Below are 72,089 nucleotides of genomic sequence, written 5' to 3' on the forward strand. Positions count from 1 at the left end.
GAGGACTTCCAACCGGTGCAGGATCTCAGAGAGGCAAATGAGAGGATAGAAACGGGCCACCCCACGTGCCAAACCCCGAGACCCTCCTGAGTACTATCCCGTCAAACTGAATTTGTTATACTGTTTTGGACTTAAAGGATGCTTTGTTCTCCATACCCGTGTCCCCTGCACATCAACCCAGTGAAGACTTACAGGGACACAAGGAGGAACACCCCCAAACCACCTTGCTCCAGTATGCAGATGACCTCCTCCTGGCCTCCGAAACCCTGGAAGAATGCCAACGGGCTACCAAGGACCTGATAATAGTCCTTGGCCCATTGGGGTACAGGGTATCTGCAAGAAAGGCTCAACTGTGTGTCCATAAAGCTGTATACCTAGGCTACCAACTGGAGGAGGGAAAACGGACCTTGTCCCCCAGCCGCACTGAGGCGATCCTCAAAATCCCAGTCCCTGAGACTAAGAGGCAGTTGCAAGAGTTTCTAGGAGCTGTGGGGTACTGTCCATTGTGGAATTTGGGATTTGCAAAAACAACGAAACCCCTATATGCAAGTACTGGGGAAAGGAAAAAGAACTTAAATGGACTGAAGTAGAACAACAAGCGTTTGAATCCTTTAAAAAGTCGCTCATATGGGCAACCTCTCTTGCCCTACTAGACAGAGTAAAGCCCTTCCAATTGTCTATGTGAGGCCAGAGGCACAGCAAAAGAAGTGCTAACTGAGAACTTGCGGCCATGGAAGAGACCTGTGGCCTATCTTTCAAAGAAACTGGACTCTGTAGCTGCAGGATGGCTGAGCTGCATGCGAGCTGAGGCTGCCACGGCCATCCTAGTCATAGAAGCTAGGAAGCTTACACTGGGACAGGATATTGCTGTGGCAGGGGGACCTATGGTTGAACCACTCCTAACCAGTCCCCCGGACCGGTGGATCTCGAATGCCAGGACTATGCCACAAATCCCCAAGGTAGTGGCTGTGACCATGCCATCCCCAGTGTTACAGCCACAACCTACATACTCAGAAAATGATCTAAAGATAAGCCAAGAGCTGGCCTGCCAAAAAGACTGGGAGCATCCAGGGTGGCTGCTCCATCCTGATGGAAGAAGATTCATGCCAGAAGCTCTGGGAGAGATCTGATTCAAGGAATACATGAAGGTATGCATTTGGGATCCTCTCTAAACTGTCTCAGTTGCTTCTCAGGCACTTTTACATACCCAGGCTTGGACACTGGGTGGCAGATGTCACCCACCGTTGATTGCACTGTGCTCGGGTAAACAACCCCAAAAAGAAAAGGAGCAACCCCAACCACGAGCTCGAGGTAGTAGTCCTGGAGAATTCTGGGAGGTGGACTTTATGGATATCAAACTTAGAAAGTATGGCTACCGATATTTGCTGGTGTTCATAGACACCTGTTCTGGATGGGTGGAAGCCTTCCCAACAAAGAAGGAAACTGCTGCCACTGTGTGTAAATTATTAGTAACTAAAATTGTCCCTAGATTTGGCCTTCCCACCACCTTGGGGTCCAACAATGGCCCAACATTTATTGCTCAAATTACTAAAGTCTTAGCAATGCTTCTAAATATTAACTGGAAGCTCTTCAGGGCAAGTAGAAAAAAATAAACAGAACCCTAAAGGAATTGTTCGTTAAGTTGCATTTAGGACCTGGCGAGAACTGGGTTGATCCTTACTTTACCTTTTGCCCTACTTCAAGTCTGAAGCACTCCCTATGTGAAAAGCATGTCCCCATTTGAATTTATGTTTGGCAGACCTTCCCCGAATCCTCCCAAGATTGAAGGAAGTAGAAATAATGGAAGTCACTAATCGTTCCCTCATCGAGTGCCTGCAGGCTGTGCAACAGGTGAGAGACAAATCATCTGCTCTGACACCTTCATTTTGGGCCTAACCAAGGGAAAGGGAACAGGCAGCCAACAACGTGCAACCAGGAAACTGGACATGGGTAAAGAAACACCAACCTGACACCTTAGAACCTAGGTGGACTGGCCCATACCAAGTGATACTTACAACACCAACTGCTGTTAAAATAGTGGGGAGGGGGCCGTGGATTCATCAGTCATAAGTAAAAAAAAAAAAAAAGCCCACCCTGAGCATATCCTGAAAAGATGGACACCCAGAAAGACGGAAAATCCCTCAAAATTAAGGCTTTACAGAACTTAATTGTTTTTCTCCGAGTATTGCTGACAGCACCCAGTGTTTCCCCCAAGCAGAAACACATCTGTGGACTGCTATTCTAACCTCCAGCAGTGAATATGTAACCTCTTATACTGGGTATGACCCCCTGTTTTCATTTTGATTTGTTTGATTTGCTAGGAAAGAATTGGCATTCTGGATCCTTTAAAGGTAAAGGGCACAATGGGACCTATACTGGAATCCCGTCCTATGGGTGCGGAATACCCTCTATAGAAAGAAGGCTCCAAACAAACCATGTCTATATATGCCCGGCTCATGGACTCCCTAACTGCCAAGGGGAGGGACATTATCATTGTGCAGCTTGGGGTTGTGAAACTATCATTTTCAGGGTGGAAACTTGTTAAAGATGACCCTATTATTTTTACAAGAATGAGACTCACGTTGGAAGGGTTTGATCCCACTACGTGTATGGTTTCCAAATGTAACCCAATAAGAATTGGATTCAAGCGTTATTGGGTTCCCTGGGAAAACATGGGGAATTCAACATTATGTAAATGATAGAGATCCCGGGAAACCCTTTTCTATCCAGCAAAGTAAAATATGGCAACCTGCCATCCGTACAAAGGCCCAAACCTCGGGATAAATCCTGAAGAGCCACAGCTGGTGTCATTAAGATTCCTTTGCCGCACCCTCCAGACTCTCCAGTAACTTTCCCGTTCACTGCCAGCCCAACTCACAGGGCCCTTCTCATTCAGGAGCCACCTCAAGGTTCTGTGTTTGATTCTCGGGATGCTGTATTCCAATTTATGAACTCAGATCCTCACCTCACAGCTGATTGTTGGCTTTGTCTGAACCCTGCTTCCCCTTACTATGTAGGCACAGGTACAAATAGCACTATTGGTACAGAGTGTAATCCAATTAGAAATGTTAGTAAAAAGGATTACACAAAGCGGCAGTCTATAGGTGATGTTAGTATGGACTCAAGTCTAAGCTCCCTTTAAAAGATTTGCAAGGGCAAGGACTGTGTTTTTATTCATCTAAGTATCCCTTTAATATATCAAGATATCGAGATTTTTGCCTTCAAGCTGTTCCCATTGAACCAAATGTTGATCCTAATTTGTTATCTGCTCCAATGAGTACTTGCTTTACTTGTTCCACAGGACGAACACCCTGTCTCTTTTCCCCAGTATTAGTAGCAGACCCGGGTATTTGTGTACTAGTGCATGTTAGTCCTCAAGTGTACCTGTGTTCTGGTGAAGGAGGTGTAGGGATAACTTTGGAATTTCCGGATGAGTTCAAAGAGCCCCAGTATTGGTCCCACTGGTAACAGGGCTTGGGATTATGGGATTAGCTGCAGTCGGGTCAGTTGCTTTAATACAAGGAAACTTAAACTATCAGATTCTTAGTCAGCAAATTGCTTTAGATCTACATGGATTAAAAAAAACCTGTCTCCCATTTAGAAAGATCCCTAGACTCCCTTGTGGCAGTTGTGTTGCAAACCCGCCGAGGGCTTGACTTGCTCTTTTGGAAACAAGGAATGCTGTGCACAGCATTGGGAGAAACTAATTCTATGCAAAGCATTCGGGAATCAATAAAGATAGATGAGCCCTGGTTAGGAAAGGATTAGAACAAAGAGTCAAGAAAAGAAATAGAGGAACCAATTGGTTTGAAAAGCTACTTAATTGGTCAGCCTGGCTAACTACCCTATGAACGGCCCTAGCCGGCCCCTAATCCTCCTCCTGCTAAGCCTCACATTTGGCCCAGTAATAACCAATAAGCTAGTGGCATTCCTTACACAGAAAGTACAAGCCACAAAACTCTTAGTGCTGAGCCCACCATACACTGGGCTGGCTACCGAAGATTCAATGATTTGAACTTGGCTAAGAACAGGAGAGAATATAGCAGCTCTGGGCAAAGCTTAAATAGCCTTGACAAGAGAAGTCATTTTGAGCTTTCAGAAGCCATTATGAATGGTAAATAAACTAGCTATGAACTGCCAATGAACTAGCTGATACTGGGGAGTTAGGCTGTGCAGACGTAGCCCAAGGGAACGTACAGAAGGAAATGGATGTTCAGAAGGCTTGCGAGAAGGACCAGAGCAGTTTTGGTTCAACTAAGAATGGCTAACCACAATACCCCGCTCCTGAGCTCTGCCTGCTTGCACACCTGCACATTGCAAAAGTATAAAAACCTTTGGAAAATTCGACTGGGGGGCCGCTCAGTCTCCCCTCAAGAGAGCTGATGGTCTGGTCCCTGCGCAGGAAATGAAACTTGTTCTGCTGAACTTTCCGGCAGTCTGGGCGGTTTGCTGTCTGGGAATGGAGTGTAGCTACAACAGACACAGGTGGTGCCATTCTGCCTGAGAGTGGAGTCACGTGGCTGGGAAAATGGAGGCCGCAGGTTGCGGCCTAGCCGAAAGCCAGCCTGGAGCCGGCCACCCAGCCAGAGTCCTGCCCAAACCAACAGGGGTGGACGCAGGCGCCCCCAGGCCTGCTGCTTGCCGGAGCCGCGGCACAACACTGTGTCCCAGTCTTGGCACAACAGACTCCATTTTGAGTCCTGCACCTCCATCTTAGCTCTCAAGGCTGAACCCTAACCGACCTCCCCTCCCCTGCTCAACCCCAAATTCCTGGAACCAGCTCGTCCCAAAGCCAGAATGTTTTCTGAAGATAATGGTCACTCCATCCTTCCTTGACATATAGATAAGATTAACGACCTTCTCCCTTCTGAAGCACCTGTGTGTGCAGAACCTCACCAGCTATGATCCTCCCCAGCTGTGCCTGCCAACAGTGGGCATAAAAACGCCGCCAGGATTCTTTCCCCCGGCGCAGCTTCAATAGCTCAATATCCTGAGTTGCTGAACCCGCCCGCAAACTTCTCAATAAAGCCTGCTTCTAAAACTTCGTTAATTGGGTCTTTCATTCTGTTTTCACATCCAAATAGACCTTGTGTTTTGGTGCCAAAAACCCGGGATAGGTGTGCGGCTCCCCACTTCTTTTGGGGTCCCCTAAGAGCCACCCTAATCTCCAGGACCTTTAGGCACGGCGCTTGCCTACGTTCAAAATCAGTCTATGGCTGCCCTGATGAGTCTCTCCCTCTCACTCAGACCTTGTGAAAGAAAATACTTGTTTTTCTCTCCCAAGTTGCCTGGCCCCAGTCCCAGCTTAACAACCACGCACATTGGCTTCCAACGGGCATTTTTGATTTCAACGTTCTACAGGACCTGGACAATTTCTGCAGGAGGACTGGTAAGGATTCTGAAGTCCCCTATGTGCAGGCTTTTTGGGACTTGCGTTCCCGCCCTGACCTCTGTAGCCATTGTTCCGCCCGCCAAATACGGTTAGCTCTATCTCCTCAGCAGAAAGAACCTGCCATTCAAACCCCAGAAGATCCAGCCAAGCTCCTCAGTGCGCCTCTTCCGCTACTCTATCAGTCTACCCCGCCCGCTGCACCATCCCATCGCTCTCTCCTGTCCTCACCGCTTGCCTTTCATACCCGCTTCCACAATCCTCCAGCTGCCCTTTGTCCATTAAGAGAGGTTGCAGGTGTATAGGGACTCATTCAAGTCCACGTCCCTTTTTCCTTAAAGGACCTGTCGCAGATAGAGACCCGCCTGGGCTCTTTCTCAGCAGAGCCCTCTAAGTTTATTAAAGAATTTACCTACATTTCCCAAACGTATGATTTAACCTGGCATGGCATCCAAATGATCCTTGCTTCTACCCTTACTGCCGAGGAACGTACACAGAAAAAAACCACGCTATCGACCCTAATGTCCCCTTGGGGGCGCATGCCATCCCAATAGAGGACCCCAGTTGGAGTTACCAGCCCGGCCGGGCGTCTGATCTTCCTTATAGAAACCTCATGCTCAGGTACCTCATTAGAGGTCTGGAAACAGTCTCCAACAAGGTTGTCAACTATGAAAAACTGAGAGAAGTTACTGCTCTTTTTCTTAACCGCCTCCAGGAGGCACTCACAAAGTACACTCGTTTAGACCAGGGTCTAAAAAGTGGGGCCTCTATTTTGGCCTCTCACTTCACCTTCCAGTCAGCCCCTGACATCAGAAAGAAAAGCTAAAGAAGGCTGAGGAGGGCCCTGAAACCCCTATGCAGGATCTGGTAAAAATGGCATTTAAAGTTTTCAACGCTTGGGAGGAGCCAGCTGAGGCCACTTGCCAGGTGAGGGTCCAACAGATGGTTAGCCTCCATTCCCAAGCCCTGGTAGCAGCCCTAAGGCCGGCAGGCAATCCCATCCATCGCCACGCTCCCCAGGGGAGCCGGCACCTACCGCCAGGAGCCTGCTTCAAATGTGGCCGGGTCGGCCACTGGGCAAAAGTTTGCCCCAATCCCAAGCCTCCTACCAAGCCTTGCCCGCAGTGCAAACAGCCAGGCCACTGGAAGTCGAACTGCCCAACCCTGGCTCTGCCACCGGCTCTGCAAAGCCGAGGTGCCGAGATCCTGGAAACTCCAGACACATAGCTGCAAGGTATGGAGCTGCTGGGGTTCATGGACTGAAGAGGCCCTGGCTCCTCGACTCCGGTAACCCTCGCCGAGCCCAGGGTTGTGCTCCAGGTAGCGGACTACCTTCTCCATTTCGCCCTCTCACTCAGGCCCTACTTCCCCTTCCCTCCCACTCTGCAGATCCTGTTACTGACTTAGCCCAACAACTTTCCCGCTCCTAGCTCAGTATGCTTTTTACCTCCCACTTACACTCCAACTTACACTGAACAGGAAAACACCCAGTATTGCTCTCTTCCTCAACAAAAATGGTGGGTACACAAATAGAACTTACTCATTCTCCCAAAGTTACAACAGGAAACAATCATCACCAATATTCACAATTCTCCACACATCGGGCCAAAAGCTCTCTACACGTTTCTAACCCCATATTTCACCCCACTGGACTATGGAGTACTATCAACACAGTACATGCAAAATGCAACATCGGTGCCCTCTCCAATAGCCAGAAAGCTCAACACCCTCATAAACAGCTCCACCAGATGTAAGGGCACCTACTGGGACAGGACTGGCAGATAAACGTTACCCACATGCCAAAGCATAAGCGGTTTAAGTATCTCCTCACTATGGTGAACACATTTTCAGGATGGATCAAAGTCTTTCCCACCTCCTCTGAGAGTGCAAGCATAGTCGCCACTCACCTTCTTCAAGACTTCATTATTCGTTTTGGCCAGCCTGCTTCAATTCAGTCGGACAATGGTCCAGACTTCATATCTATGGTGCAGCAGGCAGTTTGCGCCTCACTGGGCATCTGCTGGAAACTCCACGCAGCCTACACCCCCAGTCTTCTGGTAAGGTTGAACGAGCTAACAGTCTCATAAAACAACAGCTCACCAAACTCTCCCTAGAACTGCAACTTTCTTGGCCTCAACTATTACCCTTTGCTCTTATACTCGCCTTGGCGCAGCCCCTCAGGAGCCGTCCGGCCTCAGTCCTTTCAAAATACTCTACAGACAACCTTTCCTTTTCTCGCCTCTTCCTGCAACCGATTGCCCTCTGCTAGCTTTTTACCTTCCATACTTGTGCTTGCTCCACAACCTTCTTAGACAACACGCCAACTCTGCCATCCCTGAACCCTCTCTGACCTCTGCTGATCACCAAAAACCAGTGCATCCTGGAGATGCTGTGTTAATTAAATCCCTTGCACCCAAACCCTTAGCACCCCGGTGGAAAGGCCCTTACACTGTCCCTTACCACTCCCTCAGCAATCAAGGTTCTTAGACTAGATTCCTGGGTACATTTGTCCCGAGTCCAGATGGCAGTAAACTCTGACCATGGCTCCCAGTGGTCTGCTCAGTCTACTGGTCCTATGTCTCTCTGCCTCACTCACCTCACCAAGCCAGCCAGCTAAACGTAGTATAATTTCCCCTTTTGCCTGGCGATTTTACTTGACTGAAAACTATACCAATTACGCCTGCACTAAGTGTTATGATTATTTGCTGGCCACCGCTAACTGCCCACCCACAGGGGGCAGAGCACCCATATACTTAAATTTCACTGATTTTAAAACGCTTCCTGTATGACCAGAAGGCAACTACCCAATGTGCAAAAAAGTGAATGCAGAAAAATGTAGGGTGTCCTTGGTCTTCCTGCCAGATACATTACCTTTCCCTTCGTCCCCAGGGATGATTCTACTACCATCAATCTAAATACACTCTCACAATCCCAGACCCCTGGGATAGCCGGTGGACGTCTCCGGTTCCAGGAGCCTAGTGCACCACTCGCCAAGAGAAATTTCTGGACGCCAAACTGTATGTATGGAGGTCGCTACTCCAGGTCCAATCCACCATCCACCGTAATATTCAGATCCAAGACCTTCAACTCACTAACTAAATTTCTAAACCTTCTGAGTCTCCCTTCTCCTGGCTCACCCTGCTACAGCAGGGACTGGCCATCGCCACTTTGCTGAACTAGGCAACCTCTCCACCTGCTTCATGTGTGCGGCCCTAGAACGCCCTCCTCTGGTAGCAGTACCAGGTCCTGCCCTGTCATTTTCATCCAACGTAAAGACCACAAAAGCCATAACCATCCCCAACGTCACTCTGTACATCCAACCGGAAAACACTCAAGTGCCCTTTTGCTACTCCAATCCATCGACACAGACATGTAATGTCACTCAAATCCCCTCCAAACCACTAACAGGGCCAGAAAAAATTTTCTTTTGGTGCAACCATACACTCACTATGCATATAAACATCAGTTCTACCTCTACCCATCACTCTGGTTCCGCAGCTCCCTATATACACTCCGGCTGAGTTCCAGGACAAATACATCCAAGTATACAGTCGTCAAACTAAAAGAGCAGTTTTTCTCCCGATAGCAGTGAGAATCTCCTTCGCCTCAGCAGCAATTGCAGTAGGACTCAGCGGCGGAGCCCTTGGACACTATCATCACAGCAGACAAGTTTACCGCATGCTTCCAGCTGGCAGTCGATGCCTCTGCCAAGTCTCTAGCCTCCCTGCAAAGACAAATAACCTCTGTTGCCCAAGTTGCCTTGCAGAACCACCGCGCTTTACCTGCCTCTTCCTCCAGGAGGAAGGCTGTTATTATATCAATAAACTGGGGATTGTGGAAACTAGAGTCCAGATCCTCAACAAGCTAAACCGAGAGCTGCAAAACAACAGATTCAGAACAGATGGATCTTCCTCCTGGTGGAACTCTTCTCTGTACTCCTTCCTAGCCCCCATACTAGGACCCATAATTTTAGTTATAATTTTGCTCTTAATTGCTCCTTGTCTCATCCAGCTCCGGCAAAGTCAACTCCGCGAAATTACCCGTATAGCAGTTCACCAGCAATACCAACCTCTCCACCCTGTGCTAGGCCGCAACTGTCAGTACTCTGCCTGAAAAGCCCCTCCCCTTGCTTTTTACCCACTACCCACAGGAAGCAGTTACAGAAATGGTTACATCCCTTTTCCCTATAGGGCACAGTCTAAAATGTCCGGTCTTGGCACAACAGACTCCATTTTGAGTCCTGCACCTCCATCTTAGCTCTCAAGGCTGACCCCTAACCGACCTCCCCTCCCCTGCTCAACCCCAAATTCCTGGAACCAGCTCGTCCCAAAGCCAGAATGTTTTCTGAAGATATGGTCACTCCACGCGTCCCTGACATATAGGTAAGATTAACAACCTTCTCCCTTCTGAAGCACCTGTGTGCGCAGATCCTCGCCAGCTTTGATCCTCCCCAGCTGTGCCTGCCAGCAGTGGGCATAAAAACGCTGCCAGGATTTTTTCCCCCTGCGCGGCTTCAATAGCTCAATACCCTGAGTTGCTGAACCCGCCCGCAAGCTTCTCAATAAGGCCTGCTTCTAAAACTTCGTTAATTGCATCTTTGATTCCGTTTTCACGTCCAAATAAACCTTATACACTGAGCCTCAAGAAGGCTTTGGGAGTCAAAATCCTCCCAGCCTCCAGGCAGCAGCCTCCCAGCCCCCTCACAAATGCAGCCCGGGAAGGCAGGCGAGTTCCCGGGAAAGCAGGCACGTCAAGTCCCGCACACCAGCAAGAAACGGCACAAAGACGGACACCAGCAAGAAACGGCGCAAAGACGGACACCAGCAAGAAACGGCGCAAAGACGGACACCGTGAATTCAACCCAACAAATCTCCCGAGGGTGGTGAGGTAAAAGGAGCCCAGAGGGGCCCCCAATCCGTGAGACCAACATGGGAGAGCCCACTCCTGGGGCCGGCTTACCTCATAGCTCCGAATCACACAGCTCCACTTCTTTTCGACCTCTCCGGGGACAGGTGTGCCTCGGTCCTTAGCTCCACGTGAAAAACAGCTCACGCCGAGGCCTGGTTTGGGATCCCCGTGAGTTTTATGAGCGGTTAGGGAGGCGTGGTCGATGACGTGGGTCGACCCCATTGGCTGAATTGTTGAATTGAATTCACCTGGCCTAGGTGAGCCAATGCAGGTACAGCGCCCACCCAGGCATAGCTCCCCCTCCTGGCTGGAAACCTGAACTTCTGAGCATGCAGTGAGCCACTGCTTCATGAGCCGGTAGCTTGGACCTCTGAGCATGTGTAATAGGCCTGCCAGTCCCTATGCTAGCTCCCTAACAGGTTTTCCAGCCAAAGGTCTGCCTTCTGGAGCTGTTCTACAGAAAGCACTTAGTTCCTGACCCCTACGCATTCGGGGTAATGGATGCCCTCGCTTCCGTGCTTGCTTCTATGTCATTCTGGAATGGTCCTTGTTTCACAGGTCGGCGAGGTCAGGAATTCTGGGCTGGTTGGCTACCACGCACAAAATAAATAGCCAACAGATTGAAATCTCAACCCCTATATTGGTTTATTATCGACCACACAAACTTGTCTTCTGGAACTTCCCTCCTAAATTTCTGAACCCTTGAACTCCTTGACACATGTACTTGGAAAGCAAGGATTCCAAACTCTGATCACCATATCTGACTGCTCCCCCAGTCCCTCTGCACTGTCAACCAGCAAAGTCGGGCCTCTCCATTTCTCAGAAGCTGCAGATTGTTACGTGACATCACCCTGTGTTTAAATGTTAGTGATTATGCCGTTTAAAAAACAAATGTGTGAGCCAACTGGGGGCAAACAAGACTCGTTTGAAACACCAGCTCTGTCTCCTCTAAGGGCCCGTGTACAACTGCGACAACACAACAGTGGGTCCTGCTGGGTCTCCATTAGCATCTGGGAGGAAGGTTATTTATTACAGGGAATCCTACCTTTGTCCCTTGGTGTTAATTGCAGACTCACTGGGTGACGGATTCACTTTGTCAAACTCCGTTTGGTATTGCTCCATCCCTCCATTATTCTCCCTAATGACAAAAATAATTAACACATTCATATAAAAGCACAGGATGAGGATAGCTTTAATTTATGCATCTAGTTCAGGGTCATCCCTCTTATCAATATGTGACAATCTAATGAGGCTTAATTAAAAAGTAGCAGTGAAGCAATTTAGGAAACTGAGGGATTGTCACGAGTCCTGGTTGTGACAGCATGTTTTGTGCACCATGGAAGATAACAGATTTGTCTTCTGTGGTATCTCATATCCATCATCCCCAAACTACCTGCTCTTAGGGGTAGAGAGAGCGAGCTTGTCTTTGAAAAAAGTGCCTGGGTTTGGTAGCTGCTCACAGGATGGCAGGTGTAATGTATTATGAGAACTTAACAAGGCTCTGAGAAGTTGGCTATTGGAAGGTCTGGCTGGAGGGCAAGGTCATGGCCCTGAAGGATTCAGGATCCAGAAGTCAAGTCAGAACTGGATGCCAGAGACTTTCTCAATCCAGCCCTCTTTGCCCCTCCCCTAAGGCCAATACATTTCTAAGGGTTATGGATTCTACTTCAGAATCTTTCTCAAACCCAGGGCCCTCTTCACCATTATTGTCTAGACCTGGTCACCTCTTGCCTTATAAATAAAAATATGGGTTTATTGTAAGTCTGGGTCTGTTAGGTTTCTCGGGTAGGAAATGTCTCGGTCCTTGGCTACACACTGGAAAGAAATTCACACCAAAGTCTGGTTGGTAATCCGAGTGGGTTTATATACATGAGAGAAGAAGGTTCCGGCGTTACACTAAACTGAACACGGGCACCCTTATGACACTGCACACTCAGCCCTGCTGAGTGGAAGGCAGAGAAGCAGCTGAAGGGAAGGGGCGGCGGTCTCCAGATTCCAGCCTTTTAAGGGTTTTCAGCTGGGAGGCGTCAATTAAGCTCTCCTGGCTTGGGCTTAGCCCGCATTGGCTTCCAACCTCCTGTAGGGGGCCCCCTAAGCATGGAGAGGAACAACCCCTTGTCTTGCTACCTAACCGGTCTACATTCCTGCATGGCTACTTTGAGATGGAACTAGCCCCTTTAGACAGCCTGAGGGGTTCACCAGGAGACACGGGCCCCAGTGTTCCCTGTGACCACCTTAAACCTTAAACTACTGTTGGAGTTTATATTACCTGTGTGGGTCTGTGGGCATGGGACGTTTCCATGCCAGAGACCTGAAATTACACAAACAGGCATCCAGAACAGAACTCATACAGGCTCTAATAAGATGCTCGGATGCTTCTCGCTAGGATGAGAATTTAACGAAGTGTGTGAGCAGTTCAGATCTTGTAAGGGAGAACAGGTCAGTAGGGTATCCAGAGAAGAGAGCAAAGGTCAGGGGAAAGGGAGGGGGCCCACAGACATCTGTGCTCTGTGTTTGGCCACAAGACAAGAAACCGGGTCTCCTTGCAAAAGAAAGCAGAACAGCAAGTCCCTCAGAACTACGACATATTTAAACATGACCTATACAACACTCGGCTCTAGGAGGCGCCTTGGAAAACCATAAAAGCCCTAAAAGAGGGGCAAGGAGGAAGCCCAAGTCTTTGATTTTCCCTGCTGTGCTTTCAGTGTTGAAATGTCTGCGCACGGAGCCTTTGAAATTTCAGAATCAGAGAGTGGATTCACAAGCCAAGCTCCTGCTTTATTCTTCAATGCATTTGGGCCCAGCTTCTCCTTGGTGAGACATGTAACAGAAATTCTGGACTTAGGAGCCACTTGGTCCTTGGACACTAGGAGATTTCAGTGGAATCTGAAACAGGGCTCTAACCACCAGCTGGACCGGCCTAGGAAGCCCAAGTATTCATTCTCCCAAACACCAACCTCCCGTTGCTCTTCATCTGCCTGCACCTTGTTCAGCTTTAGTTGTCCGTGGAAGCGTTTGGCACCCATCTGATGCTTCGGAACTCAGAAAGGAGGAAAGGTAAAACTGGGATTCAAATGAAACAGACTTAAGCAGGACCATAGCCAAGATGTGCCCAGGGCTCCTCGCAGCATTTGTCACCTTCATTTCCCTCTTCGGACTCAGACGTGGCAAGGTTCAGAAACAAGCTTTACCAGAAAGAACAGCTGTGAACCCAGCCTGCTTCCAAGTGAGAAAAAGCCCTTTACACATGAGTTCCTGAGGTCAGCCCAGCCCTGTGCGTCCCCACCCCTCCCAGAGTCCCTGGCTCTCTGGCGAAGCATTAAAGCAAGTGGAAGCAGAGATTTGCTCAGAATAAAAAAATCGTTTTTCACAATAGCACGGCACGTTCTGGATGGCAATCACGGCTGCACAAACCATATCCGTCCTCCAGCCATAATGTTGGCGCCTCAGTGACCATGCACATACATTGTGTGGCGAGACTCAGAGCCTATTCCATTTGTGGTCAATTGTTTCCTCCCTCTCCATACTTTGCACTTAGGAGACATGCTCTCTGGAGGTGGTTGAGGCTTGTCTTGTCACCAATAATCATCTCCTACACCTTCCTTTACAGTCACTAATTTGATGTGCTCACTCAAAGAAATGCCAATAATATGAGGTTTCAGAGGAGAGCTCCTAGAGCTCCCCCAGACAACAAGGAGGCCGAGTGTCACCGTCATTATCCTGAGCTGGGAGGGGGCACTAGTGTTCTGGAAGCTGGGGATCCGTCACTGCCTGCCCGCCGCACAGACAGAGCAGGTGCTGGTTATAATTGCTTCTAGACGTCCTGCCATGCTGAGTTGAAAGTCAAACCCGTAAACGCTGCCCGACTACAATAACACTGGAGTACACAGACATTTCTGCATCATTGCTGGGTGAAAATATACTGAGTGGAGTTGGATGAGATGGCAGCAAGTGCCTAAGGAGGGGATGCTGTGGGAATACCAACAAGAGACTGTCAGTCGCCGTTTCCTCCTCTCTTCTGCTTTTCCCCCCCTTTCTTTCAGGCCCAAAGGACATGACAAATATGTAAGGAAACAAATTTGTTCATTTTTAGAGGAGTCTCCCACCCCACCCCACCCCACCCCACCCCCATCCAACTCTGGCCTCCTTTGAGCAAGCCAGTAGAACTTTTTTTTTTTTTAAACCTGGCTTCTACTATGGCAATTTCCGGAGTTGCTATGTGGCTGTGTTTAAAAGTCGCCTTTGGGATCCAGAGCACAATCCTTGTCACAAAGGCATTCTCCCAGTCCCAAATAGCAATGCGACCTCCTTTCAGAAGGTTGTTCTTGTTTCTGTAGACCCAGAAAGGAGTTCAAGCTGTTGATCTTGACCGTGGTTGTCAAGTCAGCCTCTCATGGGCACCTCATGGGAAGCGGAGCAAACTATGCCAGTCTGTGCTATCACCAGGGCTGGGAAGGGAAGCCAACCGTGGAGGGCCATAGGTCGATGTGTGGATGGAAATAATCAGGTCTTTCGTCCTTATTCTATTTCAGTCTGGAAACATCACTGAAGCCTGCTCAGTGTCATAGCAACACACAAACTTTCACTGACAGTCTGGGGCACATTGGCTGCAAATCGAACCCGGGTCTTCCCGGTGAAAGACGATGAGAGATCTACCACTGAAGCACCGTGACCCTCACCTCAAACCAGGGCAGTCATTTCCCACAGATCTACCAGAGTTCAAACCAGACCACAATGCGTGATGACTGAGATTGCCACCAGAATCTGATACTGATGCAGAAAAAAACCTAACTACCATTTTATTGACTCCCACTCATACCGGCCCAATAGGACAAAGAACTGCCCCTTTGGGGTTTTGAGACTTTAAATCCTTACAGTAGCGGTTCTCAACCTGTGGGTCGCGACCCCTCTGGGGATCAAATAACCCTTTCACAGGGGTCAACCAATTCATAACAATAGCAAAATTACAGTTATGAAGTAGCAATGAAAATAATTTTATGGTTGCAGGTGACCACAACATGAACTGTATTAAAGGGTGGTGGGGGCATTATGAAGGTTGAGAACCACTGCCTTACAGAAATAGACAATCTCATATTTCTCCCACGGACGGGCTAGTCAGTTCAAACCCCCGACCTTGCGATTAGCAGCTTAATGCACAGTCCACTACACCACCTGGGCTCCTAATGCTATAATAAGAGATACTATTGTTAGATCTCTCCTGGGAGAGATATACCTCAGGCCTTGGCTTCGCGCGAGAAAGAATTCAATTCGAAGCCTGGATTGTGATCCAAGTGGGTTTTTTGAGAGAAGAAGTTTCAGGTTTACACAGGCACCTCGGGGCCCCTCACGGGGCACAGCCTACCTAGAAGCTGCTAGAGAGAAAGTCACTCAGTGGGCTCCGGGATCCTGCCTTTTTTTCTTTTTAAAAAAATCGTTTTATTAGGGGCTCATACAACTCTTATCACAATCCATATATACATCAATTGTGTAAAGCACATTTGTACATTCATTGCCCTCATTATTCTCAAAACATTTGGTCTCCACTTAAGCCCCTGGCATCAAGTCCTCATTTTTCCCCTCCCTCCCCGCTCCCCCATCCCTCAAGAAACCTTGATAATTTGTGAGTGGTGATACTGAGAGGGTTGTGGGAGGGTGGATTGGAAAGAGGGAACTGATTACAAGTATCTACATGTGACCTCCTCTCTGGGGGACAGACAACAGAAAAGTGGGTGAAGGGAGACATCGGAGCGGTCAAGATCCTGCCTTTTCAATTCCTCCATAGGGAGGCATGGTTGACGGTCATGGTCAACCCCAATGGCTGGATTGAATTCACCTTGCCCAGATGGGCCAATCCAGGTGTAATGCCCACCTAGGTGTACCACCCCTTCCTGGCCGGAAGTTTGAACCTGAGCATATGTAATGGATGACCCAGTCCCTATGCTAAACCACCTAATAGTATTTGCAAGATGCCAAGCACCGTCCTAAGCTTTTTGTGTATAATAATTCAATTATTCCACTTAACAAGCCTATGTGTGGACTCTATTTGGCCTCCTTTTACAGATGAAAAATCAGTGGCACAGGATGATAAAGTCATGAGCCTAGGACCACACAGTGAGGAAGTGGGAAGGAGAGATTTGGACCCAGGCTGCAGAGCCCATGCCTTGGGTGCCTACAGCTGCCATGTAGGACACAGAAAAGCATGGAGCAGACTCGGCGTAAGACATTAGGGAGTTGGGAGGACTGTAGCATGGATGTATGTGCTATGACTTCATGAGAGTAGCTGCTACTCAGATCCAGAAGAGAATACAAGCCTTTTGCAAAAATTATTTTTGCCAAGAGAGGGTGGAAAACTGCATCTTGTGCGAAATCCCCCCAACCTGCACATGTGTATAGCTATTTCAGAAGGTTCCAAACAATGTGTGCTGTGCGGCAAACCAAACTGAGCTCAGGGGGAGCTGGTCTGTGGGTTATGTTAGCCAGAAAGTGAGCAGTTTGAACTCACCAGCCACCACTCCAAGGGAGAAAGAGGAGGCTTTCTGCTCCCATGGACTTACAGCCTTCGAAGAGGCAGGGAGCATTTCCATGCGTCCTATGATTAGGATCTCAGAGGGTGAGGGTGGAGTTGGTTGAGACCTGTCTTCAGGGCATTTCCCAGAAGGGCTTCCTGCAGTGGCTCTGCCTTCAGGAATGTCTGATGACCTTGAGGGCAGCAAAGTCCTAAACACACTCGGGCAGTGGTTCTCAACCTTCCTAATACAGGTCCTCTTGTTGTGGTGATGCCCCCCTCCCCCAACCATTAAATGATTTTCTTGCTACTTCATCACTGTAATTTTGCTACAGTTATGAATTGGGTGAGCCCTGTGAAAGGGTCATATGACTCCCAAAGGGGTCGCAACCCACAGGTTGAGAACCACTGCACTAAGGGTTCCCCTCCCAGACAGCCCTACCAGTGTCTGGTGTGCATAGTTCTGTGAGGTGAGAGAAATGGACTTAGTGTCTGCTTCTGGTGACAGTTGATGTGGGTGGGCTTTCTCCCTATGTCAAATCCCTCTCAAGCCATTTGTCACCACAACAGAGGGAGCCATGCACAAAAAAGCAAGAAGAGGATGCAGCACAGCAAAACAGCAAGCAGAACAAAGATTGAATAAGCACAATTCACTTCAATCATGAATCGGGTGCCCTTGAGATGTGAGGAAGACCCCAGTCTAGTGACATTAGATCAGGTTTAGGGATTGAGTGAAGCGACCCCTCTTGGCTCCCCTCAGCCCCTATTTTGCTTTCCCACTGACCCTGACCCTTGCATCGTGATTGGTCCTTATTCCAGCATGATGGTTGGTTTCATAACCACGGCATATGGGAATGTGTTAGTCGATAGGTTATACAGGCACAGCCTCTGGAATGGGTAAGTGAGGAGGCGATTTGGGCTCGCTCATGCAGACCTCTAGTTGTCCTTGACATGCCTGGTAGAATGGATCATGTGAAGTGATTTGAGATCGGCGTTGAGATCTGATAGGTCATGCAGACTTCTAGCTGTTCCTGGCAGTACCCTATTTTAAGGAAACAGAATGTTTGACGTTTAAGTCGTATTTGAGCTTAAATTTTGAGCAATAGGCTGTGGCTCACAGTGAGAGTCTATGTGGAGACCCTACATCCATTTTGAGGGGCCACAGATTCAGCCACCATTGAGTTCTTTCTTACTGCTGACTGGCAGTGGAAAGCTTGTCCCTCAGGCAGTGTGCTTGCATCCACTCCCCGGGCCACACTCAACGATATACGGTAGTGTGCATATCCCAATGAAGGTCCCGCTCATGCTCTCACAGGCCCTCCTGAAACGCCATGAATTGATCTGTCTTCAGTCACAATTTTGTGACAAAGTTGTTTGTTTTCTATGTCTTATTTAAGTTTTCAGGAGCCCAGGTGGTAATGCTGGATAGTGTTGGACTATTAAGAGCAAGGTCGCTGGTTCAAAGCCACTAGTCATTCCACAGGAGAAAGATGAGGTTATTGCTTCCTGTAAAGGTAGCAACTTCAGGATCCCTACACAGAGTCACTATGAGTCAGAGTCAGCAGGACAGAATGGGTGTCATTTTATTTAAGTCACTGTGGCTGTGGGTCCTTCCGACACCATTGTGGCCTCATGCGGATCCTCTCCTTCATCCAGAACAGCAGTTTGTGCCTTTTTCTTGTGTAAAACTTAGCAAAGGAGTTCCTAATAAAATATAGTTGGATTGGGAGTCTTTTCCCCCTCAAAACAAAGTAAATACAAAAATAGAAACGAGACTATGGTGCCAATAACCAGTTGGAGAGTTGAGAGAGCTGAACTCTCAATCCTGATAGAAACCCATTGTGACTGAGCACCTGCTCAAGGTCATCCACAGCCTATGAGGTTGAGCCTATGTGTTGGGGAGTAATTGTGTACATAAAGTTAACCATTTCTCTTTCTAAAGATTCTGTCTAAAGCTTACTTTAAATAATAAGTTTTCCCCTGGGCTAGGTAAAGTTCAGGGAGTTTAACCCCCTAGTATCCACCCCCTCTCAGCATTCATCATGTTAGGCCAGAGGAGGCAAATCACACCCACTACCCAGGGAGCACTGCTTCCAAAAGCACATTGCCTGTGCCGGGGCAGAGGGGAGGTACCCGGACCAGAAATGCTGACAGAGTGGAACTAGAGAGCTCAGCCCCCAGCTTCCCGAGGGAGCAGCTGTGATGGTTCACTTCTGGATGAATATGTTTAAGCAAAGGCCAAGGGCATGACTTGGGCAGCACGAAAAGCAGATGTGCAGAGGTTGTTCACTGCATTCCAGAAGTTCACACACTCTCCGGAGGCTCCTTGGCTCAATGGCAGGAAGTCATTGGTGGCTTCCACCTTCAATCCCAAAAGGTCACTGCCGTCCAGTGGATTCCAACCACAGTGACCCTGTATGGAGTTTTCAAGACTGTAAATGTTCATGGGAGCCAGCAGTCTCATTGTCCCCCTTGGGACAGGGAGCTAGCAGCCCGTTTTGCCACCAGGGCTCCTTCCTCTCTAATTCTGGATCCAGTCCCTCTGAATATCCTGCCCTGCCCTTGTCTAGGCTTCTAAAATGCGTTCCACGCTGCTTATGTTAGTCTGGGTGCATTCGAGAAACAAATCCACAGAAACACGTATGTATAAGAGAGTTGTATGTAAAGGGTGAGTGCACATCAAGAAAACATGCTCACATGTGCTTATGCACCCGCTTTGTCTTCAGCGATCATGTTGGTGTAGGCTGGTGTGCTCTTCCCATGTGGACTTTGTTGTTTCTTATCTACATGGCCCCCTGTTTATCTTCCAGCCTTTAAGACCCCAGACGCTATATGCTTTGATAGCCAGGCACCATGGTGCTTAACTACTACACCACCAGGGTTCATTAGCATGTGACTTATCTCCTGTCATTCACACTAGATGCTCAAAATAGCAGGAGACCAGGTTTCTCCTTTGTGGCCACACCAGGTACTGACAGAACCAAGAACAGAGACACAGTTATATATCTTGACTATCATTTGCATATTATATGCCAGGAATCCCTAGGAAGTGTCTTGGAATTGTTCTACTCTGGTTCAAATTTCACACACCCTCCCAGTTTCCATACTGACTCTGCCAAACCCCTAGTAACTGATTTGCACCTCCTATCAACTTGGAGAAAACACCCTAGGCATGATATAGAAGTGGACATGCTTGGTACCCAGAAAACCTGTTCAGTGTTTTGAGGGCGGCTCAGCAAACAAAATGGGCACAGTGATTAAGCATTCAGCTGCTAACACAACACTCAACTCTGTAGTGGTTCTGCAAGAGAAGGATATGGTAGTTGACCCCCCCAAAAGAGTTACAAACTTGGAAACCCTACAGGTATTTGTATAGGGTCGCTATGTGTTCCAATTGAGATGATTGTCATAGGTTGGGTTTGGTTCAACCCGTCTTACTGAGGAGACTCCTTCTTTACACGCAATCAGTTACTTTAGAGGAAAAAGACATGCCTGTCCCAGAACAATCCAAGGACTGGTAAAGGCAACACCCACAAAGACACTCCCTCTGCCTGCCTAACTCTAAAATGCTGCCCATAAAACACTCTGCCTGGTAATATCTGGGCAGCACACTGGGAAGGTGCAGCAAATGTGTGTTGAATGTATGAGGCCATTTCATAGTTTGGTTGCACGATCAGGGTGTCTGTCATAAAGCCCATCTCTTTGACTCCACCTCTCAGCAGAGATGAACACAAGCTTCCCGTTTTTTGCTCGGCAATGTCCTTGTCAAATAAAAGTTCCTTGTAGATCAGTAACTTGCCACAGAGCAAAAGATATGGGAAGAGGCTCATCTTTCTCCTGGCTATGAAATAGAATGGCAAGCCCCTCCCTTCAACACACACACACACGCACGCACACACACACACGCGCACACACACACCCCTGCCTTACAACTACATTCGGTTGATTAGCAAACAAAGCTCTACAACCCAACTATGTGTTTTTCTTCTCCAGAGGAATGACGGACTTATATACCCTGCATTGTCTTTTTTTTAATGGAATTGCCCCAGTTCTCCTCACCTTTCCTTAGATAGTGCAGTGAACTATTAGATGACTGCAGGTATTGAAAACTAGTATTGATTTCCAGTTTGTGTCACCTTTGGCTTTTAGCACCCTCCACTTCTCTAGTAAGCTTTCCATTGCTTTGGGGAAATTTTCTCTCTCTGAATTTATTATGTGAGGGTGGTAGTGTAATAATCAATGTGCCTATGGAGGACTATCCTTCATGACCTAAACTCATTAAGGGGCAGTGCCTGATGGAGCATCAGGTTGGAGGAAGGCCTATTAACAACCTGCATTATACAGATGACACAATTTTGCTGAAAATGAGAAGGACTTGATTCACGTGCTGATGAAGATGAAGGATTAAAGCCTTCAGTTTGGATTATGACTCAATGTAAAGAAAGCCCAGACCCTCACAACTGGACCTATTGATAACATCATGATAAATGGAGGAAAGATCGAAATTGTCAAGGATTTTGTCTTGCTTGAATCCACAATCAATTCTCATGGAAGCAGCAGAGAAGAGAACAAATGACACATTTCACTAGTCAAATCTGCTACACGAGACCTCTTTAAAGTGTTGAAAAGCAAGAGATTACTTTGAGGACTGGGGCGGGTTGACCCAGGCCATGGTATTTTCAACTGTCTCATATTCATGTGAAAGTTGAAACCTGAATAAGGAAGACCAAAGAAGAATAGATATATTTGATTAGTAGTGATGTAAAAGAGTAATGAATGTACCATGGACTGCCAAAAGAACAAACCCATCTAACTTGGATGAAGTACAGCCAGAATGTTCCTCAGGGCAAGGATAATGAGACTTCGCCTTAACTTTGACATGTTGTCCGGAGAGATCAGTCCCTGGAGCAGGACATCGTGTTCTGGAAAGTAGAGGGGCAATGAAAAAGAGGAAGGCCCTCAACAAATGGGATTGACACAGTGGCTGCAACAATGGGCTCAAACTTAAGAACAACGGTGAGAATGGTACAGGACCGGGCAGTGTATGACTTTGTTGTATGCATGGTCACAATGAATCCAAACCCTCCCTATGACACTGAACAATAACAACAACAACCTGACTGAATCCTCTAGGAGGACTCTTGAATGTGAGAAAAATGGAACGAAGCCAGAGGAAGGATTGGAGGATGTCTTAAGTTCCTGTCTTAATCTCCTTAACCAAAAATTATCCAACAAGTCAGTAGCCTTAAAACACTTTTCCCCCTGCTTTGGAGCTTACAGGTTCAAATTTGGGGTGCGACTCTAGGTCAGGGTCCTTCTTTGTGGATACCAGAAAGTTCCTTGGCATTCCTCGCTATCTTTCTCCCCGTACTGTGTGTTACTGGGTCTATCCTGGCCTTTAACTCAGAAGTGTTTAGGTTTAGGCTCAAGCCTATTCTCATATGGCCTCATTTTTTTTAACATTTTATTAGGACTCATACAACTCTTATCACAATCCATACATATACATATATCAATTGTATAAAGCACATCTGTACATTCTTTGCCCTAATCATTTTCTTTTTTTTACATTTTATTAGGGGCTCATACAACTCTTATCACAATCCATACATATACATACATCAATTATATAAAGCACATCCGCACATTCCCTGCCCCAATCATTCTCAAAGCATTTGCTCTCCACTTATGCACTTTGCATCAGGTCCTCTTTTTTTTTTCCTCTCTCTCCCCGCTCCCCCCTCCCTCATGTACCCTTGGTAATTTATACACTGTTATTTTGTCATATCTTGCTCTATCCCGAGTCTCCCTTCCCCCCCTTCTCTGCTGTCCATCTCCCAGGGAGGAGGTCACATGTGGATCCTCGTAATCAGTTCCCCCTTTCCAACCCACTCACCCTCCACTCTCCCAGCATCGCCCCTCACACCTTTGGTCCTGAAGGTATCATCCACCCTGGATTCCCTGTGCCTCCAGCCCCCATATGCACCAGTGTACAACCTCTGCCCTATCCAGCCCTGCAAGGTAGAATTTGGATCATGGTAGTTGGGGGGAGGAAGCATACAGGATCTGGGGGAAAGCTGTGTTCTTCATCGGTACTACCTCGCACCCTGACTGACCCATCTCCTCTTCTAAACCCCTCTATGAAGGGATCTCCAGTGGCCATACGGCTTCATTTATATTACAAAAGAACTCTCTTCTTTTCAAACAGGATCATGTCCACCGAGGTTCAAATTTCTCACATATTTTGAGGGGGCTACAGATCAATCCATAATGGTTCTTTTGGGTAGCTGTAACAAATGGCTACCAATCGAGTGACTTAAACAGCAGGCATTTGTTCTCTCACTTTTCTGAAGGACAATGGGTTAAAATTAAGGTGTGGGCAAGATTCATTCCTTCTGAGAACTCTGAAGGAGAATCAAAGTAGCCTCTCTCTGCTTCCGGTCACTGCTGCTAATCCTTGATATTTCTTGGCTTATAGATGCACTGATCCAATCTCTGCCAGTGTCTTCACACGGGGTCTCTGTGTGCCCACTCCTCTTCTTATAAGAACACACCAATCAGTGCATGTAGTATCCATCTGAAATCTAAACCCAGAAAGATGGAGCTCTTGAAATACTTATCTAAGCACATCTGCCAAGACCTCCTCTCCAAGTAAGGCCATAGCCTCAGGTCCCATGTGAACATGAATGGGTGTGTGTGAATGTGATTTAATGTACTACAGAGGGCACACTTTGGCCTCAGGAGGAGTGTTTCGCCATTACCTGCTTCACAGCCCTGAGATTGCCCAGGCATTTGCCACATTTTCTTGTCTTCCCAACATTTATCCACCATTAGGCCTTTTCCCCTAAGTTAGTCAAGCATCAGTTTCTGTCACTTGTGATCATGACCCTCCCTCCCGCCCAGGTCACAAATTTAAAGTGACACAGGCAGTTTCTTTAATGGGCACTATGTTATCCTGACTAGCAAGCATTGCTAAGGAGGGAGGATGAATCAGGGAGAACCCGCTTGCTTCATCTAGCTTCGGGGCAGTCCACAGAGGATTGATCCCTGAGCCACTAACGAATTTTGCAACTGTCACAGAACAATGCAAATAAGTAAGATCCACATCTACTGAACACCATCATGAGGTCAAACTGTGTGTAAATAAATGCCTGTTTCAAAGAGTGAGTAAATCCTAAGGTAAGGAGTGACAGGGCTTTGTTGCCAGTATGTTAACCAACTGCACCACCCAGGGACTCCTCCATGTGACTAAAGAATTTCTTAAGGACTTCCCCCACAGACCCAAACCAAAACCAAATCCACTGCCATGGGGTTGACCTCATATATGGCACAATAGACTGGCTCTGCTGATTTTCAGAACTGCACATCTTTACGGGAGCAGAAAACCCTCATCTTTCTCCCAAGGAGTAGCTGGTGGGTTTGAACCATTAACTTTGCCATTAGCAGCAGCCCAACTATTAACCCAATATACCACCAAGAGTGGTTCAATTTGGAAAAATAGTATGTGATCACCTATCTATGAAGGGAAACCCCTCTCATAGAGTGCACTTACACAAATGAGAAAGAAATGAGTCCCCAAATGCCCGTCTTAATCAACAATCTGGGGAAGGGTGTTCTGGGAAGCAGCTTTCAAATGTGCCTGGAGATTATAAAGTTAATCAACCTAATCCCTGTTTTAAAGAGCCCTGGTGGTACAATGGCTAAGGACTGGGTGGCTAAACAAAAGGCTGGTAGTTTGAACCTACCCATGGGCTCTAAAGGGGAAAAGACTTGACGAGCTGGTCCCATAACGATCTCAGCCTAGGACACCTTTGGGGGCAGTTCTACTCTGTCCTGTAGGGTCACTATGAGCTGACATCAACTTAAAGACACACAGCACGTTTGACTCTACGTCATTTGTTGATAGAGTTTGTGCAGAGCATTCTGAGTAGAAAACAGACTCAGGGGCATCTGACATCAACCAGCAACAGTCTCTTTCCTTGAGAAAGACTGTGGAAAGGGATGAAGAGGGAGCTTCCAAAAGCGTGTGGAAAAATGATACGAAAAAATAATGGAATTTTGCCATGAGCTTTTTGAAGCTCTCTTCATGAGAGCTAGTCCTCCATGGAGGTTTCTAGAAAAGTGAAACATGAAGGAAGAGGCTGGTAAGTCCCACTGAACAATTCCAGGGGAGATTGGGTCTTGACTCAGAGTACTTGAGCATTCTGGCTTATTCCTCAAAGTAGCAAATCAGACTAGACCAGGTTCTGAGACTCAGGGAAGGCAAATAAGACACACCAGGCCCATGATTCAGACTTATGGGGAAAGTCACACTGGAGAGGGAAGGCCTCTTTACCTTGTGTGCCTGACAAGTGTCTCATTTGCATCATCTAAAACCCAGCCCTGGAAAAAAGGCTAACAGTACCAGCTTCAAACTTGTATTTGAATCTTGTCTCTGTCACTTATTAACTTAGCCACCTTAAATCCCTTCCTCTAGTTTTCCATCTGTAAATGAGGCACAGTTCCAATCATAGGGCCTTCAGTAAATGGCTATTATTAGCTAGGCATGCACTCCTGTGATCTAGGCGAGAGTTCTCAGCCAGGTTTTTGTGGGAGCTTGTTCTTCAGGGTATTGTCATAGATGAGTGTGTCACCCAGATTCCTCTCAGGGCCAAGAGACTGATTTCCCCAGCTGCCGAGAGAGCCACTGATAGAAAAGGTCCCAGCTGTCTGGCCCCTATCAGGATTGCCTCAGCTGATGAGAGCTCATCCAAGGTCTGCTCCTTCCCCAAACTAACCTTCATCCAACGACTTGTCAATGTAGGGGTATAAATGGCATAGTGGAGGCATTTGACCCCCCTGTAACTTCACAAAAGGCAATGGAGGAAAATCAAGATAAACAACCCAAGGCTGATTCCTATGAGACAGAGATCAAAATGCCTCCGCCCTCCTTTCTTTTCACAGTTTCTGACACCAACCATCCCTACCATGACACTCTCTTCTTCTCTGCTGGGTTTGATAATCCTTAAGTGGCAATGGCCACACAGAACTCGCAAACAATACTTATGTTTCTGGGGTTAATTGGGGACCTAGCAGGTGACAATTCAGGATCAGAAATGACTGGGGATATAGTTCTTCCAGTCAGGACAGTCTCTTCCAAGTGGTGCCCAGAGGCAGAACTTTTTCTGGTCCTTGGCCTCTGCCCTGCAGCTCCTTGACCTCTGCTCTGCTTGGGACCGTGTGCAAAGTTCTTTCAGCTCTGCTGATAAGTGCGTTGAGGCAGCCCGCTTTGTCTGGAAGCCTTGGCCCAAAGACACTCAGCTTTCTCATTCTGTGTGCTGGCGAGCTCCCTGTTCTGGGGTCTTGGTGCTGCAGCCTCTGCTTCCATGAGCTATTTATCTGCCACTGTTTTTCATTGTCTCCTGATGCATCCAGTGTCATGGATCTCTGTCTCCTGGACAGAGGTGGTGCTCAGAGTAATAATCCTGGGTCCAAAGAGCACACTCCACTGCTGGCTCGTCTTTCTCGGTGCTCTTGAAACTCCACTTTCTGTTTCTGAGTTAACTCACCCAGGATGACCATACCGACCAATCCCCACATTAGCGGTCTACAGGTCTTATTTGAATGGTCTCACCTCTTCGAGGATGCCATGCACTTTACTGATATTATTAGCATGCTATCTACTTCCCTCGGTGGCATAGTTCCACCCTGTCATTGGTAGGAGTTACAAAGACTATAGCTAGAGGAGAACTAGTAAGCAATTCGCTGCAACGTATTAGGCTACAAAGTCCCAGGCTACTGGTCACCACTTGGCCAGGTCCCAGTTACAGAGCTCCCTGTGATGGCTCCTTTTGCATAGCAATGTGGCGAGGCTATGGTGCCCAGTTTTTTTGTCAAACAAGCATTCATCTATTTGCTCTTGTTTTTTAAACATTTTATTAGGGGCTCATACAACTCTTATCACAATCCATACATATACATACATCAATTTTATAAAGCACATCTGTACATTCTTTGCCCTAATCATTCTCAAAGCATTTGCTCTCCACTTAAGCCCTCCGCATCAGGTCCTCTTTTTTTGTCCCCTCCCTCCCCGCTCCCCCTCCCTCATGAGCTCTTGATAATCCACAGATTGTTATTTTGTCATCTCTTGCCCTTTCTGGAGTCTCCCTTCCCCCTTTCTCTGCCGTCCATCTCCCAGGGAGGAGGTCACATGTGGATCCTTGTAATCAGTTACCCCTTTCCAACCCACTCACCCTCCACTCTCCCAGTATCACCCCTCACACCCCTGGTCCTGAAGGTATCATCCACCCTGGATTCCCTGTGCCTCCAGCTCCCATATTCACCAGTGTACAGCCTCTGCCCTATCCAGTCCTGCAAGGTAGAATTTGGATCCTGGTAGTTGCGGAGAGGAAGCATCCAGGATCTAGGGGAAAGCTGTGTTCTTCATTGGTACTACATCGCACCCTGACTGACCCATCTCCTCTCCTAAAGCCCTCTATGAGGGGATCTCTAGTGGTCGACATTTAGGCCTCTGGTCTCCACTCTGCACTTCCCCCTTCATTTCTATGGTATATATATCCATATACACACAGATATATATATATTCTATTTTTTTGCATGATGCCTTATACCTGGTCCCTTTGGCACCTCATGATCGCACCGGCTGGTGTGCTTCTTCCAGGTGGGCTTTATTGCTTCTGAGCTAGATGGCCGCTTGTTCACCTCATCTATTTGCTCTTATGAAGGAGTGGGTCTCAAGCAAAATAGAATACCTTCCATAATGTGGGAAGGGGTAAACCTATCAGCCAAAGGCCTTCAGCACACCCTAGGGTGTGTTCTGACCATTCTTATTCTTGTCTTTTCCCATCACCTAACCTATGGATTTTAGGATGAACATCTACAGAGCTCTTTAGGCTGTTGCCTGACCTATGAATTTGGAACTTGCCATTCCCCTATGTGAGCCAATTGCTAGAAATAAGCCTCACTCTCTGGGGCTCTGGTGTCGTAGTGGGTGGCCCTTTGGGCATCCAACAGCAAGGACATCAGTTTGAAAACACCAAGGGCTCCTTGAGGGAAAGATGAAGCTTCGTAATCTCCTGAAGAGTTACAGTCTCCAACGCCCAAAAGGTCAGTTCTATACTGTTTTACACAGTCACTTTGAGTCCACCTTGATGGCAATGAGTGGCCGGTGCAGTGGTTAACCATAGGAGCCCTGGTGGATATATCGATATCTCCAGTTACAGCTATATAACTGGTTTGGTTTCTCTAGGGAACACTGACTATGACACTCTCCATAGGCAGGGCTGAGACCTCTGTTGAGATTTCCCTCTTGTGCCCTTCCTTGATTCCCCCCACAGGTGCTTATTCCCTGAGCATTCCTCAATAAATGTCAGGAATCCAGAGCTAATTCCATCACAGGGTCTCCTTCTTCCAGCGAGTCTGAATGGCTTCCGGGGAGTATGAACTGCAGTCTCCATCCAACTTCCTCCTTCTATTTCTATGATCTGGATCTTATTTGGGGCTCATTTGGTTGTAAACAGGCAAAGAGACCAATACTTGGAAGAGAGAATCCTAGGAAAATGGAAAGGTGGGGAGAACAAGAGGACAGCTGGCTCTGTCGACGGTTCCTGACCACCACTGGCATGTTCCTGTGTTCTTTGTGTCTGTCTCTCAGGGCACATGCTGTAATCTCGCAACATAGACCGCCTCCTCCACATGGCGGGACATGTGCTTCTGAATTATGCTTCTTAGATGCCAGGCCACTTGCAAAAGCGGGACTATCTTTTTTTGTTTTTTGGTTGGAAATGCTCCAGAAAAAGCGTCTAGTTGACCCATCTTATGTAAGTGTCTCCACTGGGCCAATGAAAACAGCCTTGTGACCATATTGAAATGTGGTGTCTTCCCCAGGGAACTGATGTTTCAGCCAGTGAGGTAGTTCACAGGGACAGATAAGAAAGGGGGTTGGGACAGATTAAAATAATAATAATGTCTATTTGCAAAGAATAGGGCCTTATTATTTTTCGGATGCCCCCATCTGAACACCCTACCACTGAATATAGGCAGGAGGTAAGGCCCACCTGTCACTCAAGCAGCTAAAAATGTACAGCACTTGCTGTAGCAGCTGCTAATGTGCCCATGTATTAGCACTTGGCACCCACCACTCCCATAAATGCCAATGGTCTCACAGGAAGCACATGTAACTCCCCACACAGGGAACAGTCATTGAGCAGACAGGGGAGTTGACATCCTCCAGAACTTAATGCCACTTTAACCAATGACACATGGGGATAGGTGGAGCCACACTCCAGTTCCCTCAGCCTTTGGGTGGGACAACTACAAGAGGATTTATACTGTCTCTGGGAACCTACTCAATGACATTTCTTTATCGGCCCCTTCCCTTTGCTCTATCAGTATTACCCTTCTCTACTGGCCCTTCCTGGAGGCACCTCCCAAGGAAACAATAGTCTAGCTGCCATTCCAATTCTAGTGGATTCCAATTCTTGGTGACCGCATTCATGTGAGTCAATCAGAACTGTGCTTTCTGCAGATTCTTTCTCTCCCCTTTTTAAGAGTAGTTTTAAGGACACTGTGAAAGCTTCCCACCATCCAGTTCCAGAACATTTTCATCGACCCTGCAGCCATTAAGCAGTCATTCCCCATTGCCCCTCCCGCCCCACCCTGGGAAACCACCAATCTACTCTATGGCTCTACGGGATTTACCTGTCCAGCATTTTTGCTCTAAATGGACTCACAATACATGGCATTTGGTGTTTGGCGTCTTTCACTTCATGTCTTGCGTTCACCTGTGTTACAGAGTCTGTCCGAATCAAAGGCCTTAGTTTTCTTGTGGCAGACTATATGTATATCCCACTCTGTGTAGATCATATTTTCTCTATTCTTCTACTGATGGGTATTGTTGGCTTATTGTTTACCTTTTGCCCATAGTGATTAGTGCAGCATCCATCTGGGTACTCGTCTTTCATTCTTTTAGATATGCACTTGGGAATGGACTCCCTGGATCAGGTGGCAAGGGTTCATGACCAAGTGGGTTATGTTGGGCTGCTAACCGTAAGGCCAGCATTTTGGACCCTTTAGCTACTGCGAGATAGAAATGCTCTCATAATGATCCACAGCCCCCCAGACCCACCAGCCGCAGTTCTACTCTGTCCTTTCGGGTTGCTGTGAGTCAGAATCGACTCGATGGCAGTGGTAGTGATGAAGCCAGCGACTTGAGAGTGGAACCAGGGACCGTGGAGAATTCTGGCAATAGCCATGGTGTCCTCACTACCCAGATGCCAGCAGCCACCAGTGAACAAAGGAGGCACAAGCAAAGTTCTCGCTGACTTCATGCTGGCGACCCGGCTGCCCCTGCTTCCTCAAATGCCATTTCCTCAGCTTTACTGGCAAGGGGGTGTACTCCCTATTATCATGTCACCAACTCTTTCAATGGTCCACCTAGCCAGGTGTGATTCCAGACACTCACTGTGCAGCCACCATCAGCGAAGGTGGCTGCCCACCTCATTTGTACACATGCAAAGAATGTGATCATTCTTGGCACTGGTGTCCTTAGTCATCCTGGTTGGTATATTTACATCCTTGGGGAGCTGGGTCAGTGAGCAAGCGCTTCTCAAGGTGCCCATATGATCTGTTTACTGAGAGTGCCAGCCCAAGGATCTGACTTGCCACCCACAGTGAACGCACCTCTGAGGCAAAGGGGAAGGCTTCTTTCTAACTGGGAGACCAGCAGGTCTTCTGCAGACATCACTCCCCTGCAGCACTCTGATCCGAGGCCTTTCATATTCCAAAGAGCAGCATTAAGATTCCCATCTGTCACCCCGTCAGACTCACATGTGCGAATTCTCTTTTCAGAGCAAGACAGCCAATGCAGTGAGCTGGGTAAAGGGGCAGTCTCACTCTGAGGAGACTCAGCCAGGAGTGTAGGGACAGGGAGTGAAATGTGCAGCTTCCAGCTGCCACCCAAGCCTCCTTAGTGCAGTGGCATGAGAGCAAAGAGATAGTCCTTTGTGACTCTTTGACCTCCTTCCTGGCCTTGGTGGAATTAACACTGCTCAGTGCTAGTCTCTTGTCAATATATGGAAAAGATAGCTCAGAAAAGAATAGAGTTAAATAAGAGCAGGACAGAGTAAGGTGGCTTCATGGTGTTGCATTTGTGTGTCTCAGAGCCCATCCTGGCTCACAGTGACCCTCTGTGACAGAGAAGAACTGTTCCACAGATTTTTCTAGGCAGAATTTTAAGGAAATGTACCTAGCAGCACAGTGGTTGCATGTGCGGCTGTAACAGAGAGACTGGCAGTTTGAACTCACTGATCCCCATCGAGAGAGTGAAGACGTGACTGCCTGCTCCCATGAAGACTCCTATCCTGTTGTTGTCTGTCCATTTGTGGTGCTGTGGTGAGTTGTGTGTTACTGTGATGCTGGAAGCCACGTGACTGGTATTTCAAATGCCAGCAGGGTTACCTCAAGTGAAGAGGTGTCAGGGAAACTTCCAGGCTATGAACAGAATACAAAGAAGGTTTCCACTGCCCACTTCAGAGGAAGTAGCCACTGAAAACCCTTACACTATAGCACAGTGTGCCTTTCCTTCCCGTCACAGGGAGTCAGAATCGCCTCAATGGCACATAACAACCAACAACACCTTTGAGGAGGGAAATCTCCTTCAGTAGGGCTGGGTGAGTTTAAACTGGGTGGCTTCTTGGTTAGCACTTGAGCTCTGAATCATCTCACCACCAGGGCTACCATCTTCATGATGCAGGCAAATAAAACCATCTTGGTCCTGCTCGGTATTGCCAGCGTCAGCATGCTCTTTCTCCCATAAGCACATGTCTGGTGGTTGGACCACAGCAAACCCGGTTGACACTATTTCCTCATCACCCCGTGTGTGTCAGAGTAGAAGTGAACCATGAAGTTTTCTTTGATTAAAAACATTTTTATTGTGATTTGGGTGAAGGTTTAAGAGCAGCTCAGCTGTCCATTGAGCAACGCATACACATTTTGTTTCATGTCATTGATAGCAATTCCCACAATGTACCATCACTTCCCCCACATCTTCTTGTTTCTTGTCTCCAAGCTTCCTTCATTCTCAACTTTTTTGAACTTCGTTCTTGGGGGAATGCTGTCTTTTGATCTCATGTGATCTATTATTCTACGGTATTTGTATGTCTCTAATGTCATTGTTCCCATTATAGACCTGTCTATTGTTTGGTTGAACATCGAGCCATGATGAGTTCAGTTCTAGACCTGCAGGGTAACTAAGCACCATAGTCTTGCAATTTCACCAGCCTTTATCCAAACAGTAAGCTTGGTGTTTTATCATGTGTGGGAAGCCGTAGCTCTCGCGAGATGTGGGAAGCCACAGCTCTCGTGATGTGGGTAGCCGCAGCTCTCGCTGCCATTACTAGATGGCGCCGGGCAGTCAGGGCGGTGGTCCAACTAAGTGATAAACAACCACTTAGCGCATGCGTGATGCTGAGATGACGTAGTCATAACTCCACCCTGGAGTATGCAAACGAAGGTTCTGGCGAACTCACCAATCAATGCATGAGGTTTTGGCAAATGCACCAATCAGGGCACAGCACGTCCCAATAGAGCATATATAAGCAGCAGTAGTTTGGGGTTTCGGGGTCTTTTACCGCATTATGAAATATTAAATGCTTGTGGAAGAATCCTGTTGTGGTGCGTCTTTTCTTGCTGGCGAGACCTGGCACGCGACAATCATGATTTTGAGTTTTGCCCCACATTTCCCTTCTACTCTAATCAAGCCCTTCTAATGTGATCTCTTTCATAGCAGTCGATAGTGAGAGCTAGGCACCATCTAGTTCTTCTGGTCTCCAGTGGTGGAGGGTGATCGTTGCTTGAGTCACTAGTCATTGATTCATTGTGCCCAATCAGTTCTCCTCTTCTGTTGTCCTCTGGATGGGGAGAGACCAACTGTTGCCCCTTTCCTGATTGCTCAGGAACTTTGAAAATCCCAGAGACGATGGTCCTGATCCCCCAGCCTCACAACTCATTCCCTCACAGTTTTTGCATCTGTCTCAGAGATTTTTTCCACCCCCACCCCGTTTTATGACATTGGTCCCTGTATGCTCCACCATATACCTGGATCTATTTAACAACCAAGGTCAATACATTCTATAAATTTTCAATGGCCGAGGATTCTGAAGAAGATTGCCAGGCTTCTCTTTCACAGCTCCTCTAAGTGGGTTGGGCATGACAACTTTTCCCTTAATAGCAGAGCTCATTAACTGTTTACACCCCTAGATACTTCTTACTCTTAGAAAACTCACTGCCATCGAATCCATGCTGACTCACAGCCAACTTATAGAGCAGCGTAGAACTGCCCCTGTGAGTGTCTGAGACTCGAACTCTTTATGGGAGCAGAATGCCTTATCTTTCTCCCACAAAGCAGCTGGTAGTTTCAAACTGCTGATATAGAAATTAGCTGCCCAACTTGTAGCCACTAGGCCACAAAGAGTCTTTTTCTTCTTAGCAAAGAGAGGGAAAATAAGCAAACGGAACATTCCCCTGGTGCTTCCCGTGGATGCTGCGATGGGAGCTGGATCCTGAAGGCCCGGATTGGCTAAAGCTCCATTTACACAGGAACACATGCCTCCCTTGTTAGTATTTGCATTGGGCAAGCCATTTCCTGCGCTGACATTTTGCATCTAGTTAAATGCCAGCAACTCCAGAGAGACATAGCTTTTACCTGTGGCTCTGCCCTTCTGGACAAGCCTTTGGTGCTCGATGGGGCTACTTTCAGTCTATGATCTTACATGTCCTTTTGGATCCCTTCGTCTCTTGTTTTTGTTTTGATTAACACAAACTGGATGAACAGCTTCAGGCTTAAAATAATCGCTGCTGAATATTTCATTGGGAAATGTTGTTAAGAAGGCAGTTGGCATCCATGATCTATGTGTATGCATAGTGATTTCTTTTCAGATGGTAAAGTGACTTTGAATAATTATTGTTATTATTAGTGAATTAAAGACAAATGTGCCTCAAAATGTGAACATTAGGTGTGTGTGTGTGTGTGTGTGTGTGTGCATGTTTTAAAGAGCACATGGCTTGGTGATAGAGAGGGCGAAGCACTGGTGAGGAGCACATGACAGTGTTCAGAGAGATGACAAAGGGTAGTGATGAAACAAAACAGATTCCAACCTCACATCCTCTGCTCCCTGCCTCAGAGGGAGGTCGCAACAAGGAGCAGAAAAGCCAAGGGCATTTCCTGCCCTCTCACAGCTGGCAAGCGCCACAGAAGGCACGGGGTTTTAATGCCGAGGCTTTGCTGCGGTGAGGTAGGGAGGGGGGCTTGCCATAGTTTCCACACGTTGACATCACAAACATACCGCAAGTGGGTGCCTTTAACACACCAAAGTCAATGTTCTCACAGCACCGGAGGCTGACAGCATCATGCCAGTGCACCAGCTTGATGGGCACGCTCTCTTTTTCCATCCCTGGGGGCTGAGGGCTGGTGGGCGGTATTCTTGTTTTGGCTTCAATGACCTCCATGGTTGGTGGTCCTTGGAGCTCTCTGCATGGCAGCTGCCTTCTTCCTTTGGAGTTGGTTTGCTTCAGTGTTGAATTGAATCCTTTTGTATCAGCCAAGTCATTGGTGTAAGGTACAGCCTCTTTAAGTCACAAAGAAAATCTCTGCCCAGGTGGGATTACATCCACAGTAAAAAATCCCACTCCTGTAGAGCTCACTCCAGCTCATCATGGCCCTCTCCAGGGGGGTTCCATGGCTGGGCATCTTTATGGAAGCACACAGCCACAGTTTTTCTCCAGAGAAACAGCTAGTGGGTTCTGAACTACTGACCTTGTTGTGAATAGCCCCCTTCTTAACGTGTGCGCCAGAAGCCCTGCTCTGCGGTTTGATGAGCAGCCCTTCTGGCCATTGCTAAGGGCTACATGGCAAAGCCATTTGGTACAAGCAACGTTGTCATCAGCAAAGAATGAGTTTAGCTGGCCTCAGTAGGATACTCAGCCGGGAAGTGATAAACTGCTTGGCTTGGGTTTTATGCAGGAGAACCATGGGAGTTGAGATGTGCAGTCTCTTGATTTGAACCCAGACACTCTATCTCCCAGCCTGAACTCTCACCATCATACTCAACTTTTGGGGGTCAAATGTTTGACTCACCTGAGAGATGTGCAGGTGAAAGCGTGCCCCAGGAACATCTCCCTCTCATCCCTGTCATCTCAGAGAGTTCTCCAGATAAGGATTGGTGGTTCATGTGAAGGGACATATTGTAGCATTTCCCTTGCACTCCTCAAAGGCAAGAAAATGACCCACAGTACCTCGAGTTGCCAGCAGTGTCAAAGGGGATGTGCTCCTTGAGACTCAAGCTGAGTCCCCAGGAGACGAGCTCTCAACTGTGGAATTAGCGCTTTTGAAAAGGGGCAAATCTTCCAGCAGTTCTCTCTTCAGAGGCCTGGCCGTACGCTCTGCAGACTTGTGGGCACGCTCACTCTGGTGAACCCAAATTCTTGGGAGAGGCTGATCTGTCCCTAGAAAACTGGCCACATGCAAAAGCATAGAGACCAATATCTGCCTCCTGCTGGAAGGATCTGGAAGGAGAAGGGTGGCTGGAGTCCTCTAGGAGGGAAGTTGAGAGGCAGGAGAGGCAGCAAAGCCACAGTTCCAGCAGGTGGTGTCCTAAGGCTAAGGGAGCTTGCCAAGGATCAAGTGAGTCCTGGAGGTGTCTGCAGCCCATCTTGCTGAGGGCCTCCATTTATTTCATATATCTATGGATAATGGGAAGGGGCCCCAAGGCCCGCTGGCTGACCTCATATGATACGCCGTGAACTATCCACCTTGGCATCCTCCAAAGTCTCTGAAAGCTGCAGCCCCTCCCACCCACTGGCAGCCTTCTTGGACAGGATCTCCTCCACACTGCTGCAACCATGGGCTCACACACAAGGACCATTGTGAGGACGGTGCAGGACCAGGTGGTGCTTCAATCTCTTGTGTGTACTTTTGCTATGAGTCAGGAGCTCACTCAATGGTATCTAACAAGTTATTGTGAGATGACATAAGAGGACTTGGTGGAGGCCCTTCCAAGAGAGGGTTGGAACATAGCATGGTAAGAGGCCTGGTCAGGAATGTGCTCATTGTGCTCATTGTTTCCATCCCCTTCTCCCGGAAGCCAATGCTCTAGGGAGGAAAGGCAGGCCCAGAGACAGGGAAGGGCTAGGGAAGAGGGAGCGATAGGAGAGCAATAGAAAAGACAGGTTACTCTCCCTCATTCCCAGTATAGCTCCTCAAACCTCAGGTAAAGCCTCTGATTCTGAGGCTGAGGCTTATAATAGGATCAGACTGAACATTTAATCCCTCAAGCTGCCTGGAAAGTGTGGGAGCTGATTAAGATGGCAAGAGATGAAGAAGGAAGGAATCTACTGGTTACAGATGTGAAAGCACCTGTTAGTGAAGCCTTCTCAGTTTCTTATTGCCTTATCAATGTCATCAGTCCACTTAATGTACTCACTTTCCAAACGCCTATTAACCAATTGTACATACCTTGAGTTCTTTCTAGGAGGCAATAATAATATTCTCATTTCCGAGTTGAGGCCACAGAAGTTTGGACAACTTCTGGTTGTTGTTGTTGCTGGCAGGTGCTCATCAAGTTGGTTCCAACTCATAGCAACCCCTGTGCATACCGGAAGGGAGCATGGCCCCGTCCTGTGGCCCCTCTCTGAAGGGCACTTGCCTCAAATCTTTAAATTCAAAGCTTCTTGTTTTGTCAAATGAAATCATTTCTTCAGTCAATCTCAGAAATCTTTATGTAAAAACGTTGGAAACGCCTTTCACTCAAGGTCTAGGGAGGCTGAGTAAGGTGGGAGGGGCTCCAGGACAGATGGTGGGAATCACTCCTGCAGGTGGGTGGTAGGTTGGCGAGGCCAGTCTCACTTGCCTCCCTGGTGACTGACCTCAACCAGCAATGTGCAGCTGGACACATGGCATGAAGTGACCTCTGGTCTTCGTGGCGGTGGATGCCAGTAGACCGTCAGGTATGGGAGACCCATGAGAAAATAGGTTACTTTTCTCTTTCTCTCCAAGTTTCTCTGTGATCTCTTTATGCTGCCTGAGCCCGCATGCATACTGACAAAGGCAGACATGTGCACACACGGCAAAGTAAACAGAGACGCCCACATTCACAGACGTATTCATCCACGTGTAAATAGGCACATATGTGCACATGCATGCCAAAGCAGACACAGACATCCATGAATGCACATGTATTCGTGAAAGTTGATTTTCATGGGGAAAAAGATCAGATCTATCACTGTCAAGTCCACTCCAACTCAAAGCAACTGTAGAACACAGAGGAGAACTGCCCCATTGGGTTTCCAAAGCTGTCATCTTGTCAGACACAGTCAGCCACCACTTTCTCCTGCAGAGCAGCTGGGGTTTTCCAACTGCCGACCTTTCACTTAGCAGCCGAGCACTTGCTGATTTTCATAGGAGTCTGGAAATCAGTTTCATTGCCTGCTAGTCACACCTCCTCTGTGAGTTAGCACAGCCTGGTAAGCTTGGAAGGAGAAAAATCTTCCTTCCCGAGGTAGTTGAGTGGTTTTCCCCTGAGGAAATGGTTCAGAAAAAATATTTCCTTCAAGAAATCAGAACACTCTTGAAGAGAAATTTCCTGCCAAAACATTTGTTTGCCTGACACTGAGACAAGTGAAGCAGCCCCCTGACTTCCCCCTTGGGTCCTCTTTCTCATCATGACTGCTCTGCTCAGCTACAAGGCTCCAGGTCCTGGGAGCAAGGGTGCCCTTCTATTTGGAACCTCACAGGGCTACACTGTGAGTCAGGGAAAGACCTGGAAACTTGAGCATCCTGAAACGAGGCCTGCATAGCAATATCATCTGTCATCAGGCTCATCATTTCTCTCATTTTTTGTAAGATCATTGAGCCCTTAGAGCCCTGAGAAGTTCTCTCAGAGGAAACCATCCTCCTCCCATGAATCCAAGAGGGACTGCTTAAAGATTGTTGTCTTCTACTTACAGGAATATCAGCAACCAATTGCCATTGAGTCAACTCGGACTCATGGAGAGCCCAAGTGTGTTAGAGAAGTCCGGTCCCTAGAATTTTCCATGGCTGGGGTGGGTTTTTTTCCAGAGGCATAGCACCAGGCCCTTCTTGGAAGGCACCTCTGGGTGAACTCAAACCTTTAACCCGTAGTTCGCAGCCTAGCTCATGAACAATACCATCCAAGGACGGTACAGTTACTTGCTAATGGTCACCTGCAGTAGATGAACCGAGGTCAAGTAACTGCCTGAGAAACATCAACCAGAGGAAAGCAGAGTGAACCCCAGGGTTCTTGGGAAGAGGGCCAGAGAGAGAAAAAGGAGAAAACAGCTTTCTCGGGACATCAGAAAGGAAAGGACTCCACTTTGTGGATGCCATAGAACAATCCCAAGCCAAGCATGGGTGAGAAACAGACCCCACCCAAACCCAGCGGGCTGGATTCTGTCGCCAAGTGTTGAACACCAGACATGGATATGACAGAGCCGCTAGTCGTCCGTGGAAAGAAACTGTTTGCCCATTGTCTGGTAGTTTTGTAGCATTTGAACAACCAGGCCTCTGCTGCCTCTTCTGGCCTGAAATATAATTGCAGCCATAACCGCCCAGCGTTTCAATGGGTAGAACTCCCTGGGGAGGGCTAACTACCCAAATCATTTGGGAGATCCTTTTAGGATTGTCCAGGAGATCTTTCTTTGGCTGTGTCTATAATATGAACGATGGTGTCTTTGTTTTAAAAAAAGAAAGTTTTTATTGTAAGGTGGGTTAAGGTTTACAGAGAAAATCAGCTTTGCACGTAACAATTTATACACGTTTTGTTATGTGACATTGATGACAATCTCCTGCAATGTAATATCACTCATGCCATTGAAACTCTGCTTCCTGTTTTCATTCATCCTTCTCCCCTAACCTTGCCTGCCTTTTGAATTTGGCCTTGGGCAAATACTGCCTATTTGCTTTTGAATGGTTGATGGTTCTGAGGAATGTGTGCTCCTCAGTGCTATGATTCATTTTGGTGTAGTTGTTCTTATCAGGTGCCATTGAGCCAGTTGCAACCCACATTGACCCTATGCCAAACAGACAGAAACACTACCTAGCCCTGAATAATTCTCCTAATTGTTCCCAAGCTTGAGCCCCTTGTTTCAGTCACTGTCAATCCATCTCCTTAAGGGGCTTCCTCTCTTTCACTGTCCCTCTACTTTACCTGGCATGATGTCCTTCTCCAGGGACTAGTCTCTCTTAATAACATGACCAAAGTATGTGAGAGGAAGTCTCACCATCCTTGCCTTTAAGGAGCCCTCTGACCATACTTCTTCTAAGACAGATCTGTTTGTTCCCTTGGCAGTCCATGTTACTTTCAATATTCTTCACCAGCACCACAATTCAGACATATCAATTCTTCTTCAGCCTTCCTTATTCAATGTCTGACTTTCACATACTTATGAGGCAATTTAAATTACTATGGCTTGGGTAAGGTGCACCTTAGTCCTCAAAGTAACATCCTTGCTTTTTAGCACTCTACAGACGTATTGTGCACCAAATGTATCCATATGGAATGCGTCATTTGATCTCATGATTGCAGCTTCCAACAGCATTGATTATAGACCTCATCAAGACAAAAAATCCGTGACAACTTCAACAAATAACACCAAGTAAAAAAAAACAACAAACTTCTCCATTTATCATGGTACCTATTGATCAAGTTGTGAGGATGTGTGTCTTCTTGACATTGAGTTGTAATCCATACTGAGGGCTGCAATCTTTTCTCATAAGGTTCACTTTATAAACCTGTCTATTTTTCAGGGGGTTGAATTCAGTTCCAGACCTGAAGGGTGATGAAGGACCATAGTAGTGGGGATCTCACTAGTCTATCTAACCAATAAACCTCATCTTTTATCATTATTATTATTACTATTGGTAGTAGTAGTATGACTTTCAGTTTTCTTACACATTACTCCCCACTCTATCTAGGATCATGTACCATGATCCCTTTCAGAGCAGCTGTTTGTGATAGGCAGGCACCATTTAGTTCTTCTGACCTTAGCATCATAGAGGCTGAGGTACGCATAGTCCATTACTGATTTGGACTAATTGTTGCCAGGCATCTTGAGCTTCTTCAATGGTATTTGCTCCAGACAGGGTGCAATAGTTTATTGTGCCAGCCTGGCCGATAAACACAAGTAGGATTAATCGAAGGGCAGAGGGATAAATGGCTTCGTGAGCCTCGCCTTGCTTGTTCTGTGCCTCAATTTAAAGGGGTACACTACCTGTGGGATGCCTAGCTTGTGGACTCTGTCGCTGTAAGTTGAGGTCCATTTAATCCCACAGGATTGGAATGTTCGTCTCTGGAGCTGGGGACCGACAATTGGTGACAGTTGGTGAATTGCCTTGCTGTTTGCTGCCTGGGTATATATAGCCCAGCTCTCTCTACAGAATGGGACTGGCAACTGGCGGCTCTCAAGCCTTAAAGGACTGCTAGTGTCTCACTGTTTTATAATTTAACTGTTAGTTTCTTGTGTTATCTATCTGTATATAATTTAGTGGTTCATTTCTTGTATTGCATATCTAGCTTTATAAATATATTTATATATAATTACTAGCAATATGGTTTTGTCTCTCTAGAGAACCCTGTCCAACACATAGGGTGAGACCAAGAACCGACTTTTAGTTTGCTACTCACTAGCTTTTGAAGACCCCAGTCACTTCCCTGATGGATACAGAACATTGTCTTTGTGAGCTAGTTTGTACCAATTGATCTTGAGGTCTCTCAGAGCTATGTTCCTGATCCCCGATATTTAGGACACGCTCCCTCAAGGGGTTTTGTTCTAGCTAAGACATTTCCTAACTATGCCTCCTGGATGCACTATTATATTCATGGTCATATTTGTAGTATATGCTAATATGTATATAGAACTATTCTCTGGCAAACCTATATTTATTCATGGGGCTATTCCCATTCTCCTTCCCACAACTGCTCAGATTTTGTGGTTTTTCTATCTATCTATTTATCTCTCTAGCTATCCTTGTATGTTATTGTTATTATTGGAGTATTTATCTCTGTTGCCTTTAATGCTTGTAGTCTACTGAGAAAGGATAGTGTTTTGATGTTCCAAATGTTTCCCCATTTTCTGGGTTACATGACACAAACCAATAGAAGAAGAGAAAAGAAAAAAATTTAACCCAAGTAATAACACCAATTTAGTCTTTTGGTTAAGAATTAGTCAGACTTTCCCACTCCTAGGCTAACCCTTGAAAGAAAACGAATGAGATAAAAGACCATAGGGAGGAAGAAAGGAGAGTGGGAGGCAAGGGAATAAAGAAAGAAGGTGGCAGGGTTGTGGGAACAATTAATGTGGACCTTTTTGATGTGTATTAAAAATAATATTGACTGGTTTTTTCAATACTCACCAAAAATTATTCATATCAATCAAGAAAACCTCACTACCCTGGAATCAATTCTGACATATAGCAACCCTTTGGACAGAGTATAGAACTGCCCCTGTGGGTTTCCAAGGCTGTAAATCTTTACAGGAGTAGAAAATCTCATCTTTCTCTTGTGGAGTGGGGGTGGGGGGAGTTTCGAACTTCTAATCTTGCAGTTAGAAGTCCAACTCATAATCTACCTCACCAACAGGGCTCCTCCTTTCATCATTAATCTAGACTGTTTGACCTTCTTGGCTTACTGGGTTTGGTTTTCTCGCTTTGGAAGACATGGTACCAAAATACACACCATTTCCTAGCCCCCCCAAAAATCAAAAGTAAGCAAAACAAAACAGGAAAAACTAGCAACCCAATCCAAACTAACTAACCTATTTAGCCATATAGATAAAGGATACTTGTAGCCAACCTCTGTTTTGGGGGCAATAGGGATGGATGGAGACTGTGGTTAACAGGCACGTGTCAGCTCATCCACAGGGGACATTCAAATTCTAGCTCCAGACTGTTGTTGCCTTGGGGAAATGCAAGGATTTTAAGGCCTGATTTTCTGTTTGTAACTGAGATGCTGAGAATATAAAATTCGATGTGAAATCGTCAACTTTTCAAATATTGGATCACATTAGTTAAAACCACTTTTCAGGCTGCTCATCATCATACTAGCACATCATTAGGCTAAAATCATATCAAAGACGTCTGGTTTGTCCCCTGTGCCCTTTAAGGACAACTGAAACATAAGGACGGGAATGGGACATTCATTCTTCCTCTAGACCCTCACCCTTTGCCTCCATCGGCTGGCGTTCATAGAAGAGGCAGACGGTTTTGTTCAACTTCAGCATAATCAGAGTCCTGAGAGTTAAACACAATACATATATAATTTCATACTAATCGTTTTAATATTAGCCCAAACAAAACCAACAAAAACCCAACCCATTGCTGTTATGTTGGTTCTGGTTCCCGAGGACCCCCTGGGTGCCAGGGAGAAACTACACATCACAGGATTCTCAAGCCTGTGGGCTTCTAGAAGCAGGCCATTAGTTATTTCTTCTGAGGGGTGCAGCTGCCCACCTCTTGATACGTTGAGTCCTTAACCATTTGTGCCACCCAGGGTCTCCCAGTCTTCGTATGTGACCCCCAAATTCCTTGACAGGCTACCTATAGGAAGGTAGAGTCTATGCCCTTTCCCCTTAAATTGGGATGTTTCATGACCTCTGTGACCAATAGATTATGGAGAAGATGACATTGTGACATCTAGTTTGGGCAACCCCCTTCCCTCCCACAAAGTGCTTCACAGCTTCTGAAAAATCCCTTCAAAGACTTCTTCTTGAGTGCTCACCCTTAGAATGTCCAGCCTCCACGTGCTACCTCTCAGGACACTTCTCAGAACCCGGACACTATGCTGAAAGAAGCCTGAGCTGCCTGGAAAGGCCACGTGGAGACACTCCAACCAACAACCCAGCTAAGCACCCAGCTAACGGCCAGCTTCAGCTGCCAGCCCTCTGAGTGCCCCAGCTCCCATGAGACTGCCAACTCATGGGAGACTCCAAGCACGACCCAGTGGCCTCCCAGCAACCACACGATGATGGTCCTTGTTTGAAGCCACTGCGTTTGGGGAGGGGGTGTTTCTTGCCCAGTCACAGGGATGAGAACCTGTATCTCAACATCATGCAGGTGGGTGAGGGGCCGTCTCTCGAGCAAGGCAGCTTCCCTTCTTGTCAACTCCTGGGGATTTTTGTTGTTCTTGCCACTGCTGCCCCAATTCCCCAGGAGCTAGAGGAAGGCAGGCAGCAGGCCTCAGGTGGCCAGGAGGCAGGAGCCTTTGTGGGATGCAGTTACAATGGGAGACATAACCTTAAAGGCAGGAGCCTGACTTTACCTTTGCCTCCTGGAGATTTGGGATGCAGAACACCTGTCAAATCCCATCTTCTGTCCAATCCTGATCATATGTCTGTCTTATGTTTGCACACAGGACACAGACTTGTGAACACCCAAAGAACAGGGTCTGGCGCCAAGAAACCAGCACCACAAGGAACTGATGTTTCTCCAGCAATGGGGAGGGGTGGGATGAGAGGAAGAAAGGAGTACAAATCACTGGATCAAAACAAGGTGGGGGAAGGAAGGAGCAAAGGAGAGAGTGAAGGAGGGAAACTGGGAGGCTGAAGGGAAAAGGCAGGGAAGGAAAGGAGAAAGGTGGCGGTGGGGAGAGAGGAGCGAAGAAGAAATGGAGGAGTTTGGGAGGGAAGATGGAAAGTGAAGGCAGGCAGGAAGACGTGAGCAAAGGGAGGGAAGGAAGAAAAGAGAAAGAGAAGGGCAAGAAGAAAGGAAGGTAGGGAAGAAAGGAAGAAAACGAGAAACCTAATGTCAATGGCACCCTCTATGTTTTTATTTCCTGTTTTTCTGAGGTAGCCTCTTCAGCAGAAGCAAATGGGCTGAATCGCCTCAAACTCTACCTAGGTAGAAAGCACGGGTTTCATTTCGCCAGGGCCTGTGAAAATGTTTGAACTGAGCAGCATTAACACGGAGACAGCGATTACCCCACGTGGCTGTTGCGCTCTGATGATACCAAGGCAACGGGAATGGGGGCTCATTATTTCACCAGGTGACAAAAAAAATTGTATTTTGACGTTTCACCCTGAATGTGGGGAAGGGTGGCGTGGGGGAGGAAGCAGGGGCCCTTTGTGGAGTCTCCTCTTGCCATTGTGATGTCCCTTGGCCTGGCAACAACCTGAGGTCCTGCAGGCTGCCAGTGAGGGGCTTGGCTGCAGGCCCTAGCCCAGCATTTCTTATCAGATTTACTGTGACAAGTGATGGGAGAAAAGCAAGATGCTGTTAACAGCGCATCCGTTCAGACCCTGCTATTTAGAAATTTGGATTTATATTTTGTCAGAGAGAAGTAGCACTGATGTTAATCTTTGCACTACCCTTGGAAAAAATCATTCATAATCTTATAACAATAATCCATAGCATTTGTGGAGCTCTGAGAACCAAGGGATGGTCAGAAGCATTTTTAGACAGATGTCTCATTTCATCTTCAAAGCAACCCAGTGAGGAATAAGAAAAGTTGGCTTATGACTTCCCTTTTGGAAAGTGAGTCTTTGGAAGCACAGAGAGGTCCAGGTTTGCCCAAGGTCACATAGTCAATAAGTTAGAGAGCCTGGATTTGAACCTGAGCGGTCTGCTGCCAGAGGTACTTTTTTTGCACGTGTTTATTAAGGCAACTTGCAGCTCTGGCAAGGATTCAGATAGAATTGAGGATCATTTTTTTTTTAACAATTTATTAGGGGCTCATACAACTCTTATCACAGTTCATACATATACATACATCAATTGTGTAAAGCAAATCTGTACAGTCTTTGCCCTAATAATTTTTTTCTCCTCTTTTCCTTTTTTACATTTTATTAGGGACTCATACAACTCTTATCACAATCCATACATATTCATACATCAATTGTATAAAGCACATCCATACATTCCCTACCCCAATCATTCTCAAAGCATTTGCTCTCCACTTAAGCCCTTTGCATCAGGTCCTCTTTTTTTCCCCTCCCTCCCCTTCCCCCCCTCCCTCATGTGCCCTTGGTAATTTATACATCGTTATTTTGTCATATCTTGCCCTATCCGGAGTCTCCCTTCCCCGGTTCTCTGCTGTCCCTCTCCCAGGGAAGAGGTCACATGTGGATCCTGTAATCAGTTCCCCCTTTCCAACCCACTCACCCTCCACTCTCCCAGCATCGCCCCTCACACCCTTGGTCCTGAAGGTATCGTCCACCAAGGATTCCCTGTACCTCCAGCCCTCATTTGTACCAGTGTACAGCCTCTGCCCTATCCAGCCCTAACAGTGTTTCTCTCTATCCTTGTGGAGCCCTGGTGATGGGCTGGGCTGCTAAGTAGTAGGTTAAAGGGGCTTTCCCCTCCTGTGAAAAGTTACACTCTCGGGAAACTCACGGGTGCCAGTCCTACCCTGTCCTCCAGGGTTGCTCTGAATCAAGGTCAACTCAATGGCAGTGAGTTTGGCTTTTTAATGTCTCTCCCTGTTGTTGTTGTTGTTGTTGTTAGTTTGCCATCCAGTTGGTTCTGGTCCATGGCAAACCTATTCACAGCAGAATGTAACAATAACAGCTCCTCCTCCATCCACCCAAGTGTTCCTATGCTCAGTCCTCTTGTTGTCGTCACTGTGTCAATCCAGCTCTTCAAGGGCCTTCAACCTTTTTTCACAGCCCTTCCATTTTTCTAAGCATGATGCCTCTCCAGGGACTGGTCTCCACTGACAACATGTCCAAAGTCTCACCATCCTTACTTCTAATGGGAATTCTGGCCGTACTTCCAAGACAGATTTTGTTTGTTCTTTTGGCAGTCCATGGTACTGTCAATATTCTTTGCCAGTACCATGGTTCAAATTCATACAGTTTACCTGGGTCTTCTTCACTCAATGGCAAGCTTTTCACATGCAGATGAGGCAAATGAAAATACTATGGTTTGGATCAGGTGTACTTCCTGCTTAAAGTAACATCCTAACTTTTCAACATTCTAAAGAGCTCTTATGCAGCAGATCTACCCAGTGCAATGTATCTTTTCATCTCTTGACTGCTGCTTCCAGGAGCATTGCTTGTGGATCCAGACAAGACAAAATCCTTGACAACTTCAGGTTTTTCTCGATTTATCATCATGTTACCTATTGGTTCAGTTGTGAGGATTTTGGTTTTCTTTGTGTTGAGTTGTATCCCACATTGAAGGCTGCAATCCTTGATCTTCACCAGCAAGTGCTTCAAGTCCCCCATCCTTGTCAGCAAGCCAAACTGTGTCGTCTGCATATAGCAGGTAGTTAATAATATTTCCTCCAAATCTGATTCTGTGTTCTTCTTCATATAATTTGGCTTCTCTGATTATTTGCTCACCATACAATTGAAAAAGTATAATAAGTGGGTGCAACCAGGATGCACACCTTTCTTGGTTCTTAAACCATGCAATCTACCCTTGTTCTATAAGTGTTCTGGAATTCTCTTCTCAAAACTATCCATGTTTTCTTATGATCCACACAGTCAGATAGCTTGGGTGTTAATAAAACATAAGTAACCATCTTTAGGGTATTCACTGCTTTCAGGCAAGATCCATCTGATATCTGATATCCTTTGTTCCACATCCTCTTCTGAATCTGGCTTAAATCTCTGGGAAACCAAACTCACTGCCTTGTAGTTGATGACAACTCATCCTGACCCTATAGTATAGGGTAGAACTAACTGCCCCTGTGAGTTTCTGAGACTGTAACTCATTATGGGAGTAGAAAACCTTGCCTTTCTCCCACGGAGTGACTGGTGGTTTTGAACTGCTGACCTTGGGGTTTGCAATCCAACCTGTAACCACTGTGCCACGATGGCTCTTGAATGCTGAATATGGTAACTTTCTGTCAATGAATCAATGCAACTGTTGTTGTATTAGCTTCAGTACAATTTGACTCACATGTGATGCCAATGATAGTGTTACATAATTTGACCATTCTGTTGGTCTCCCTTCTTTGGTATGTATACACATATGGATCTTTTCCAGTCCGTTAGCCAAGTAGCTGTATTCCAAATTTCCTGACATAGATGAGTGAGTGCTGCCAGTGCTTTATCAGCTTGTGGAAACATTTCAATAGATATTCCAGCAATTCCTGGCATCTTGTTTTGGGCTAGTGCTTTCCATGCATCTTGAATTTCTTCTTTCCTGACCATTGGTTCTTGCTCATATGTTACCTCCTGAAATGGTTGAATGTTGGTCTATTCTTTTTGATACAGTGACTCCATATTGTTTCCATCTTCCTCAGATGTTTCCTTCATCATTCAATATTTTGCCCATAGAATTTTTTAATATTGCACCTCAAGACTTGACATTTTTCTTCAGTTCTTTCAGTTTAAGATATGCTGAATATGTTCTGTTTTGGTTTTCTAACTCTAGGCTTTCGCACATTTTGTGATAATATTTTACTTTGTATTCTCGAGTTGTCCTTTGAAATTTTCTATTTAGCTCTTTACTTCATCATTTCTTCCTTTTGCTTTAGCTACTCTCTGATTAAGAGTAAGTTTCAGAGTCTCTTTGGACATGCACTTGTATCTTTTCTTTATTTCCTTTTTTTTATAATGACACTGTGCTTTATTCAGAGATGTTCTCAAAATTTGGTTGGTTATTATCAAGGTTGTATATCGACTCTCGTGTACTTGTTTGCATTTTCTTGAACTTCAACTTGAGCTCACATATGAACAATTGCTGATCTGTTCCACAATCAGTCCCTGGACTGGTTTCAGTTGCTGATATTGAGCTTCTTTTATTGTCTCTTCCCACAGGTGTAGTCAATTTGATTTCCGTGTATTCCATCTGGAGAAGTCCACATTTATGGTCACCTTTTTTGTTGTTGATCAAATGTTTGAAGAAATCATTAATCATGCAAAATTCTAACATACAATCAAGATAAATTGGTAATTATTGGTGATTGGAGTGCAAATGTTGGAACCAAAGAGGAAAGAACAGAAGTTGGAAAATATAGTATATGCTATCAGCAATTTATTGGTCTTGCAAACTCTGTCATGCGATCTCCAGCTTGGTTTCTATCACCAAGACCATATTTTTCAACTACTGAACCTTCCTCTTTGTTTTCAACTTTTGCATTCCAATAGCATTTTGATAGCAAGTCTGACAAATTTGGGACTGAATATGGTGGTAGAATTATTCAATTTCTGCATCACCAGCTTTGGGTGGTTGGTGCATAAATTTGAACAATAGTTGTATTGATTGGTTCTCCTTGAAGGGGCATAGATAGCATCCTATCAAAGATAGCATTGTACATTAAAATAGATCTTAAAATGTCCTTTTGATGATGAATGCAATGTTGTTTCTCTTGATTGTGTCATTTCCAGCAGAGTAAACCGTAAGATTTTCTGTTTCAAAATGGTCAATATCAGTCCATTTCAGCTAACTAATGCTTACAATATCAATCTTTATGTATTCCATTTCATTTTTAATGACTTCCAATGTCCCTAGATTCATATTTCATACATCCCAAGTTTCAATTATGAATGACGATTTGAACTGTTTCTCCTCATTTTGAGTTGTGCCCCATCAGCAAATGAAGGTCCTGATGGCTATACTCGATTTGCATCATTATGGTCGACTTGCCTATGAAAAGTCAGCTCTTCCTCTTCCTCAGCCGTATTTTGAGTACTTTCCAAGTTGAAGAGCTCATCTTCTGGCACACGTTCTGACAATGTTCTTCTGTTGTTCATGGGGGGTCTAGTAACTGACAGTGTTGCTGCTATCCATAGGGTTTTCAATGGCTCATTCTTCCCATGCAGGCAGCCAATTCCTTCTTCATTGTCTGTTCTTTGTCTGGAAGCTCTTTGGGTGACCCTGCTGGTATATGAAGTGCCAATCACATAGCTCCCAGTATCTCACAAAACAAAAGTCACCACAGTACCACAAAATGCCAGACAAGTGATGGACCTCTATTCTTAGTGAGGCGTGGCCTGGTGGGAGGAGTGTGCCCTTAGGTGGTTCTGATCCACTTACTGGAACAAATACTGTTAGTTCTTATTTCATAAATGTGAAATGCATAAAAGAGACCCCCCAAAAATATCCTCCAATTCAGACTTTCTGCCTTTTAAAAGAGGATAACCCACTCTGATTCAAAGTCATTGAGGTGTTTTGTTTTCCCCTCCCTCTGAGGCTACCGAGACTAGACTAATCACAGCTGAGGTGGAGCGACTGAAATGACTTAAAGCACCAGCTAGACTGGCTGTCAGAAGCAGCTACAGTCAACAGCTACAGACTGACAGAGCTGCTCAGCCAAGAGCTGAGGGTTCTCAACTCCCACTTCTACTGATGGGCACAGCCAGTGGCCTCTGGGAGTTGACTGGAACCCAGCAGCCAGCTGTGAGGAGCAAGCTAATTCATCTCAGCCTGGCCCAGGTCATCAAGTCACTGAAGGAGTATCGGGAAAGAGGGAAGAAATTTGGGGTCCCACATTTGGCCACAGACAAAAGTTGTTCTGTGTTTAGACAGTAGTTCTGGGCCTGAGTTTGGGGCAGGTGTGATGGAGGAAAGTCGGCTCCCTCCCTGCATCTGGGAACAGATGGTGGGGCTGCCCTGGAAACAGCAGGTCAGTCAGCTGGAGCAAAAAAGGCTTGGCCTCTAAAGCCCTGGCAGGGCAGACTGAAGCTACCTGGACTGTTTTTTCTTAACCCAATAGCTCCTGCTACCCTCACCACCCCCAACTAGGTAAAAGGGAAGAAAGATGCATTTTCTTTACAGAGGCAACTTTCTAGAAAGGAGACCAGCCCACCAGCTGTGAAAGGTCCCCTTAAACCATTTTACTTTGAGCAGGAGGAAGAAATGTTGAGATTCCCAGAGCCACGTGGAATTGTGGATCCTCTAGTTTAGGTTCCAGTGATGCCAGATCGATTTTTCTAGAGAAAGTCAAAATTCCTGTTTTCTTAAAAACCTCCTGATTTTTTCAAAGGCGATTCAATAACATTGGATAGAAGCCAAGTAGGCCAAAGAGCCCTGATGGCACAGTGGGTTATGTGTTGGGCAGCTAACTAGAAGGTCAGTAGTTTGAAAGCACCAGTCACACTGGGGGAGCGGGGGTTGGGGGATAGGGTGGGGGGCTGTGCAGAGATGAGACCTTCTAGTCCATATAGAATTTCAGCCTCGGAAACCCACAGGGGCAGTTCCGCTCGGTCTTACAGGGTCACTGTGAGTTGGAATCTTCTAGATGGCAGTGAATAAGCAGGCCAACCAGAGTCCACACAGGTCCTCATTTGGCCATGGGAGTCCCCAGTCTGTGACCCTCACAGAATCGACCTTTGTGTATCGATGTTAAAAGTGAGATCCAGAGAGGGGAGTGCCTGTCCCCTTGAGGAGCACCGAGTTGACTTTCCAGTCTCCAATCTGGATTTCTACCCCTGAGCTCTAAATATGCATTAATCACATTCATTTTTACCAGTTAGTACAGGAATCACCAAAGACAGCAATCAAAGGAAATCATAAAAAGTTTAACTTCCTGTATTTTTTCCATAAAACAACCCAGCAAACTGAATGGCCAGATCTAACCTCTGGCTAGCCAAAAAAGTACTACCATGAGCAGACGTCAAACAAGCATCCACTCTCCATCTTTGTGATTTGTTTCTCTAGTACACCACTCCAGGTAGCATAATGTGTTAGTCCAGGTAGACCAGAGAAACAAATTCACAGACACTCATGTGTATAAGAAAGAGCTTTGTATAAAAGAGCAATTGTATATTGAGAAACATCCCACCCAGCCCAGATCAAGTCCCTAAGTCCAATATTATCCCCTATGTCCAATACTGGTCAATAAATTCCTCTTTAGACTCATGTAGCCATGCAATAATGCCAAATGCAAGAATATCACAGACCAGTGGGTGGAAAGTCATGTAGATCCAGTAGCGGTGAAGGATCTTGGTGCTGGCAGGGGTCACTATGTGGCTCCTCCAGCTCCAGGGCTCTGGCTCTCTCAGTGTGTCTCCATGTGGTTTGTCAACAGGATTGTGTAGAAAAGAGACAGTGTGTTCCACCACAAGATAGCAATACAGGAATACCCAAAATCCTCTGGAGAAAGCCAGGCCCCACAGAGGCCTCATTTGCTGTGACCCTATTGACAGGCTAGACTTTACCCTTTCTCAAGTTATTAGATTATGTAACTGCCTACAGTGGGTTTTCCAACAATTCCTGGAGCCTTGTTTTTGACTAATGCTTTCAGTGCAACTTGGACTTCTTCTTTCAGTACCTTTGGTTCTTATATGATACCTCTTAACATGATGCAATATTGACTAGTTCTTTTTAGTATAGCGACTCCATATATTCCTTTAATCTTTAAAATTTTTTCAGTTTTATTGACATATAATTCAGATGTCATATAATACAATAGTTTAAACTTGTTAAAAAGAGCTGTGTAATGATCTGATCACTGAAGACAAATGGCTATCAAAAGATATAGGGTCTTAGAGACTTCAAAGTAAATAAGCAGCTGTCTAGCTCAGAAACAAGAAAACCCACATGGAAGAAGCACACCAGCCTGTGTGATCATGAGGTGCCAAAGGGATCAGTTATCAGGCATCAAAGAACAAAAAAAGTCATATAATTGTGTGCTCACCTTCCCGATATGATTGCTGAAGACAAATGGGCGCATAAACAAATGTGGTGAAACAAATCCTGGCTGTCAAAAGAGATAGCGTCTGGGCTCTTAAAGACTTGAAGGTAAACAAGCAGCCATCTAGCTCAGAAGCAACAAAGGCAACATGGAAGAAGCACACCAGCCTGTGTGATCATGATGTTTCAAAGGGATCAGGTATCAGGCATCAAAGAACAAATAATTTATATCATTGTGAATGAGGGCAGTGAAGATTGGGAACCCAAGAACCATGTGTAGGCAAGTGGTCATCCCCTTTCAGAAGGGTTGTCGGGAGATGATCCAGTCGGTGCAGTGTAGCAATGATGAAACATACAACTTTCCTCTAATTCCTAAATGCTTCCTCTCCCAACCCCCTCCTGTATCATGATCCCAATTCTGCCGCACAAATCTGGCTAGACCAGAGGATGTACACTGGTACAGACAGGAACTTGAAACACAGGGAATCCAGGTCAGACGCTCTCTTTAGGACCAGTGCTAAGAATGGCTATACCGTGAGGGTGGAGGGAAAGTGGGGTATTAAGGGGGAACCGATTACAAGGACCTACATAACCTCCACCCTGGGGGAAGGACAACAGAAAAGTGGGTGAAGGGAGATGTCGGACAGTGTAAGATATGACAAAATAATAATTTATAAATTATCAAGGGTTCATGAGGGAGGGGGTAGCGGGGAGGGTTGGAGAAAATGAGGAGTTGATACCAAGGGCTCAAGTAGAAAGCAAAGGTTTTGAGAATAATGATGGCAACAAATGTAGAAATGTGCTCGACACAATGTATGTATGGGTTGTGATAAGAGATGTGCAAGCTCCTGATAAAATGATACAAACAAATACATAAACAAATAGAAAATAACTAGAGCAAAGCTGTATGTTTCATTGTTGCTCCACTGCACCCTGAACACCTCTTCTCTTCCCACAACCGTTCTGTAAGGGGATGTCCACTTTCCTTCAGATGGGTTTTGGCCTCGTCCCTACTCCATACCCTTCCTCATTCACAATGATGTGATTTTTTTTGTTCTTTAATGCCTGATCCCTTCAACACCTCGTGATCACACATGCTGGTGTGCTTCTCCCACGTGGGCTTTGCTGTTTCTGAGCTAGATCGCGGATTGTTTATTTTCAAGCTTTTAAGGTGAGCATCACGGCATGCCAGTTCAATAGAACAAAGTGTTCTTGCAATTGAGGGAGAAAAGAAGTGGAGGTCCAATGTCCATCTGCTACCTTAATTCTAAACCTATCAATATTAACAAGGGTTTAGGAGGGAGGTGGTAGGGAGGGAGATAGAAAAACGAGGAGCTGATACCAAGGGCTCAATTAGAAAGGAAATGTGTTGAGAATGATGAGGTCAACAAATGCACAAATGTCCTAAACCCAATGGAATGATGTATTGATTGTGATAAGGGTTGTACAAGCCCCCAATAAAATGATTTAAAAAAAAAGGGGGGCGACTGATTACAAGGATTTACATATAACCCCCTCCATGGAGTTGCACAACAGAAAAGTGGATGAAGGGAGATGTGGGCACTGTAAGACATGACAAAATAATTGATAAATGATCAAGGTTCCATGAAGCAGGGGAAAAAGTGAGGAGCTGATATAAAGGGAGTAAGGAGAAAGCAAATGTTTTGAGAATGATATCAAAAATGTACAAATGAGCGTGACACAATGTATGTACATATGGATAGTTATATGAGCCCTCAATAGAATGATTTTTATTTTTAAAAAAGGGAAAAGAGGAAGTTTCGGGGGGTGTGGGTGGTACATCTATTCCAAGCTATGCTGCTCCCTAAACTATGTGCTCAGATTAGTATTGAAAATTCGTCTCACCTCATGGATAAAGTCAAATGGAACCCCAAGGACTCTTTCCGGAGGGCTGCGTTCCACCGGAAGAAGGCACCGGTCACCGCCTCCCCACTTCCGGTCATATTTCTCTACCGCGTATGGAATTGTCCCTTTGCAACCACCGTAGCCACGCAACCTGCGTCCTTGCCTTCCCATTGGTTGGGGATTTTTACCGCCAAAGCGCAGGCGATTTCCTAGACCTGCGCTAATAAGCGCGGCGCGAACTAGGCTGCAGGGAGCCCGCAGACTCTTCGGTCAAGTGGGCGGCCGACAAGGAGGTCCCGGTACCAGGTCTACCCGCCATGTTCTGTGAAAAGGCGACGGAGGTGGTCCGCGAACTGCACCACACGCCAGAAGGGCAGCTGCCCGCCTTTAATATGACGGGCTGGACGGCAGAGGGTGGGATGGAGGTCCGGGGAGCTTGGCTGAAAGGGGCTGGAGGGTGAGCGGGATCTCCCCTGGGCTGCTCTTTTCGCGGTTTGCTTCAGATTCCCCTGAGGGTGTGAGCCAAGTTCCGGAAGGGAAAGTAACAGCATAACAAAAGGTTACTGTGGGAGAAAGAAGGAAGTTACTGTACAACTCAGCAATTGCGCTTCCTCAAAGTCTACTTCCTTCCGTTTTGCTTCATTTTTAGCTTTGTTGCTTTTCCTTTGCTTAGCCAAGTAAAAGGTTGCCTAATACGAACTAAAGTAAATTCGAATCCACCTCCATTCTGCCGAAGAAAGCTGGAAGCTTTCTGTTCTTTTAAAGATTGACAGCCTCAGAAACCCACAGAACCAGTCTTTTTTATTGGATCTAGCGTTTTATGCGCGTTAGTGTGCGCGCACGCACTCAGTGAGCAAAATGTGATGATGAAGTAGGCCTCTGGTGCCAGACTGAGATTCATACTCTGTTCGATCACTGTGGACTCAGGCTTTCTGTGCGTCCAGTGTTCTCACCAACAAAAATGGGCATGATGATGGTACAGAGCTCTTGGTGTAGTGAGGAACTGTACCTGACACACCCAGGGCTGAGTCCCTGTATGCTGTTTCTACAAGAAATAATAATAGTGCTAACAGTCGTATTGTTACTATTATGATTATTTGTCCACTACAATAACATGGAAGTAGGAATGATGTTCAGCACTTAGCTTGCAATTGTCTCTCCTCATAATTGTGTGAGATCTGAGCTGTCTCCCCCCACCTCAAACATGTGAGTGGAGAATTGAAGTTAGGAGATTTGTCAGTGGTGATATAGCCAGTAAAGAGCAGAGCTAGAGCTTGAACCCTGGAAGTCTGGCTCAAGAGCCTGTACGTTTAAGCATCGTAGTAAACAATCATAGGGCAGCAACTAGATAGATGTCAGTGAGAGGACCAAGAAACACAAGTGAATAGAATGCAATGTGGTAAGTGAAACTGGTGTTGCGTAGATGGGAGCATAAAGAGAAATGCTACTAGGGGGTTGGGAGTGGGTGTTCGAGCCTTGTATGAAGTATTAGCCCTCACACAGGCAGGTGATAAACAATGGCTTAAGACTCATGATCACAACTGGAAAGGTTATGTATGGAGATGTCAATGGTGGGTTCTAGGATTAGAAAAACTTCGGCATTATTCCACAGGCATTTGGAATCAGGTAGAGGTTTTCAGGTAGGGGTGTGGCGGGATGTTTTTATATTTTGGAGTACTTATTGGCAGTAAAATGAGGCCTGGAGTTATGCATTGGGCTGCTAGCCTAATGGTCAGCAATTCAAACACACCAGCCATTCTAAGGGAGAAAGATAGCCGCTTCTGTAAGGATTTACAGCTGTGTAAACCATAGGGAGCAATTTTCTCCGTCCTATAGGGTCATTTAATCAAAATGTACTTAATGGAAGTGGTTTTGGTTATTGGCAATATGGAAAATGCATCAGAAGAGAAGAACTAATGGAGGCAGAGAGATGAGCTAGTGGTGAGAAATGTGGATGATTGAAACTCAATTCTACAGATATTGATAAATGAGTTTTTTAAGTGATTGAAGACTAGCAGGACTTGTAACTTTTAGAATTGTGGAGATGAAATGGGTAATAAATGACATCAAGAGTAAACAAGGCTATTCATCATCATCAGATATTTTCAACATATAATTGGCTACAGGGTTGGTTGAACCCAAGACTGTATTTTGGCTGAAAGAATATGTGATGTCACTTCTTTTCAAATGGTCAACTATCTTATTAACATTTATGAATTTTAGAATTAAAACATTTTATTTGTCTAAGTGAAAAATTTCTATCTTAAGGTAGATGGTAGGAAAAATTCCTTTGGCTTTTCTTTTCTTGCAATACAAACCAAAACTGTGTCTTTGGGGGAAAAAATTGGGAGAAATATTTTAAAACTTGTATTTGTTGTTTTTGCAGTGAAAATGTGTACTTTCATGCTCGATTAAGCCTTTATTTTTGATATAGGTACATAAATAGCCAGAATTTATGCAATGGCTATGGATTTTAAATAAATTATATATATAAATTGAGGATAAATGTAGTACAGATAGATTTAGGGGATTAATTGAATGCATTGGGGAATCCATGGATATATATCAAAAGCAGTTTATATATTCCAGGAGGATGGACTCAGACAAATTCTGGAGGAGATGAAGGCTTTATATGAACAAAACCAATCCGATGTGTAAGTTTTCATAAGATTTTTTTTAAGTTATCAGAGTTAAGAATTAATTAGAAATAATATTAGCTAGTTGATTTTGCATCATATTTGGGTTTTTTTTAATCTCTGTGCACCTGATTATATTCTAACTATATAATTTAGCCCAGCTCTAAAGGACTTAATATTGCTTATTGTTATATCTGCATTTTGGGTGCTTTAATGCATATTTGTTGGTTGATTGATATGACGGAATTAGGATAGACCCAAATTGAGATACAAGTGAATAAAAGCACTAACAAAGTGGAATACATACATTTTACTTTTTAAAAAACTTAATAGATGTTTTAATGCATTGAGTAAAGAGAATAGACAATATATAGTAGGCAGTATAGACAATAGACAACATGATAGCTACATGTTGGGCTGCTGACTGCAAGATCAGCTGTTTGGAACCATCAGCTACTCTGAGGAGGAAAGATGAAGCTTTCTACTCCTATAAAGTGACAGTCTTAAAAATCCAGAGGGGCAGTTCTACCCTGTCCTATGGGCAGAACTGCTTTGGGTGGAAATCAACTCACTGGCAGAGTTTGGTTTGAGTATCGGCGCAGTAGAGATTATTCATAGTTGGAGTGGAGTTTATACAGAACTAGTGCTGCAGAAAGCTCAAAAGGTTTCTAGATTTACAGATAGTAAAAGTTCAGCCTGGGATTTGGCACAGTGAAGAATTTGAGCTGTAAGACAAAGTAATAGTGCCCTGTGATTTGGTCAAAAAACAAACCAAGCTCACTGCCATTGAGTCAATGCCGACTCATAGTGACTCTATGGGACAGGATAGACTGCCTGTGTGGGTTTCTGAGCCTTTTTTAAAACAGTTTTATTGGTACTTAATCCACATATATCACACAATTCAATAGTTCAGTCATATCAAGAAGACTTACATAATCATTAACACAATCAATTCTTTAGAGATAAAATTACAAATAATGAGTAAGAAAGAAAAGACCACCTTGTCTTAGAACAAGCAAGAAATGCTCTCACCTAAACAGCAGTTGTCAACCTGTTGGTTACGACCCGTTGGCGGTCAAACAACCCTTTCACAGGAGTCACCTAAGACCTGAAAACACATTTCCAATGGTCTTAGGAACCAAGACACTGTTCCTCTAGCTGTCTCTAGGCAGGGCTGCCCATATGCAGATATGCCCACATACGAGTAACTGGCGTGAAAACTGTTACCCATGCTACACTATGCTTTACAACAAAATTAATTTCATTTGTAGTTAGAAATTAGTCTTTCACAATAGAAAATGTTTTTGTGATTAATCACTCTGCTTTAATTGTGTTCAAATTGTAACAATGAAAATACTTCCTGCTTATCAGGTTTTACATGACGATTCATAACAGTAGCAAAATTACAGTTATGAAGTAGCAACAAAAATAATTTTATGGTTGGGGGGGTCACCACAATATGAGGGACTGTAGTAAATGTATATTAGGAAGGTTGAAAACCACTGACCAAGAACAAGTTCAGGTTAGAAGGGAGGTCATCTGACCATGTATCCAGTTCATTCCAGCATAATCACACTTACAATGATCTCTATCTGATAGAAAAGCTGTTCGAGACACTTTCCTGTGACTAGAGGGGATCTGCTGGTGGCTTAATCTGACTAGATACTCTGCAGATGGGTTTGGGGCCCCCCTATCTTCTATAGCATTCTATAAATTGGGTCTTCGAAATTTGGGCTCTGATACTTTTCCCTTTGTCATTTTTGAATTTTGTTTTGCGTGCCTTTGGGTCACGCAAGCTGGTGTGCTTCTTCTTTGTGGACATAGTTCACTCCTCGTTTAGATGACTACTTGTTTGAATTTAAGACTCCACACACTATTCCGATTGATAGTGAGCACCATTTGTTTTCTTCACCACACTTAGCTATAGCACCCTTATCTTCAGTGATCATTACATGAGGTGGGCAAGGCCATGTTATCCAAACTAACTGTCTTTGGATTGGGACTAAAGTTAAATTGGGGCCAGAATCCATCTGCTTGTCCCTGGGATATGCATAGCTCGGGTTTACTTTGACAGCCATACTATGACAAATTAATACCCTGTAAGACCAACTACCCCACCAACAGCAGCAAAACAACTAGCAGACAACTAAAGAGAAACACAAACAAAACAAGCAAATGAAAGGCTGGGAAAAAACCCATAGAAACAGAAAAGTAACACATTGTCAATCATTCCCCCTGGAGTATAAGATGATTGCACTGGCAACACCATCAAGTTTTCCGATGACACATCATTCTGCTGTAGGTTTGAGGAGTCTGCAAGTACAGTTCTAACTTGAGCCGAAACCCATGAGTTGTTGCTCCACACAGTTAGATCTCATATTCAGTTGAATTCTGTTTACCCTAAGCAGGGGGGATCGATGCCAGGGGAAACATCCTGGATCAATTCTTCCAAGTTTAAATCCCTGCCCAACAGATCAAAGCCAGTCATATCACTGAGAGGGGAGCATCAAGGTACTAAATATATGGTGATTCTGAGTCCCTTTTGATGGACTCCAACCAAATGGGGTTCCCCCCAAGGTCCAATGACCATCACTTCCACAGGTCCAGGGCAGCCACTCTGCTTCCTCTTCTATCTAAGCACCCCAGTCCTCAGTCCAAGGGTACAGGCACCTTTGAGGCCAGGCTCAGTTCATTCTGCTGGGCCTCTGTGTTAAGCGCTTGTGTAGCCCGAGTGATGCCATGCTGACCACAAGGTTTACCGTACCACAAGGTCAGCATCCAGTGACATCTTGGTGTTTAGTCCATGGCATGTTTTATTGAGCTTTGGCTAGAGACATATTTGTAGTGTTTACCCAGGAACATAAAATCTGTCCCTATAGGTTCCCTACAATCATTGTTTAGCACACCTTCCCAATGTGAGGATATTTCTCCCCAATCACCTACCATGCTCGCCAACAGAACTATCAGTGATGTTCCTCTCCCCTGGCCTAAACTTGATTTCCTGGCAAGGTTCTTTCATTTCTGTGGGGATTTGCCCCAGCCTTGTCTTGGTGTAGACCCTCAGGTGGATGGTCTTATCCCATATCCCACCTCTTTGTGGAGTGACCCACTTTGGAGGATATTTTTGGTTTAAGGATTATTTTAGGACTTGGGTTTTTCCAGTTTACGTGGCTCTAGAAAGTCTAGAGTTCTTGGTAATTTGAAATTCAATTTTGAATTTTTCCCTTTTGATCAGCATTCGTTTATAGATTCTTTAATCAAAAAGTTCACACTATCAATAGAATTGCCATGTGCCCCTGGGGGTGATTGATAATGTTCTCTAATATAAAATTACAATGATGTCTCTTAAGATTAACCAGAGATGTACGTAAACCATAGATAACATGAATGGGATTTAGACTTGCATTTAATTCTAGCCCAATATGAGAATTAGTTCTTGTGACTTGGCCCTTTTTGATGCTCACTGAAGATATGGATGCTATAGCAAAGTGTAGTAAAGAAATTTAGATGGTATGATTTTTAGAAAGAATGGCGCATGGGGGTCTTATTTTTCAACAAGCAGCCTTCTGAGTGAAATGTCACCTAAGTCCACATGGAAGAAGCACATCAGCCTTTGTGACCAGAGGAGTGTGAATAATTAAAACTCAAATATGAAGGAGGGAATAGTATTAGAGCTTAAATTGTGAACACCTGATTTGCAGAAGGATATGGATGACAGTGGAAATCCAAAATCATTTGCAAGTTCCACACAAGTGGTTTAAGATTCCGGTGAATCCTCTCTGACTCAGTTGAAGGATGTCAGTAGTCTTGCTATCAGACAGAGAGTGTTATAGAGATGATTACAATAAAGCATGATATCATTTGACCTCTGTTTTGACCCATTTTACTTCAGTAAAAACAAAGTGCAGGGGAAATATGTATGGATAAAGCTCTGTGAGTCCTCTCTGAGCATAGACAAGTGTTGTGGTTAGCCTTGCTGTTATGCAGAGTGCATTGGAAAGTGGATTATTGCAGATGCAATTCCTTTAAAATTTAGCACCATAGCCATTGATCTCCTTTTTGACCCATTTTAAATTGATTTTAGTTTTTTATATTTTCTATCTTTTCAGTTGGGATACTTTTGTTTTACTTTGTTATTTTTAGTAGGTTTTTTGCTGTTTTTAAATGTTTTAGTGTATATGAAATCTAGGGTAGGTATATCTATTGAGACAATATCTTGATTAATGGTTCCTGAGTTGTGGCCGGGGCGGTTTGAAGGAAGTGAGTACAATAATAACAGTGAGTACAAGAAGGAAGAAAATGTTCTAAATTCGATTGTGGTAATGATTGTACAACTCTTCTTAATATGATTGAACCATTTAATTATATAATTTGCGATGGACTTTTTAACAGTTTATTGGTATATAATTCACATATCGTTGTAGAATCATCACCATAATCAGGTTTAGATATTTTCTTCATTCTTGGACTCATTGTTATTAGCTCCCCATTTCCTCCCCACCTCCCCTGCCCTGCCCCAAGGAACCATGAATCCAGTTACTGCCTCTGATTCACCTATCTTGGATTTTATATACAGAAAAACAGTGAAAACAATAAAAACAACACTAACAAGACTATGAAAGTAAAACAAAAACCTCAGTCAAAAGAAAGCTACAAGTATCTTAAGAACTAGAACACATTTAGATGGCTCATAAGGGAGAGCAAATGGTGGGGTGCTGAGTTTGAACCTAACCGCATCCGCAGGAATCCACTGCGCTCTGCATGCTAGCGAGGCCCTCCACCCCTCGTCCATGGTCACAGTGAGGCTCCAAGGGTTTGCTTCATGAGTGTTTTCCCTTCACTTTTTTTTTAAATTGAAACAGCTTTAAAATGGGTCCAAAGGAAAATCAAATAAGATATACTGCATTTTGATCTATGTCTGACATATTGATTTACAGTGTCTGATAATAGAGCTCTTCACATCCCTCAGCTATAACGAGAGGGAATTCACAAGAGGCTTGATCTCTTTGTGGACCCTCTAAATGGATTTTGGGCTTCCACTGACAACCATAGCCTTCTACAAACCAATTGTTCACAATTTAAGCTTTGATATCATTCCAGCCTTTAGATTTGGATTATGTTCACACAGGCTGATGGGCTCCTTCCATGTGACACCCCACTTAGATGGCTGCTTGTTTGAAAACAAACCTTTAAAATCCCCAATACTATTTTTTCTAATAGCTGGGCACCATCTAGGTTCTTCACCACATTTTGCTGTAGACTCATATCTTCAGTGATTTCTTCATGAGGGCAACCACCAAGCAGGACCATGTCATAAGAACTAGCTGTTCTTAGATTGGGACTAGAATTAAGTACAAGCCTAAAATCCACTCATGGTTTATAAATGACTCTGGTTCACCTAAGAGACATCATTGTCATTTTATGTTACAGAACATTATCAATTATCATCCCCTTGCTGACTCATGACAACTTTATAGGGCAGGGTAGAACTGTCCTGTGAGTCTCCCAGCCTGCACATCATCACAGGAGTAAAAAGCCTCATCCTTCCCCCACAGACTTGGCTGGTGACTTTAAACTGCTGATGTTTCACTTAGGAGTCTAATGTGTAGCCGGTACACTTTGATGGTGTCATTAGTTTAGCCAATGTTACAGAATTTAGAACATTGTCGAGAAAGGGAAATTATACAAGTATGGGCCAGCTGTGAACTGCAATACATGAATTGTTGACTTGTGTAAATTAAACCTTTAAGTGACTGAGCACTATTTACAGAAACAACAGGAGTTGGTGATAGGGCAAACGTTCCAATAATATTTACAACAGCAGAGCCACACCTGCCATAAAAAGCAAAGAAGCATTAAAACAGACTGGTAGTTCTGGGCCACTGTTCTTGGTGGCAAGAGATTGAAACCAAGTCCCGTGCTGTGGTTGACTTCTTTCACTAGTTTAATGACATCGAGTCCCATCCATATTGTAGATTGTGCCAATTCTTCATTTCTCCGATTGGCTGAGTAACATCAGCAGCAGCAGTAGTGTGTACACATATATATCACATTTTCCTATTCATGGGCATTAGGTGGTTCTTATCTTCACCCATTGCAAATAGTATAGCAAGGAATGTTGGTGTACAAGTCTGTTTGCATGTCTTTTCAAATCTGGGTGTAGTAGATCAGATTTTTGTTGAGCTGCGACACTACTACCTACATTAGCGATACCATTTTACATTCCTACCAGCAATGGATACAGGAATTTTTTTTTTTTTTTGGTAGTGAGTTTGGTTAGGTTTATTTATTTTATTAAATCATTTTATTGGGGGCTTGTATAACTAACTCTTTGCACAATCCATAAATCCATCTATTATGTCAAGCACATTTGTTGCCATCATCATTCTCAAAACATTTTCTTTCTTCTTGAGTCTTTGGTATCCGCTCATTTTTTACCCTTCTTCTCCCTCCCTCCCTACCTCACAAAACTTTGATAATTTATAAAATTTTTTTCATGTCTTACACTGTCCAATATCTCCCTTCACCCACTTTTCTGTTTTCCACCCCCAGGGAGGGGGTTATATGTGGATCATTGGTTCCTCTTTTCTCCCCCACCTTCCCCTTACCCTCCTGGTATTGCTGCACTCATTGATCCTGAAGGGTTTATCTGCCCTGGATTCCCTGTGTTTCCGGCTCTTATCTGTATCAGTGTACAGCCTCTGGTCTACCCGGATTTGTAAGGTAGAATTGAGATCATGATAATTGGGGCAGGAAGCATTAAAGAACTAGAGGAAAGTTGCGTGTTTCATCAGTGTTATACTGCACACTGACTGGCTCGTCTCCTCCCTGTGACCCTGCTGTAAAGGGATGTCTACTTGCCTACAGATGGACTTTGAGTCTCCACTCCGCACTCCCCCTCATTCACAATGATGATTTTTTTTGTTCTTTGATGACTGGTACCTGTTCCTATAGATACCTCGTGATCACACAGGTTAGTGTGCTTCATCCATGTGGGTCTCTATCTTCAAGCCTTTAAGATCCCAGAGGCCATATCTTTTGATAGCTGGTACCATCAGCTTTCTTTTTCACATTTGCTTATGCACCTGTTTTGTCTTCAGCAATCATGTAGGGAAGGTGAGCATCATGGAATGCCAATTTAATAGAACAAAGTGTTCTTGCATTGAGGGAGTATTTGAGTAGAGTCCCAATGTCCTTTAATACTAAACCTATAAATACATGCACATTAGATCTACTTCTCCATCATCATATATAAATATTGGCATGTACACACCTGTATTTAGACCTTTAAATACTCTTTGACTCCTAATTCTTTCCTCTATTTCCTTTTGCTTTCTTCTTGTCCCACTATCATGCTCAGTCTTCATTTGGATTTCAGTAATTCCTCTAGGTTATACTGCTCTTGATCAAGCCCTACCAGGCCTCCTGCACCCTCCTGGCCATTGATTTTGAATCACTTATTGTTCCCTTGTCCCTAGGTTTGTTAACACCCATTCCTTTCCCCCCACCCCCGCCTCCCCTGCTCCCATATCTCCCCAGAACCAGCAGTCCGTTGTTTTCTCCTTCAGATTGTTTATCCCGCCTATTTTTTCTAGATAGAATTGCAGAGATAATAATATGCACAAAAAACAAGACAGAGCAAAACGAAGCAACAAAAGAAAACCAAAAAAAGACAAAAAAAAAAGAAAAGCCTGTAAATAGTTCAAGGTCTGTTTGTTGACCTTTAGGAGTGTTTTCCAGTTGAGTCTGATGGGGTGGCACACTCTGGCCCCAAAGTCTATTTTTTGTACTCCCTCAAGACTTCTTTGCTCTGCTTCCTTTGCTGTTCTGTTGCATGGCTCTTAGTGTTTTGCCTCAGTGTGATGGGGTCAGATTGGGCACAGTTCCCACACTGTGTTTCCAGTGTTGTCCCCTGGTAGCACTATGGGTCAGTGAGGTACATCGTGTCTCATAGTGGACTGGCCATATGGTCCTCTCTGTGCTTTGACTTCTCTGAGTGGAAATATCGTCCTCAGGGCTTGGTGGGCCAGGATGTGTTCCACTTTGAACTACTTTCTTGTATTCATAACACTTGTAAATTCTTGTTTTAAAAATTTGTCCCCCATCTTCCTGATGTCCTTCTGAGAAAACAATCACTGTAAGCAATGTCTGGTTAAATTATATATCAAAAGAAATCTTTTTATTTTCCCACCTATAAATGTGATTTTTTTTAGGACATTTGATGTATGTTTTTAAGTACTTGGTATTAGGTGTATTTGTGCTTAGTTTGTACAATGTAGACCATAATCTGGTACCCATAGAGTGACAGCAGATAGAAAAACCTAACAGCACAGGGTGTGCATTTTTCCTGTTTTCAGGGCCTAGTGCATTATGTGGAACAAAGCATGGTGGACCCTTTTTATATTCATCTAATTGCTTTAAAATGCTAAAGTAGATACTTACTCCTTTTGTTCTTCTGGTTTTAAAATGTGATCCATATAAAGTGTCTAAGAAGATGTGCATTTTATAGGGTGAAACTACTTCCTCTGTATATGAAAAAACCCTAAAGTATAGTAAAAAATATAGATGGGGAAATAGCAAATATTTGTTGAATGAATAAACTGCTGACTCCATGTCCAGCTACAGTAGTGTGGTGAGGATTCGGAAGTGCTCCTAGAAGCGGAGTGCTCATACAATAGAAACATCATGTAAGACCACCTTCTTCGGGCCATGATGTCAGGTTTTCTCTTACCTCAGTGAACAAATAGGACACTTGTCTTTTGAAATAATAGAAAGCAATCAGTGTGCAAAACTGTACAATACCAAATGGTTAAAGGAGATTAAATTATTATAGTATCATTGCATTGACAAGTTAGTTAACTTGGCTTTTTCTTAATTTAATCTTGTAATGTGTAAATAAAAGTTCTGAAGTAGAAGCAGCACAATTTGCTTAGGTAAACTGTTACGTACAAATAGGTAAAAATGTGTACGTGTATCAGTCCTTTGAAAAATATCATGGAAAAGTTAATTTTTTGGTTCTGTAGTGCCAGGAACTGGATTTAATGGTTTCTTGTGGGGATTGTAGGGGTGGTTGGTGGGAAAGAGGAAGCTAATAACAATGAGTACAAGAAATAAGAAAATGTTCTAAAATTGATTGTAGTGGTAATTGTACAGTTTTTTGTACAATTCTTAATAACTATTGAATTGTTTGATGTGAATTGTTACATGTCAATAAAACTTAAAAATTTTTGTTGTTCTGCAGTGTATTTATCCATTTTCTCTTTAATTCTCTTCCTAGTAATGAAGCAAAATCAGACGGAAGAAGCAATTTGATACCAACCATCAAATTTCGGCACTGTTCTTTGTTAAGAAATCGACGCTGCACTATTGCGTACTTGTAAGCTGCTGTGATTTTACTTGTAGTAGCAGGAAACAAAGAAGAGTTTTCCATGGGGTTTCTCAATTAAGTTTCTGGTTGATAGCAACAGATCTCAGATTTATTTATCTCTGTGGTTATGCATGGAGCCCTGGTAGCATGGTTACTTGTTGGGCTGTGATCTACCTGGTCCACAGTTCAAAACCACTAGTAGTTCCGAGGGGAAAAGGCCGTGTTTCTATTCCTGTAAATAATTACAATCTCGGAAACCCACAGGGGTTTGCTATGAGTCAGCATTGGCTTGATGGAAGTGAGAGTGTTTTCAGTGTTTATGCGCTGGACTGTTAACCAGAAACAGCATTTCAAAACCACCAGCTGTTCTGCGGGGAAAAGATGAGGCTTTCTACTCTTAAAAAAGAGTTACAATCTCGGAAACTCACTGGTGCGCTTCTATCCTGTCCTTACAGTGTCAGTATGAGTCAAACAACTCCATGTGGCAGTGAGTTATTTCTTTTAAGTTTGATTTAATGTAAGCATTTTAATTTCGTTTTTCCAGTTTAAAATTTGTATTGTAAAAGATTGCACTATTCTTGAAAGCAGAGAGAATAATATAGTGAAGCTCCTGGAGTTGTCTTATAAATTTAACAATACATTTTCCATAATTTATGACATATGTATGTTAGGCTACTTAAAACTAAGTACTAAACATCAGATAACATTTTACCACTATATACTTTAGGATACATGTCTAAGAAATAAGGGCCTTTCTGATCTTTTTCCACATTACTGCTGTGTCACCATCACAGTTACGACAATGAACAGTGCTAGGGGCATCAGCCCAGTTCCTATTCCCGATTTCTGGTAGTCCCAAAGATGTCTTCTTAGAGTAGATCTATTTGCATCAGAATCTTAAAAAAAAAATCCACAAATGACAGTTTAGTTGATAAGATCCTTGAGTCCTTACTGATAGAACAGTGTCTGATTTCCTGCTTGTTTGTATGCTAATACTCTCTCAATGTCCTAGGTATGACCAGTTACTGCGGATTCGTGCACTTAGGTGGGAATATGGCAGTGTGTTGCCTAATGCTTTACGATTTCACATGTCTGCTGAAGAAGTAAGTTAGCACTTTTTCAAGTTAATGATTTTGGGAAAATACTGAGATCCTGGCTTTTTTTTTCTACAATGATGTTTACTAGTATTTCTCTGTTTTATGTAAATTTTGTTTGTGAGAATGTGTAGAGGTAAATATAAACTACTAACTCAGCAGTTTGTATATATAATTTATTGACACATACTTTTTGAATTAAGCAACCATTCTTACCATACTTTTCTGAGTTATTCCTCACTAGCATAAGCTTACTACTCCAAGATTCCTAGCTAATCTTTTGAGTTGCTATCATTTGATCCATGATTTGATCACCTTTTCAGCAATAAGTTTTCAGCGTTTTTTAAGCAGTTAGTACTTACTGCGATAGGCATGGGAAGTATAAAACCAAACTCATTACTCTCAAGTCGATTGTGACTAAAACTGCCTCAGAGGTTTATAAGGCTATACATTATTTTTGTTTTGAACTGTCTTATTTGGCACATAATCCATATACACTATCAATCTTTATGGAAACCAACTGCCATATTTTTCTCTTACAGAGTAGCTAAGTGGATTCAAATTGCCAACCTTTCCATTAATAGTGACAAATGTAGCAACTGCCACTGGGGTACCCTCCTGGAAGGGAGTAGTAGTAAGTAATTCTAGTGCTACAGGGAAAACTGACAAACAATAAAAAAAGGAGTTTCTTTTATTTATTAGTGATTCATCAGTGGAGTTGAAAAGCCGACATTATTCTTAGGAGATATGTAGTTTTCTAGTCAGCATGAATAAATATTCAGAATAAGATGAGTATTTGTCACTGAAGGTAGGGTGCTAGACCAGTATTTCAAGATAGAACATTAGAGTCAGAACACTTGGTTTCAACTCCTGACACTGCTTTCTAATCTTGGGCAAGTAACCTCATTGCTCTGTGTTCACTCCTTTATTTACAAAATGGGGTCATAGTGTGTCCTACTACAGCCTTGGTTCTCAACCTTCCTAATGCCACGACCCTTGAATAGAGTTCCTCATGTTGTGGTGATCCCCAATCTTAAAATCATTTTTGTTGCTACTTCATAACTGTAATTTTGCTACTGTTGTGAATTTATAATGTAAACATCTGATATGTAGGATATATTTTTAGTTTACAAATTGAACATATTTAAAGCATAGTGATTAATCACAAAAATAGGTAATTATATCTTGTGAAATACTGATTTCTAATTATAAATAAATGAAATTTTGTCTTGAAGCATGGTGTAGCATGAGTAACAGTCTTAATATAACAATAGTGAACTACATTGCTACATTTTGCGACAGTGTGCGTAAAAAGCCAGAAGGTTGAGATAGTTTCTTTCTCACTAGATCAGAAATTCTCCAGACAGTCTTTGCAAGAGCACAAGATCATCTTCCACAACAAATCTACTTCTTTATTTAGACTTGATAACAAACAAGCTGGAAAACCCTGTTTCACAAAGATAAGTTGTTGGAAATGGAAGAAAAAGGTGCAACACAGTCTCCGACAGAACAGGACCTGACTGCAAACACTTGATCCAGAATTTTGTAACTGGCATTGTAGAGAAATCAGTTCTCGCTGCATCGCTGTTAGTTCAATAAACGTCTCTTGTGCTATCTCAGGAACATCTTCAACTTTGACTGCAAATGGGCTTCTGGCAAGTGCAAATGAGGTGTCGGGTAGATTTGGAAAGTACGATGAAATTTCATCTGCAAGCATATGCAAGTGTTCTTTCACAGAAATTGTAATCCTTTTGTCTGGTTCAGTGTCATGTTCTTCAAAGAAAACAGATAGGGTAGGCATGTAAATTTTATTTTCTTTTTATTATTTTTTTGGTAAATTTTATTTTCATCCAATTTTTTCCCCCAAAGCTGATGTTTCCTTTGGAATGATCAGATATTTTCAGATAAATCAAGGCATGTTGCATTTTGTCCTTGCAGTAATAAATTGTAACTCATTCAAGATGGCAAAGATGGCAATCAAACTATTTTCTGTATCTCACTTTTATCGCTGCAAAATGCTTTGAACTGCGGTCATGTTTTCTGATAAAAAACGTTTTGAGTTCATCACCATGCTCAAAAACACCTTTTAAAACTTTTCCTCTGGACAACCGTCTCACTTCAGTTGCGAAAGCAGTAGACTGTTTAAAGTGCTCGCCTTTACAAAATTGACAGAATTTATGATGCTTCTCATTACTTCTTGTAACTCTTTTGGCCGTGTATTTGTTGCTAATATTTTCTGATGAGTTATACAGTGAGTTCCGGTGACTTTCGGTGACTCAGTACCAAACGTTGAAATTCAGATTGACATCCTAGCATAGTGGAGCATCATCTGCAAACACCACAAACCTTTTCCCAAGAGATCTTATGCTCTTTCAGAATGAACCAACTATCAAATACATCACGTGTAGTAGTTGCCATTTTAAGAGGTTTGCAAAAAAAGAAACTCATATTTAAAGTCGCCATCATTAATATGCCTCAGGTAAACAGTAACTGTGAACAGTTTGCAACGTCTGTAGATTCATCACGCTGGATGCTAAATATTGGAAGTGGAGCAGATTTACTTTCCTGGATTATCTGATCAAGAATATCAGCAGCCTTGTCTGCTATTCTTCTGCAGGCAGTGTCATTTGATAAGAAAATTGCGCTCAATTTTGTAACAAATTCATCTCTGATCATAACTCGAACAATTTACTGGCCCCTGGCAACAGTGAATCCTCAGCAATGGTGTAGGGTTTCATAGCGCTGGTGATTCTGAGTGCCACCAAATATGAAACTTCAATGACTGCTACGTTTTGTTTGTGGTACTTGCCACCAGTGTCAAGTCTGGCTTTCTTGAGTTTATCATCAGCTTTGCTTTTAAAATAGTTGGTATCCTTGCCAGCAAAGCTCGGATATTTGCTATCAAAATGGCATATTAGTTTGTTCAGCTTCATAGATTCAACTAATAGAACTTCACAACAAGTAAGACATTGTAGTTTCTCAGTTCCTGCTGTCATTGAAGTAAAACCATACCATAAAAAATCCTCACTATCTTTTCTTAACGTTCTTCTACATGATCCATTGTCATGGGATGGTTGGCTAATGAAAATAATATATAACCATAGCTTTAATAATACAAAAGATGGCTCTCCCTCCTCCACCACTGCCACCTCCTCCTGCTGTTCCTGCAGCTGCCTGTGTGCTCGTTTGGTGCGGACCTGGTACCTCTTTTGAGAAGACTTCAGCATTCACCCTGGCCAACAAAAAACTCAAGGGAGGAGTCAAGACTGAGAACAATGATCAGATTAACTTGAAGGTGGTAGGGCAGGATGGTTCTGTGGTGCAGTTTAAGATTCAGAGGCACACCCACTTAGTAAGCTAATGGAAGCCTATTGTGAACAGGGTTTGTCAATGAGTCAGATCTGATTTGATTCGACAGACAGCCAATCAATGAAACAGACACACCTGCACAGTTGGAAATGGAGGATGAAGATACAATTGATGTGTTCCAGCAGCAGACAGGAGGCATCTTCTAAGGGAGCCTGCTCCTTTCCTCCAGAACTCTCTTCCAGCCGACCAAGAATCCATTCTCGATTAGAAAACCACAGTTTGATTCCACCACCTCCTGACAACTACAGTATAGTTTTCTCTTTATTTCATTTCCCCTTCCTCATTCCTTTATTGTACACAAAGTAACTGGTGCATGTACACAAGCATATTAAATTTTTCCCTTTGTTTATTTATTCGTTTACTAAATCACCAATGGTATGTTTTGATCAACATCAGGTGGAGATGGGATGGGGAAAACACTGGTTCTGTGAAAGCTCCCCTTCTCCATCAGTGGCTTGCTCATTCAGCTTCTCTCTTTGTATTTCAGTAGGTTATTTTGCTCTCACTGTTTAACAAAAACAAAAAAAATGACATGAAAAAAATCCTTGCATGCCTTGTTCGATTGAAGAATTTTTATGTTTTTCATTTATCATTGTAAAACCAAGGACAGTTTTATAACATTTTTGTATGTAGCTATTACATGTAGGGCAATCTGTCTTTAAGTAGGCATAAATTACTCTCAATGAAGCCTAGATAGTTTTCCCTTCAAGTCAAGCGTCTTGTTTAAATTTCTTATTTAAAAAAAAAATAGTACTAAAGATGATACATGGCACAATTTAGTCAATACAGTTTATTAAAATTTCCTATGATTTAACATTCTCTATGTTGTGTTTTTACATACCTGTTACTATCACAAGGAGCAGTATTCACATCAACCACAGCTGAATATAAAAAGACCAATCAGCATCCAGATAAAGTTCCCATGGTACAGATATCGATTTTTTTGCAGTAGTTTATGATTTTACCCAGAAATAATAATTCATGAAGTGTCATTTACCACCAATACTGCTGCTTTTAACACTGTCGCTGCTTTTAACACAGTAGCTGCTTTTAACACAGCAGCTGCTCTCTACGCATGTGTGACTTGTCCACATAAACACATTGTGGTGCCAACCCTGTCACATCCACCTTTATTTGTACAAGTTGAATGTGATGGGGTTGTCTGATTATGTCATTACGCTGCGTACTCGTATGTGGGCAGACCCTCCTGGAGATGGATAGAGGAGCAGTGACTTGGTTCCTAAGACCATTGGAAATACATGTTTTCCAATGGTCTTAAGTGACTCCTGTGAAAGGGTCCTTTGACCCCAAAAGAGGTCGTAACCCACAGGTTGAGAACTGCTGTATTAACAGGGTTGTTACAGGATGATTAAGGCTGCCCATTTGGAACATAGCATAGAACGGAATGTGATCAATGCTGTTATTGTGTGAGTTTGGTATAGTATATCACTTATGAAAGAAAGTGTTAGTCTGGGTTGACTAGAGGAACAGTCATACACTCATGTGTATAAGAACTTTATATAAAAGAGCAATTATATATTGAGAAAACATCTCAGCCTAGTTCAGATCAAGTTCCTAAGTCCGATATTAGCCTATATGTTCGGTACTAGTCGATAAATTCCTCTTTAGATTCACAGTATATGTAATGGTGCCAAATGCAGGAATATCGCAGGCCTGTGGGTAGAAGGTCTTGTGGATCCAGTGGCAGTGTATGCATTTCAGTGTTGGCACGGGTCTCCTCCAGCTCTCTGACTGTCTCAGCGCAGAAAAGGAAGGCAGAGAGACTGGGTTTGATCTCCATTGAGCTACTTATTTCTGTCATGCCTCAAAATGAGGTCATCAAGCTGCAATTTTATTGACAGGCTGACAGGATATAATGTAATTGCCACGGCATGTATTCAGTAAATTTGCCATGAGTTTTATAAACAATTTACTTGCTAACTGCATTTCAAAAATTTAACTTGAGTTTAATTGACATAATTCATATACCACACAACCCAGTGGTTTAAATATATTAAAAAGAGCTGTGCAGTTATGATCTCCATCAATTTTAGAACATTTTCTTCAGTCTTAAACTCACCATTTGCCCCAGCCTGCCCTGTCCTAACCCAAAGAAACTTAATCCATTTATAGTCTTCACAGTAACTAAGTCCTATCCTAGATTTTATTTAAAGAAAATCATATGCGTATGGATTGTGATAAGAGTTGTATGAGCCCCTAATAAAATGTAAAACACAAAATAAAAAAAAACACCTAACTATCCTAAGTCATCATGGCAAAATATTGAATGCTCAATAAACCACTGAAAACTCCAAAAAAAAGAAAGAAAATCATATGCAAAAAAAACAGCCCTCAATCCAAAAG

The sequence above is a fragment of the Tenrec ecaudatus genome, assembly GCF_050624435.1.
Source record: "Tenrec ecaudatus isolate mTenEca1 chromosome 2 unlocalized genomic scaffold, mTenEca1.hap1 SUPER_2_unloc_15, whole genome shotgun sequence".
NCBI lineage: Eukaryota > Metazoa > Chordata > Mammalia > Afrosoricida > Tenrecidae > Tenrec > Tenrec ecaudatus.